Here is a 67,693-nt window from a genome sequence, read left to right on the forward strand (position 1 = left end):
GTTCAGTAGTATGAAAAGCTTACCTACTCTCTCACTCACATGTAACAGAAGACCTCTCCTCTAAGGGGGTGGTGATAGGATAAGCTTGAGGCTCTTTTACCACTCACTCAATTTATCTAATGACTAGTCTCTTGACTTCAGTGCAAGGTGGTGGTGGTGGTGGTGATTGTTGTTTAATTAAATGCTCATTTGCCTCTTCTTCTAATTGCTTATTATTTAAACACTAGTTATGTTCTTTCTCCTAGCACTGGCAATATAACTTTTCAACAGATAACAGGAGCAGCTAAATGACGCTTTCAGCATTTCCCGCACAACTTCTACATATTCTTAAATAATCCAACTGCATCAGAACAAAGCTTTTCCTTATTCAAAAATGAGATTCTCCACATATTTTAAACAAGGCTTTTGCCACTTAGGGGAAAAAGCATCTCTTTCCAACTGACCTGTTAACTGGGTCTCTTTTTCTTCCATAACCCTTTATATGCCATTCCAAAAATCAGAACAGCAGCAACAACAAACCAAAAAAACAAAAACCCTCACCCACAGCCCAAGTATTGTGGTCCAAGCCCAAATGTTCCTTAATCCAATAGGTGCATATCTTTTTAAAAAATAGGTGTTTAAAATACAAAACATTAGTAAACCATTAAAATAAAATGACTTGAATAATTTAAGTTTAAAAACACATAAGAATAAAAATAGCCTTCCCACAATCAAGGATCAAAACCAAAACTAAACAAAACAAAAACCAAGGAGCATATAGTATGAACTCGAGAAATTATTTCTCACAGCTTTTCTGACTACCAGGCCAATCTTTTATAATTCAAACCATCAGGCTTGCAAAGTATCAGGTTGGGTGGGGAGGATGATGGATAGTAGTTACAGCAGCTGCCCTAGGAGCCTACCCAAATTCCCACCCTAGGAGGAATCAATTTTAAATTCTTTTTATATCCAAATGCTAATTGTTGGTTTTCCAAGTTACAAAAGACAAATATATTCATACATATTTGATACATAATTTTTAAAACGTTAAATAAATTTTAATTTTGAAAATATTTTATATATTTCTTCCCTTTTTAAATATATACATATATGTATGTATGTGTGTGTGTAGATAGATAATATAGTTTTTTTTGTTTTTGTTTTTTTTGTGGGCGGTGGGGTTAGAAACGAAGTAATTAATTTCTCAGTATTGCCATGACTGGCTGAAAGCTATGCTAATTTGAACAAACAGTCCCACTGTAATCAGAGGTTCAAATTCAGAATGTTTAACAACTATACCCAAAGCTTTCAGTAGATGAGTTTCTCAAACTCAAACTTCTTTCCAATCTCTTACCTTCTTACTATGCTCTTGCTTTCCCTTTAGGGAGTTTATGCCTTGCTTAACCTTCTGACTATGTTCAGTGCCCCATGCACCCAAATGATGCAGGTATGTCTCTTTGTCTGAGTTCCCACCACTGTCACCTGGAAGGTCACAGTTGAGAACCACAGAACCACAACCACACATTGACAGTCATAGGCACTTTTTGCCAGCTCTGAAGAGTTAATAATCCACTCCATCATTCTGCTGCTAAACAGTGACACCTGGTGGGCTTCCTGGGATAGTGCAGCTGCTAGAGAACCAGCTGTTTTGTTGCATACTAAAAGATCATGGCTTCAGTTACAGTGATGGCTATAGAAATTACACGGGCCTGGAACTACCTGTCTCTGGTACTGCATGTACTATGTAGAATATTGTTCAAGGTCTATTTATCTTGTTGCAGTTTGATGATGCTGGGTCAGAGACAACTTTCTATGCAAACTTCCACACCAAATCTTGGAAGGTGTCAGCGGGGAAAAAGGAACATGTGACAACCTGAGGAAACATTCTCAAGATGCTCATTCTCTGACCTTGATGACCTCAAGGAGTTATCATCACATTAGCTTCATTTAAGATAAAAACCTGAATCTTGGAGCACCATTCAGAACAGTGTAAGAGTACCAGACATGTGCTACCTTGATCTTCCCACACATTTGCAATTTATTGCCTCAAACCGTATAAGCAAGTTAAGTTTATAGGCAAAATTTTCCTGCCTGTCAAATAATTTTTCCATTTTTAATTGTCAGCTAATTCCATGGTGCAAGCACTGGGGGTATTTATTGGATGGTTCCACTGCAGGACTATTTCCTCTTGTGTAAAATGAATAGACCTCTAATCCTGAGAAAATCCTATGAAATCTTTGAAAATAAGTCTCTCAGGAAGGAAGAGAAAAAAACCTTTTCTATTTCCAAGAATCTTCAATAGATGATTTAATTGTAAAATTTAATTCAAATCAAATAAGATTAGTCACTTAAGAAGAAGATCTACCCCCCAAAACATAATAAAAACAATCTACTTCCTATGGATGTTCTGCAATGAGTTTATTGATTTGGAAATTTTAATAAAACACAGCTAATTCAGAGATCATAGATATTGAAAATCAGAAAGCAGATCCCAAGGAACCCTGGAGTTGCCTTATTTCACAAAAGGAATCAGTCAGTAATTTATTTGCCTCCCCTAGACTGCTCCTACAGACTTTTTTTTTTTAAAGATTAGGAATGTCAACCCTGAAAACAAATGACCAAAGAACTACAGTAGCTTTGCAACTGCTTTTAACTCTAAAAAGCAAAACAAAACAAGAGAGCTCATGCAAAACCACAAAACATCAAAACCACTGTTGACAATAAAAATAAAATAACATAAAACAAAATAAAACCAAAGAGCTAACAGTGATTATAAGCAAAATGTTTTTTTTTATTCCATTGGAGGAGGGAAACTAGACACATGTGCCAGGGGGGCCCCCCTAGTAGGAGCCCCACTTTAGTATGGACAAATCTCAATATTTATACCAATGGCTAGTGAACTGTAGCTCTAATAGTGAGGGGTAACAGCAACAGTGAGACAAGTTTGATTCATAGCAAGACTTCATGACCAGAACTTGGGTACTCCAGGTGTTTTTCCAAGCTCAAGGACCATCCCAAACAATTCTTGGATTTTGCTGTGGCTGAGATCATTCAGTGTGAGCCACAAAAGATTGTTGATATGCCAAGCTCAGGACACAGCTTGCTTGTTGAGCCTTAACTCTGGAAAACAGGGTGTGTAATAGTAAAAAGAGAGAAGGGTGGTTTTGGCATGGGAATCCTGACAGGAACATATTCCTAAACTGTGCTAATAGACTGGTATTGGTAATGACCTAGGGAGAAGAATTAGAATACGAACAACAAAATAGTGTCATTTTCTCTCATTTCAGTCTAATCTAACCTACCCTTGGACCCAGAAATATTTTTTTCTCTGCCTATTAGAACTGCTGAAAACTTTCTACCTCTTAGCTACGTTTATGCCTTACACTCTAATCAAGCCTTCCTCAGTACAGCATACATTTGGGGGTCTCAGAATGAGGCAACTCTTCTAGGTAGCAACAAAGCATAACAGAAAAGAGTATTGCGTTTAGAGGTGGGAGAACTGAGTACAAGTCCAAGTTCCAGGGCCAACTTTTTGACTTTATGAGTGTCTTCCATTCTGAGCTTTTCTGACAAAGTTTAGCCCTTTGACAAGATTGTTGTGTGGGTGCAGCTCTGTAGACCTGAAAGTATCCTATAGGATAGGAGTTCTAATAGAGCCAGACTTTGGGGCAAGTACTTCAGGAAAGCTTATTTCCTGAGGGATCCACAGATTACTAGGGGATTTCTGTTTCAGGATTAGAGTTTCATAGATCTAAAGGAAGAAGGGATATTTCATAGGAAAAGAATCAAAAGGATTAAGTGAAATTTGGCTAACGTCACACAGGCAGGAAAATATCAGAAGTGGTACTGGAGTGAAAGCTCATTTCACTGTGCCACAGAGGTGATTGCCAATTTCCCTTTTTTCCTCTGCAAAATTGTCTACAAGTTGCTTTCTTGTTAAAGAATTGGCAGAGATTGGGGTGGCTAGGTGGCACAGTGAATAGAGAACTGGTCCTGGAGTTGGAAGGACCTGAGTTTAAATCTGGCCTCATACACATAACACTGTGTGACCTTGGACAAGTCACTTAACCCCAATTGCCCTGCCTTCCCCCCTCCAAAAAGCAAAAGAAAAAAAAAGAATTGGCAGAGATAGCCATGATTCCTATGAAGGTTCAGGTGGATGGAGGTAACAAGTAGAAGACCAAGAAAAACTTCCCTCGGCATCTGCTGTACCTGTTTTATCAGCAATCCAGAGTTCCTGTAGTTGCTCCTCATCAGAGGAGTCAAAATCAAGGATCCATATTTCTTCCTGAAAAAAGTGATCAGCATCCTCTGGGTCACCTATATTCTTCCTGACCTCACAGACATTTCCCTCCCCACCAAGGCATCTCCTTCTCCAAAGGCTTGAGGCTTTGAGGACAGTGGGAGCAGTATTCTTTCTCTTCATTGACCTAGGTTAAAACCAGAGGAAAACTGCTAGGTCTATATCCCAAAGACATCTTTAAAAAAGGGGGAAAGGACCCATCTGTACAAAAATATTTATAGCAGGTCTTTTTGTGGTGGCTAAGAATTGGAAATCAAAAGGATGCCCATGAATTGGGGAATGGCTAAAAGAGATGTGGTATGTGACTGTAATGGAATATTATTGTGCTACAAGAAATGACAAGTAGGATGATTTCAGAAAAAACTGGAAGGACTTACATGAACTGATACATAGTGACGCAAACAGAACCAGGAGAAGGTTCTACACAATAACAGCAGTATTGTTCAATGAAGAACTGTGACTGACTTAGCTATTCTCAGTAATACAATGATCCAAGACAATCCCAAAGGACTGATGATGCAGCATACTATCCGCTTCCAGAGAAAGAACTGTTATTGACTGAATACAGACTGAAGCATGCTATTTTTCACTTACTCTCACTTTTTTTTCTTTTATTCAAGTCTTCTGGTACAAAATGACTAATATGGAAATGTTTTACATAACTGCACATGTATAACCTATATCATCTCAGGGAGAAGGGAGGGGAGAGGTAGAATTTGGTACTCAAAACTTTGAATAAAAATGTTTAAAAATTGAAAAAATAAATAAATACATTTTTTGAAAAGAAAAGAAAAACCAGAAGTCATTCAGAAAATACCCAAACCATTTCACATCAGTGGACAGAAGGAAGTCTCCAAGAGTCTGTAAGATGAGACAAGAACAAATATATTGCAGGAATCTGTCAGTACCACTAGTGTGCCATGGGATAAGAGCAGCTGATCTTAATGACTGGTAGAGGCCATTCAAAGAGAAAATAAAATTTGAGTGAAAAATAATTTCAGAAAGCAATCTGACCTAGAATCCCTTTTTTCTTGGTGGTACTCACCAACTAACATTGGTAGTTTTGATTGCTGAGTGGGATCTACTCAGCAGGAGAAAGTGACCATTTGCAAATGACTAGAATTCAATTATCTTCCTCTATTAATTAATTAATTCTAGTAGATTAATCTACTAGAAAATCATTCCCTTATCATATGAGCTAGGGTAATCTGATTTCTCTGTTCACCTCAGAACAGGGATACTGAGAGAAGTTTAAAACTTAAGGCCAGAACTGGAATGCAAACGTACTGTCAGTGTTAAATATGCCTCTCATATCTTTTTTCAGTGGGTGGGTAGGTGGATGAAAATTGTTTCCCTCTCTCTATCTGTTATAAAATTAGGAAATTTCCTTCTTACTAAATAAAATTAAGAAATTTCCTACTAACAGTGAAAACAAAACCTCCCCTTGTAACCTGATATTGTTTTCCTCAAGTCCTTCAGATCTCCAATCATTATTAATGTGATGGGTAAAGAAAGTACCTTATTCACTTTACCACCGGACATACTGGGATTCTTTTTCCCTGTCTCCAGATGAGGTTTTCTCAACCTCCAAAGCCTTTGGCAAGATTTATACTTCAGACTCTGCTCCCATTGAATTGGATTCCTGTCTCCAATAGGAAGGCTTTTGTGGCTGTTGTTCTTCATCTTCAAGGTCCCAGCTACGATGACCAGAGAATCTTGGATAGCAAATAGGAGGTGTTTTTGGGGTGCTGGTTAATACATGCTACAAAGAGAGCCATTCTTCCAAAGAAATGGATCCTGAGGCAATCCCTGACCACCGTTTCATAGTTCCAGGAAGGATTCTGGGAATGATCTTCCCTTTTATTCCAAGATAAGGGATTTTCAGGTTGATGACTCCTGAAGCAGCCTTTACCCTTTTTGGTCTTTACCTGAGGAAGTAGAAAAAGAACCAACTCATGAGGTTCACCTCCCTCTTCCTTCTCCACACCCCCAAGATACTTGACCAGTGATAAGATCTGGAAAAGCCATTTAGATCCCCAAAAGTTTAACCTTTTCCCTCACATTGGCAATGCAGGCCTCCAACTGGTTAAATCCCCACAAGTGAGGGACAAAACAAAAGGATATTACTTGTTTGAGATCATCTCTAAATTGCTGACAATCCAATATAATCAAAATTTATTAAGTGCCTACTATGATCCTAAATAAGCCATGATCCTAAATGCTGGGAGATATAATTTATAAAAAGAAAGACTCTCCCTGGAGCCCTCAGGGAGCTAATAATCTAAAGGATAAAAGTGTTCCCTATTTTATTATTTTCGCACAGTAATCGATCTTTTGACCTGTCATTTAGTACGCTGAATAACCCATTTGCTAGAACAGCAAACTGAGAAAATTTTTAGGTCACCTTCATTTCATTGTCAATATAAGTATTTTCTTTTTCTGGTCCTAAAACAGTTTCTTGGAAGGTAGGACAGAGAAAAAACCAATTATCTCAAGCCAGGGTATCCTTGGACAAATTGACACAAAGATTTTGACCACAGCCTGACTCCCTTGATGTCCTCAAAGTGCTAAGACCCTTTCAAGTCCAGCTTAAGCAATTTCCTACTCTTTGGTTGATTATGCTTTTCTGCTGCCACAACCCTCTTTGATAAAGTCATAAGAAACTATTTCACCCCCTCTCTGTTAGGGAAACCTGTTTCCCTTTCCCATTCATTCAAATCTCTAAATACTGAACACTAAATTCGATAATTTGGGGAAGGATATGGCAGACCACTCTAGGATCTTTGCCAAGAAAACTCTAAATAGGGTCACAAAGAGTCAAGACATGACAGAAATGATTGAACAGCAACAAATTTGATAATTACTAAGCTGCCCAAATTAGATGTGAAGCATTTCTATGTCCTTAGGTGCCATTTTAGTTTTATAGTATTCCAGAATTTTGAGCTGGAATGGAGTTTAGAAATTAGTTATACCAATCTCTTGATTTTTCATGTGGAAACTAAGGCCTAGAGAGGTGATTGTTCAAAGACACAGAACAAGTAAACTGCAGAGTCAGATTAGAACATGCTAATAATCTGTTGGCTTCCATTCAAACATATGACATGGTGAGGCGCTGGATTTGGAGTGTGAAGTTGTTCAGCCATTTCAGACATGTCTGACTCTTCATGATCCCATTTGTGGGTTTTCTTGGTAGAGATATTGAAGTGGTCTACCATTTCCTTCTATAGCTCTTTTTACAGGTGAGGAAACTGAGGCAAACAGTGACTTGTCCCAGATTACACAGTTAGTAAGTATCTGAGGCTGGATTTAGACTCAGGAAGAGAGTTTTCCTGAGTCCAGGTCCAGCACTATCCATTTCACCACCTAGTTACCCTTTGGAGTATGAAGAGCTAGGTTCAAATGTCCATCTTTTGCCTTTTGTTGTGCTGAAGCTGCCTGACCTTGGTCAAGTTACCTTCAGGGCCTCAGTTTCCTCACAGGGAAAATGGACAAGATGATGATTCCTGTCAGTTCTAAGTCTCTGATACTATGATTTCAAAAATAATTATTCATTCCCTCTTAGGCTTGTTATAGATACCAGGTCATGGATCTGGGCCTGTGATTTCATTATTCTACAGAACTCCTAAGTGAGTAAAATTCCTCTACCAAGGAAATTTAGCCCCTTCTCTAAATCTTCTCATCTTATTTCCTAGAGCACTACCATGTTAAGATTCTTGCCCAGGGTCCAGTGGCCTATATGTGCTGGAGGCAAATACCTTGAACACAGACCTCCCTGCCTTTGAACAACTATGCCATCCTCCCACATCTAATATTTCCACAAATTTGGTCAAATGTTAAGGTGGCTGGGGCGGCCAGGTAGCACAGCGAGTAAGAGCACCGGCTCCTGTGTCGGGATGACCTGGATTAAATCAGGGCTCAGATACTCAGCACCACACTCAGAAATAACTGGCCATGCTCAAGGTGTAACCTTGAGCAAGTTACTTAACCCCGATTGCTTTAAAAAAAAAATGTTAAGGTGGCATCCCACCCTTGAAAGGAAGAGTTTCTACACCCTGCCTTTTACTCTTTCTTTTTTCTAAAGCTTCATAAGGTTAGCTACTCTTTTTCCTTAAGCCTCAACATTCCTGGAAACCTAATATCCCCATTGAAGAAGACCTCCCTTTACCTTGTGCTTTGGGAAAAAACACAGGGCAGTCAGTTCATATCCAGATGTGAAAGTGCAAATTTCAAAACACTACAAGAAGAGATATCTGGTCAGTAAAACAGGATGTGGAATGTTCCTGAGAGTATGCATATATTGTAATCCTATCTAAAACCAAAAGAATAAAGGTGTGTATGCAGGAATGAGGTAGGAAAAAGAGTGAAAACGCTATCCCTCCAAGCAGCCTGGAGCCAACATCAAAGAGCTAAGGAAACCTCTCCCCATTCTATATCCACTCAACCTTTAAAACAAACTCTGGAAATGGCTTTGCTGAAAGAGGACTGCTTTATTTTCCCTTACAATATGGGGAAAAGTTAGCCAAAAATTCCTTTAAGCCATTGACTTTAGAACCACAGGCTTTTGAAAACTCCAGGTCCTCTAATTCATTACTCTTGGAAAAAGTCTTATAAATAGAGGAGAGGACCACAGTAGTGGAAAAGTCCTTTAAGAAAGGAAATCTATTGCCCCAGGTTTTCCCAATTTTTTTTTCTAAAGTACTTGCCAACCCTCCCCACACATAAAAAAGTATTATTTCCTCCCCATTAAGGAACTTTGTCTTTTTCCCATCCCCTAGGTTTGTTCAAAAGTCTTAGAAACTTATCCTGTCTATGCATAAGTGTACCTTGTTCTCTTCTGGTGACCAACAAACACAAAAGCTCGGGGGGTCTCTTTCAGAATTTCCAAGTGCTGAGCAGATTCCTTGAGCTGAAGGAAAAAGTGCTGGAATCATTTGACTTGGTTTCAAGTGAAAGGCTGGAGGTGGATCAGCTCAGGAGCCAGGATTTTGGGAATCTCCAGGAAGCAGGGACTTAAACGTTTCTGGAGCTGTCCTTTGGCCAATGGCAAAACTTCTCTCTTGGGAGAGAACAAGCTGGTGAGTAGGGAAGCTGGTATCTCTAGTACTAAAGCACTCCTTACCCTCTACTACTGTGGCCTTTTTGGCCCTTCAGGGCTGGGACTAAGCATGGATGCCACTATTATTAGCCTAGATCCACAAACAAGTAAGAATCTGGAGCCATTAAGAATCTTCATTGTAACCAAGGATATCCCTGCTTTATGGATCTGAACTGTGGGGCTGAAACTGACTCCAATTCACTCCCTTTGAGGGAACATGCACAGATTAGAGATCCCCAGCAATGCTGAAGTCGGGCAAGGAGGATCTCCCACCTCTACCTAATGCTCCAGGTCCTCAAACCCTGGAAATCCTGCAGCTTCCTGGCAGCAATCAGGATAATAGTTTCTATTCTTGTCTTGATTAGAAGTGAAAGAGAGGCTTCCAAACATTAGTCTCCAGTGTGAATCAAATAAAGAGAGAAGACAAAAATGAGGAGTATAATTGGAAACTTTGAGGTTGTGAAGGATTTGAAGATCGTTACATGACTTATTTTTCAAGTCTAGAGGTTAGAATTAGTGGGCATTCCCTGGTGGTTGAAGAAAGCAATTTTTTAACCCAATTAGTATCAGTGATATGGAATTCTTTATGTGAAGAAATGTTATCCTTCAGCTCTTCCTACACTCTTCCAATGCCTTCTAATTAGACACCCTACCCTAAGATCTCCCCACTCCAATCCAACCTAGTCCATCTACCAAAATGGTTTTCCTAAAGGGCATGTCTCACCATGTTACCCCCTACTCAATAAAATTCCATGGCTCCCTATGACTTCTAGCATCAAACATAAATTCCTCTGTTTGGAATTTAAAGCTATACACAACATGGACCCTTCCTATGTTTTCAATCTTCTTTCATGTTTCTCTCTTCCTCAGACTCTAAGGTTCAGCTCTATTGGTCTACTTATAGTTCCTCACAGATTCTCCAACGCTCTTCGCTGATTTTGCTCTGGTCTGTCCCCCCGTATAATCAATGTTCACCCTCTTCTCCTGGTATTCTGTGAATCCCTGGCTTCTTTCTGTACTCTGCTTAAGTGTGTCCTACAGGGGGCCTTTTCTATCTACTTCTCCCTTATCATCACCCAGTCACCCAAATTTCTCAATAATTATATTTATGCATTTTTACTTGTATGTTTGCTAGTTCTTTCCACCAAGGAATATAAGCTCCTTAAGGGTGGGAACTATTTAGCTTTTTGTCTATTCTTGACTACTAGTAGCTAACTTTGTAGCCCCTTGAATCAAACTTATTTCCTTGCTCTATTCTATCAAACCAATCAACCAATAATTGATTAACCCCTTCCTAGTGAAATCATTTAAGCTAGTAATCAAGTAATTAACTCCTAAGTAATCTTTTATATCTCCTTGCTAGACCAAAATTTGTTTCCTTTGGGGAGAAAAAAGGAAGTTTCCAGGGTACTAGAGCTGGGAAGTAACCTCATCCTTAAGTATACCACCCTGAGGTACCCAAGGCCTGACCTGCGAGGTTTACTTGCTACTGCTGAATACACTACTTGAGTTTTTTTGTCTGTCTCCATGAGCTTGTTTCTTTGTTTTCTTAAGTTTTCCTATGTTCATCTCTCCCCAAGTCTAGAAAAAGAAATGAAGAAACAAAATAATATCCATACCATGTTTTAATTCTCTGCTCTGGGTACTCCAATGGGATCTTATTGTCCCCTATATATGTTATAAACTGTTTTCAATAAATTAAATTAACACACATTTAAGTGTTTACTCTATATCTGGCACTAGGTCCCTGCCCAAACACTATTTAATGATTATTTTTTGGGCCCTCCTGGCTCAGAGTGAATGTCAATAGTAAGTGTTTCTTTTGGCCAGCAAATGTACCAAAGAGGGGCTCATATCAACTTAATTATTAATAGATATTATCAGGCTTAATTAGGGGAGCATACTCCCAATAGGCTAACTGTCCTGGGCAGCAATTGGACTAACACTGTGGATCCTTGCACCAATCCCAGGCCAGGTTAGATGTTATATAGAAATAGCACAAAGAAGGCATAGTGCCAGGATGGCCTAGGGTCATGTGCAAGTCTTCCCCAGGGTAGCTGGAGGTTCTTGTGCTTTTTACATTTACTCAAGGTAGTTTACATTTTTCTGTGGCATCACATTCCTCATATTCCCATTCTGGCCTACCCCTGTACACTCTTCAAACTCTCAAATTCAACTGTGTGCACCATACCACAGTGCCTACCCACTATCATATACAAGTGTGAGGCTTCTGTGCAAAAGCTAAAATTAAAAAAAAAATTATGTGATCAAAAAATCTACAAATCAACAAAACATAGCTTTTTTTGTTTGGGGGAATTTTTGAAGTCAAAGCCATGAAGATGGGAATACTTCTCTGATTTTAATTTTTTGGAGGCAGGCATGATGTAGTGGAAAGAATGCAGGAGAATTTAAAGCCAATAGAACCCTTGGTTCAAATCCCAGCTCTGCCTCTTACTATATATATACCTTATGCAAGTCATTAAGGCCTACTAAATTTGTTTCCACATCTAGAATAAGGGGGTAACGATATCTGTCATAACTACCTTGCAGGGTTGTTGTGAGGAAAGTACTTTGTAAACATTAAAGCAGAAGCTGTTATTTAAAGGAAAAACACTGCAAAATAAGATAATCTTTTTTCAGAGAATCTTAGGAACACATGTACATCAAGAGACAAAATTCTTCTAAAGACTCAACATCATGTAGAAGTGGCCCAAGACTCCTGAAGACCCAGTAATTAAGACTCTCTCTGTTGTCTTATGACCAACCTAGATGATTGTGCAAAGCTTGCTCACCACTAGGTGGGCAACCAGGTGACTCTCCCACTACTCTGAACAAATACAGAACATTCTTCGGTCCTGTATGGCTCCTTTCTGCTTCGACAGTGGCAGGAAGCAGGGAGAGAGCGACTAGTAGTCACAGTTCTTAGCCCCTTGACAATTTAATCATGAGGAGTTAATGTGCCATCTTTGTCTGAGAACTGTTGTAGCACCAGAAGTACTGAACCGCATATACCTTTTAACACAGTCACTATAAATTAAACCAACTATAAAATAAACCAAGCATAAAGACATAATAAATGGAAGGCTTACAGGTTCTCAGAAGTAAACAAAGTTAGTTCTAGAATTTGCAGCTCCACCAACAGTTTTATTAGTGTCAGATGCTAATGACACTTGGTGATTTCAATTCAAAGTGTATTTGGGACAGTGAAAACTTGGAAGATCTGGTTCAAGATTAAGGAATGAAAAAAGCTAAAAGATTTAGGTAATCAGTGGTACCAGGATTCAACTGAAGTCTGCTGACTCAAAATACATTTAATCAACCATAAACAAACCCCCATCAATCTGTGATCCCTCAGATACTTTTGTCCCTCCCTTCTTCCTGGATCACCTTGCAAATCTCTAATTATGCAGGTGCTCCAGTTTCCAGGTATTTACCTATTCCTTTGCTATGCATACATGACATTCACTTTGAACTGGGCACCTGACCCTGAGAGAAAATTTTAATAGAGACATCAAATAGTTTAAAGTCTTGAAGAGTATTTGACAGTTAGAATTACACTATTGCATTAAAAAAAAAAAATGAAGTGGGGTGGTGAGGTGGCGAAGTGAATAGAGCACCAGCTCTGGAGGAGGACCTGAGTTCAAATTTGACCTCAGACACTTGACACACTTACTAGCCCTATGACCTAGGGCAAGTCACTTAACCCCAAATTGCCCAAACTTTCCCCTCTAAAAAAAAAAAAGAAAAACTGAAGTCTATTTTTAAAAATGTATCAAGGAAAGGTTTCAAATATCGCTCTAAGTAATAATTTCCAAACCATCATTACCCCCAAATACAGACATACCTCCAAGAGCAGATTTTTAAAGTTGTAAGGATTTGGTTTTGAAAACTTTTTTTTTTAATTTGTTAAAGTATAAAGTTATTCTATGAGGTAGCTTCCCTCCCCCCCCATACAAATTCAGACAAAGGGCATGATTATATACAAAATGTACATTTTTAACCTGGTACAGGTCCATTTTATTGTATATTAGTTTCCCTGTTCTCATACCAGGCAGCTTCAATACATTAAGGTTTCACAGCATACAAGAGCCAAACAGCAGTCTATATTGATTGGAATATCGCTCTCTGAACATGACTACATTCAGGTTTATTAAATATATCCTCTTCTGTTTCTGGAGTAAGCTGGAGATTATCTTTGACTGGAGAAAGTGGGTCTGGCTTCTTACAGGAAGGAAGCTTTTCAGAATTTCTGCAAAATACAAGAATATAATCATGACAATGTGCATTTAGATTTTGAAGAGAGGAGGGTAATTGATGACTTTAAAAAGATATTGATCAGTTGGAAAAATTAAGGGATACAAATTGGATAAAACTAATTTTCCACTCATATCCATGAATTGTACTTTTTATTCCTTCTGATTCACTGGTAGAATACTCCTCATTGTGAACCTACAAATTTAGTCTGCTTCTCCGAGCCTGCCTTCCAATTCAGGTTCCTTGGGAAATAGGTCACACTATCTAGCACAGAATGGCAGGGATAAGTAAGGAGCTTTTGGTTCTCTTTCTGTTGAAGAACTTATTTAAATACTACCATGAATCTTGCTTTGGTCTACCTGTTTAGGCATTATTTTTTTTACCCTCTGTCATTCTTTGTGTGGGTTTCTCTGAGAACTACATTCACTAGAGGAAGAACACATGGATGGTAGGGAGAAGGACTGGACCTGGGATAGGGAACTCCTGGTTGAGGAAGTACTTAACAGCCAGTGCAGGTCAGCACCTTCTCTGTAATTTATAGTCTCAGAGTTGTATAGACTTGAACTGAGAAGTTAAGTGCCCCGGCCAGTATGTGCCTTAGGCAAAACTAGGTCTTCTTGGTTCTGAGGTGAGCTCTGTATATCACACTGCCTCTCAAATACATGCTAAAACACACAATTTCAGAATGAAGGTAGCAAATTATTTTCATGTTAAGTCTATACATGCTCAGCATCAGAAAGATGTTCTTCTAAAATATTAGAAAAAGGTTTATATATGCCAATCCAGTGTTAGATTCCATAAAATGTGAGGTGAAATGGAAGGTAATTATTAATGAATTTTTTTTGAGTCACAGCAATAAGAAAGAAATATAATTTTATATTTCCATAGTACTTTCCCTTTCTAGGTGTTTTCACATTTCTGTGTGTCTGGCTCTTTGTGAGCCCATTTTTGGGGTTTTCTTGGCAAAGATACTAGAGTAGTTTGTCATTTCCTTCTGCAGCTCATTTTATAGATGAAGAACTGAGGCAAACAGGGTTAAGTAACTTGCCCAGGGTCACACACCTAGGAAGTATCTGAGGCCAAATTTGAACTCAGGGAAATAAGTCCTCTTGACTTGAGGCCTGGCACTCTATTCACTTTGCCACGTAGCTGCACCATAAGAAAGGTAAGAGAAGCATTAATTATATTGTGCCCTAGTTTTCATCTGTTCTATAAAGGCTATACATGATCTGCAAAAGTCTGAAAAGAGCAAGGATAAAGAGTCAAGCTTCTGATGGCGATCTTTACCTAAATGGTAGCGCCACTATAGAAGCTGAGTTTGTATCCCTCCCAGATACTTCCTATAAAAACTAAGAAAAATAAAGTTCCTTAATAACAAAATGAAGGGGACAAAATACTGTCAAAGGTTAAAAGATATACTTACTTCTTAAATTCAAAATTTTTCCAGAGTTCATTGATTTTGATCTGTAATCCTGGCTTATTTTCAGCATTGTGATGATTTTTCTTTTGTGCACTTATGAGTTTTTTGCTCAGTCCACTGACTTTGGCTGGGACTTGTGGCTTGATCTTATTTGTATTAAGAGATCCCAGTGAATTGGATTTAGAGAGCCCAAGAACCTATAGTTTTAAATGACACAATATTAGGAATAGCTCCTTCCTAAGTCTATTAACTATTTTCAACCTATTTCATACTATACTTCACAGGCTATCTTAGAGACAAAATGTATCTCACAATCTATGTGCAAAGCCCCCACAATTGTTTATAAGTCCTACTGAGGTCAAGTTAGTATTTTAAATAGTTTTATTTTAAATGGACATTCTAATGATTCATTTTACTTGACTACAAATTTTAAAAGGCAGCATTCATTAGGTCTTTGGAAATTTCCTAACAAACTGGATTTCAAATTATATTTTGAGATGGAGACAAAAAAATAATACAGTAGGCCTCTCCAGAAAGAGTAACTTAACAAACACAAGATGTCACTGTTCTCTCAGGAAAGGAGTGCTTCAATGTTAGGACTTCAGTATTTGCATTTATATAATATTTTGCTAAAAAATAAATCCATCAAAGTTAAAAATAATCATCACTACTATCAAGCATTTACTTAGAACCTACATAAAATGTTATGTTAGGAGAGACAAAGAGGCATAAAATAGGATCTTTGCCTTTGAGGATTTATTCAAACTGTGGAAAACAGGATACATACAAACATAAAAATAAAGAGCATGTTTTGCCTGGTATTGACAATGCAAAATAGCAGTACAGACAAGAGATGCTTAAATTCAGAGGAAAGAGAGCTTATATCTAAAGGCTGGGCAGTCAGGGAAGAAGTAAGTTTAAGCTTACTTAAGCTGGGCTTTGAGAAAATAACAAGACAAGACAGACAAGAAATGAAGAGATGACCTTTCAGACAAGAACAGAATGAGTAAAAATTGAGAAGTGGGAATATAAAGCATGCCTGAAGAACAATAAGTAAACAAACCTGACCAAAGCAGAAAATAGTAAAAAGAAAGAGAGGTAGATAGAATTGTGGAAGGTCTTTGAGAGAAATTATTATTAATAACCAATTATGGGGGAGATCCAGGCTTTTTTACCTGTCCTCTTTCTTTGTTCCAAGCCCAGTCTTTTTTTTAAATTGTCCAATTCATTTTTTTCCTTTTTTTTAAATTAATTTTTAGTTTTCAAAATTCATTTCCACAAGATTTTGAGTTCCAAATTTCCTCTCCATCTCTCCCCTCCCTGCTACCTGGAGATGGCGTGCATTATGATTACCCCTTCCCCCAGTCTGCCCACCCTTCTATCACCCCCCTTCCCCCTTACTTTCTTGTAGAACAAGATAGATTTCTATATCCCATTGCCTGTATACCTTATTTCCCAGTTGCAAGTAAACTCATTTTTAACATTTGTTTTTAAAACTTTGAGTTCCAAATTCTTTTCCTTCTTCCCTCCCCACTCACCCTCAGTGAGAAGGCAAGCAATTCAATATAGGTTATATATGTATAATTATGCAGAACACTTGCAGAATGATCATGTTGTGAAAGACTAACTCTATTTCCCTCCATCCAATCCCCCCCACTTATTCTATTTTCTCCTTCTTCTCCTGCCCCTTTTCAAGTGTTTACTTTTTACTATTCCCTCCTCCAATCTGCCTTCCCTTCTATCATTCCCCCTTCTCCCCTTTAGTGTAAGATAACTGAGTGAGTGTGTATGTTATTCCCTCCTTAAGTCAAATCTGATGACAGTAAGGTTCACTCATCCCTCTTCCCTCCATTGCGAAACCTTTTTCTTGTCTTTTTTGTGATAATTTACCCCCATTCTATCTCTCCCTTTCTCCTTCTTCCAATGTATTCTTCTCACTTCTTAAATTTTATTTTTTAGATATCATCCCTTCATACTCATATCTGTTTTTCCTCCAACTAGCCTAATACTGAGAAAGGTCCCATAAGGCACAAACGTCTTCCCGCGTAGGAATGCAAACGCTTCTGCTTAATAAGTCCCTTAGGGCTTCTCCTTCCTGTTTACCTTTTCATGGTTCTCTGGAGTATTCTATTTGAAAGTCAAATTTTCGTTTTCAGCTCTAGTCTTTTCATCAGGAATGTTTGAAAAGGCCTCTATTTCACTGAATATCCATTTTTCCCTTGAAGTATTATACTCAGTTTTGTTGGGTAGATGATTCTTGGTTTTAATCCTAGCTCCTCTGACTTCCAGAACAACACATTCAAAGCCCTTCGATTAATGTAAAAGCTGCTAGATCTTTTGTTATCCTGATTGTATTTCCACAATACTCAAATTGTTTCTTTCTGGCCGCTTGCAATATTTTCTCCTTGACCTGGGAACTCTGGAATTTGGCTACCATTTGGGATCTCTTTCAAGAAGCAATTGGTAGGGGCGGCCAGGTGGCTCAGCGAGTAAGAGCACCGGTTCCAGTGTCAGGACGACCTGGAGATCAAATCCCGGGCTCAGACACTCAGCACCACACCCAGAAATAACTGGCTGTGTAACCTTGAGCAAGTTACTTAACCCCGATTGCTTTAAAAAAAAAAAAGAAGTCATTGGTAGATTCTTTCCATTTCTATTTTACCCTCTGGTTCTAGAATATCAGGGTAGGTTTTTTTGATAATTTCTTGAAAGATGTCTAAGCTCTTTTTTTGATCTATTTTCCAGAGCAGAGGTTTTTACAATGAGATATTTCACATTGTCTCCTATTTTTTTCATTCTTTTGGCTGTCATAATTTCTTGATTTCTCATAAAATCATTAGCTTCCATTTGTATCATCCTAATTTTGAAGGAATTATTTTCTTCAGTGAGCTTTTGGATTTCCTTTTCCAATAGCTCAATTCCACTTTTTAAGGCATTCTCCTCATTGGCTTTTTGGACCTCTTTTGCCATTTGGGTTAGTCTATTCTTTAAGCTGTTATTTTCTTCAGTATTTTTTGGGGTCTCCTTTAACAAACTCTTGACCCATTTTCCATCACTCTCATTTTTCTTCCCAGTTTTTCCTCTACTTCTCTTACTTGATTTTCAAAATCCTTTTTGAGCTCTTCCATGGCCCGTGACCAATTCATCTTTCTTGGAGGCTTTGGATGAAGGAGTTTTGACTTTGTCTTCTTCTGGTTGCATGTTTTGATCTTCTTTGTCATCAAAGTAAGATTGTATAGTCTGAGTTTTTTTACACTGTTTGATCATCTTCCCAATCAAATACTTAACTTTCTAATTCTAACTCTTTGCCAAGGTAGGACTCTGGTTCCAGTGGGGGTGGGTGTACTGTCCAAAGCTTCAGAAGCTTTGTATTAGTTGCTCGATGCCCCACCATCCCCACCATCCATGGGCCCAGAGCTCTGGAAGCATCCACTGCTTGCTGCTGCCACCAACACCATCTCAAGCACCCTGGGGCTGGGGCCAGACCACACTCCCCTTTCACCAAGGTCCCACAGTTTTCCCATTGACCTTCTATGCTGTCTGGGGCATTTGTGGTTTGAGAAGTTTGGAAACTGCTATAGCTGCCATGATTCAGTCCCCTGAGACCTGCTCCAGCCCTGTCTGTGCTGGCGCAGCCCACACCAGACTGCACTCTGCTCCCAGTCCAGCATGATAAAACCTTCCTGTCCACCTTCCAGGCTGTCTTGGGCTGGAGATTTGTTTTGTCTATCATTTTGTGGGTTCTGCAGCTCTAGAGTTTGTTTACAGTTATTTTTTTAACAGGTATTTGGATGGGTTTGGGGGAGATCTCAAAAGCAAGCCCCTGCTTTTACTCCACCATCTTGGCTCTGCCCCCCAAAGCCCAGCCTTTGAAGGACATCGATGACCTCTGCCAAAAATCTACTCCCCTAGACCATCTTATATAGGTGAATTCCTAACCACTATAAGTTCTACTCAAGTTTAGGTATGGATAAATTCTTGATTAAACTGCCCAAGGCTGGAGGTGATTCAGAAAAAAATGATCAAAGTCACATCCCCCAGCCCTACATTAGAAAAGGTCTATCTCTCATTATTATATTCAATCTCTCTCATTATTTGTTAACCAATCAGAGTTGACTGCCACCCTCAGGGACAACCACTGTCCAAGTGCATATAAGTGGTGAACGGGTTCCATGAAGAGTCTCTGCCATTCAAGAATATCACTGACCCTTTTTATTAATACTATGTTAGCACTATTAATAAAATTATTAATTACCCACAAATTATGTCTTTTGAACTTTGTAGATGTAAAATCTTGAATACACAGATTGGTGTTAACTGTATCCCCTGGTGGATTGATCTGGAGCCCAGTTTCAGAGCATTTGGGCAAGAAGAGAATAAAAGTAGTTTTTTTGGATTTTGGTGGGGAGCTCATGAAAGCTAAGGGCACCTCTTTGTAGACCTTTTTTTAACTTCTTGCTAGCAGTTTTTATTTCTTTTTATCTTTCTGAATTGCATTTTAACTTCATGGAGAAGTGCTTATACCTGAGGGTATGGTATTACAATATGATTTTAATAAAAAGACTGTTTGAACCCTTGGGTTCTGGCTGATAAATTGTACCAGATATAAATTAAGAGACTGGATTAGAGGGATGGGGAGGGGTTCTTTCAAAGAAAGAAAAGGAAGCAGACTCCAAGGTTTTGAGACTCCTGACTGGGAAAATGTGATATTTGAAAAATAGAAAATTTTTTTGGGATGGGGGAATCTGATTTTATGGGAAAGATAATGAGTTTGGTTTTAAACATGCTAAGTTGTAGAGAAATTCAGGATCGAAACTCAGGAAATAGGTCAGAGCCACGGTAGATGTGAGAGCAAGTCACATGGTGTTAATAGTCTAAGGAAGTAGTGTCATACTTAAATAGAAATGGGATAGTACATAAGGATCCCGGCAGGTCACACAATGATTTGGAAAACCAAACGTTAACATTATATATGTTCTATTGTAATTTTATTTATTTTGTTAATGTTTCCTAATTACATTTTAATCTGGTTCCCAGCAATACTTGGGAGTTCTGCAGGTCTAGCGTTTGACATTTCTGGTCTAAGCCATTAGTGTTGAAGCCATGATCTCTAACTAGAAAAAGAGTATACAGACAGCATACAGCAAGGTTACATCTGAATATTAAAAAGATGTGTTAAATTTTCATTAAGTGAAAACCTAAAGAACTACTTTACCTTATTAAATGATTAACATTGACAAGCTGATACCAATTCCAATTGCTCTTTTCTTAGCCTTTCAAGGCCTCGGTTATTCAATACCACAGGAATCTGGATAAGATGAATAAAAAGCAACTTACCTTGTTCCCCAGTGTTGAGTCTTTTCTTTTTGCAAATAAAGACAAATGTAGATGAGAGCTCTGTGACCTCTGATTATCAGATGGCCTGGAATTAGAGTCAGATTCCTTTAAAAAAAAAAATCATTTTTAGTGTAGTATTTTGATGGATGAGCAATCAGTCAATAAATATTTGTTAAGCACCTACTATGTGCCAGCCACTGTACTTAGCACTGGGAATACAAAAAGAGGAAAAAGACAGTCCTTACTCAAGGAACTCAAAAACAGCATGATTTGAGTAATTAATATAACTATAAATGTGAATAATCTTATGTAACCATTAATTATTTGCATGAAATTTCCTAAGAAAAGCTATAAAAGAAACAATAGAGGAGAAAAAATATTTGAAAGAAAAAAAGATGATGTTCTCTAGTGATTTCATTTAAAGAAATGGAAGAAGTCTTAGATGGAGAGAAGTATATTATAAATCCTAACAGCATATTTTCTTTATGATATAAAAGCTCTCCTGTGCAATTCTGATGTTAGTTCTATTTCAACAGACTGCTAAAATGCCTACTCAGAACAATATTGCCTTCTGTATTACTGCTGCTTTGTTACAACCTGGCTAGCAGTTTTCATAAATAATCAAACTTGCAAAATTGAACTACTTTGCCTGTTTGTCATGTTACCAGACAAAAGAAAATACAAGTATTTATCTATGGCAAATATATAGAAATGTTTTCACAAAGAGTCCTAAAATATTTCCCAAAACAAAAAAAAGGTACTGAAATTTCACTAAATTTCTCCTAGTTTTACAGCTTGGTTCTTACGGAAGCCCTGTCTATCCTTACCTTTGTTCTCTGGGCACACATCAATTTTCATAACACTTTGCATTATGTCATATACTAAAAAAACAAACAAAAATGAAAATCTAAATTCTCCTAATAGAGCAACACAATTCACTGCCAAAGAAAACTCTTACCAACAGAAGTAACAGCAAGGAAAGCTATACCATTCTTGTCCCAATAATATCATCAGAAGAATTAGAGATAAAGATAAATTAAACATTTAAAAAAGAAAGGATGGGAATAAATTTCATGCTAGTGAAATGTATCACCTTCCTTAAGCTGGAAAAGATAAGAAGGTGAGCTCTTTGAAGGCAGAAAGGTTTTTATGCCTTTTTTTTTTTTTGTGCTTAGTAGTGTCTAGCACATATCTGAGATATATAAGGAACTGATTAAAATTTTATAAGACTAATAGCCATTCCTGAAATAGTCAAAGGACATATGAACAGGCAGTTTTCAAAGAAGAAATCTATGCTATCAACATTCATGAAAGAATGCACTGAGTCATCAATGGCTAGAAATATGCAATTTATTTAATTTTGAGTCTACCACACATCTATCAGAATGGTAAAAATGCCAAAATGCCAAATGATGGTGGTGCTGTGGGAAAAGAGGTACATTAGTACAGTGTTGGTAGAACTGTGAACTGATCCAGTCATTCTGAATAGCAATTTGGGACTATAGCCAGCTACACAGACTATAACATTAGTAGGTCTATAGATCAAAGAAATCAAAAGTAAGTTAAAAAGGATCTAAATGTAAAAAAAAAAATTAGAGGGATTTTTTTTTTGTCAGTAGTCCCAAATTGCAAACTAAGGAGCTAATTTCCTATTGGAGAATGGTTAAACAAATTGACTTGAGAACTCTGATCAATGCCATGATATCCAAAAGAATGAAGATAAAATGTAAAATGTGCCTCTCATCTTCTGACAGAGAGGTGATGAACTTAAAATACAGAAATCATGAATTTTTGGATAAGACTGATATGAAATTTGTTTGGCAGAACTATAAAGCTATGTACTCTGGACTTTGCTTTCTAAAAATCTGCTCAATGCAGGAAACCATGAGGTACAGATTAACAAAAACTTTTTAATTGAAAGTGAAAATAACAGACCATTAAAAAAAGAAAACTTCACAAAGACAACATGGAGACAACAAATACTTATGGGCCATGTAAATTAATGAAATTTAGGCTGAGTATAGTTTTAACATTAGGTTTACTTTACTGAATTTTAATTAGCTGAGAAATGGCAATTGACTGATGTATGGGAACTAAATTAGAGTATTTATTAACAAAAAACTCTCTTCTTACTCATTTCATATAGAAGCATATTGTATCATGGAAGCAAAAAAATGGACTAAGTTACCTCAATTCAATTTTGAAAAAAAAAAACGTGTAAAGCACTCTACACTACTCTATACCCTCTGTTTATATAATTACCAGGAATGAGACACTGATAAGCCTAACTGGAAACTGTACCTTACGAACATACAGACATTCACAAACACACACATGCATATGTATGTACACAAACACCCACCTCCCACACCCACAAGAAAGAAAAGAAAAATGACCTGAACTACATTTGTTCTTTCAGAGAAGGATTATAAAGAAGACAAGTGGGTGAAAATAAATTTTAAAGTTCTGGCAGCCACAAAAGATAATATAAAATTATCAGTGTCACACTCTGGAATATCAAATGCTAACTAAATATGCATCCATCCACATACAATAATCTTCCAACAAAAAATTCACACACAGATTAGTATCCAATGATTACATAATTCTGGAAACTAATAAGCAGTTAAAATAGGAAAGCACACACTGGTCTAGGAGGAATACTTTAACTGAATTATAATTTCATCCACATAGATACTCCATTTACCAATGGGGATCACAAACCACCCACACCATATCCTAATCCTATGATTCTTAGTCAATCTTTCCATAGAATAGACATATTTGTATTAAGAAATGTTCTGTCTTTCACAGAATCATACAAAGAAAGTCATAAGAAAGCTATGAGAGAAATAAATGTTCGTAGACAATGAAATCATATTCTGTCGTGGATCAAAATTAAAAGAAAGCTTTATTAAATGACATACCTCTGAATCAGAATCCTTGCTTGATAACTGAGAGAGCCTTGAGGAATCCAAACTGTTCTGTGATAGTTCCAAGCTTTCCTGAGATGGTGAAGAACATCCCATTTCAGGAATGGGACATGTTTCACCATCTGAAACATTACTATTTTCAAGAGACAAATTGGACATTTCATTATTATTCTTAATCGAAGGGGTTGAGGGTTCACTCCTTCTTGCAAACTGCTGCAAAACTCCACTTGGAGATGGGCTTGGAGTCCTTGAAAAATCCCGAAGATCTCCTGACCAACTGAAGCAACTTCTTAGTGTTCCTAAGGTGGGTGGTGAGAATGTCCTTGTGAAGTTATTCTCAGAAGATTGAGAATCATGATCAGATGCTTCATTTAGATTATCCATATTCTGAGCTACATTTGTATCATTTAGATTATCCATATTCTGAGCTACATTTGTATCAGCAGGCTTCTGGCTATCCATATCATCTGATTCATTTCGTTCAGTCTGTATGTCTAAGACTGTAGTTTCACACAAAAGTTGGTCGCTTCCGTTTTTTTCAGTGACGCCAGTTGCATCCACAGAATTACAGAAGAACCTAAAAGATTAGAAAAATGAGATCCAGCTAATTGCAGTTTCTTCTGAACAGATAGCAAAACTCATCGTACTTATTAGTCCTAGGAAACAACAGCAATGGTGATTATGAGTCACATTCAAAGTTTGAACTTTGATTCTTCTAATTTAAATAGTTCTAGGAAGTAATAATATTTTTTTGTCTATTTGAATGTTATATTTTTAGAACACAGATATAGAGTTGGGCAGAACCAAACAACCCAGTCCAACCCTTCATTTTACAAATACGGCAATTAAGGTCAGAGAGATTAAATGAATTTGTTCACAGTTAACAGCAGTATTAAGTATCTGAGATTAGATCAGAATTAGAATTCAGGGCCTCTGAATCCAGAGTCAGTGTTTTTTCCCTGTACCATGCCAATATCTCACTGTGGCATGAAGACAACTCTAGGAGTTATTTCAGGGGAATTTAGGTTCTAGCAGGTTCTAGAAAGATTGAAAGGGACTGAGGAAATGCCAGTTGTCTTATAAGATCAGCCTACCCAAGTTCTGAAGGTTGGCAATGAACTGATGAATTCTGAGCACTACATCAATTCATTGAAGACTAAGCCTTTGAAGTGATTATTTCTACTGATGAGGGGGGCACCTACAATCATAAAATCAAGGACCTTCTGCAATGAAATATATTTTAGAGATGGAAAAAAATAAAACGAGTCACTACTCACACATAATCATTTGAGAAGAGGGGTGGCTTGGTGAAAGGATTGTGGAACTTGGGAGTCAGAAGAAATGGGTTCAGATCCTAGTTGATACTTGATCTATGTGACCAGAAACAAATCATTTAACCTCTTTAAACCTTTGTTTCCTCATTTGTAAAATGGGAATAATACTAGGTTCACTGCTTACATGACTGGGTTGTGAAATAATTGTTGTTGGTGGTGTTCTTATATCACGAGGCAACTATATAAATTTGCCTGGTGTATTTTGCCTACTTCCAATGAATAAAACAGATGTCCTTTATCTTATCCTATACAAAATGGATCTTTTTTTTTTTACTCCCAAGTAGAAGATAAGAATTACCACAGCACCTGGAACACGGCAAGAACTTAATAAATTCTCTCTGTACCCTCCAATGATTAGCCCAGCACTTTGCAGGTAGTTGTTCACATAAGTATCTGTTGCTATCACTAGGAGCAGAAAGACTCTCCAGAGGTCATCCAGTCAATCTGTATTTGATGAAAAATACTGTCTACAATGCCTTCAATATGTGGTCAACAAGCCTATGTTGAGGGCAGCCCACTTCATTCTTAGACAACTCTAAGTGACCACAGTTTTTCCTTACATTAAGCACAAATTTCTTTGAAATTTTTACCCTAAAAATTCTACTTCTACTCTCAGGGGTCAAACACAAGTCTGATCCATATTTCACATGACAATGTTTTAAATATTTGTAGACAGATGTCACATGCCTCCCACCTCCCCTAATTCTTCTTAGCTTCTCCCAGATAAGTATATCTAGTTCTTTGATTCAATCCTTACCTTGCACAATCTCTAGGCCCTTCATCATCCTGGTTGCCCTCCTATGCATATTTTCTAGCAATGTTCTAAAATGTGGCATCTAGAACTAAATAAATATAATATTGCTCAGTAAATCCCTGTGGCTTCCAATACCTTTAGCAGAAAATATACCTTCTAGCATTTAAAGTTCTTCACAATCTGGCCCCTTCTGACCTCACTAATCTACTCGTACTTTACTCCTCTCTCAGAACTTTACCGTCTAGTCATACTGTCCTATTTACTGTTCTCATATATGAGACTTTTTCTTGTCTCTGTCCACATCTTTGCAGTGACTGTGCTACATGCCAGGAATGCTCTATAATCTCAGCTTCACTTCTTAAAATCCCTAAGTTCCTTAAAGATTCAGTTTATGTATCACATACTACAAAAGAACTTTCATAATTACCTGTTCCATGAATCCTTATTCATTCATGTGTTCAGTCCGTGTTCATTATTTCCCATTTATCTCTTATATAGCTTGTCTCTAGAATTTTTTCATGTTCTTCCCTTCTCCACCATTAAAATGTGAGGTTCCACCCCACTCTTTTTGGCCTTTCTTTAATATGCAAGCTGTAAGTGATTTGGGGACAAGAGTCCATTTTATCTTTGTCCTTGTATCCCTAACTATTAGCACGGTGGGTGGCACACAGGAGGCATTTAATTAATGCTTGTTAAGTGATTATCAGAGTGGAGTTAAAAAGGTAATTGATTCTGTAAATATGATCATACCTGCTTCTAGTCCCTGGAACCACAATTGCACCACTTTCTTCGTTTTTCTTCTGCAAAAAGGATGCAAATTTGTTTCTCACTTTAGGCTGAGTTTTCAAGGTTTCTTTACAGGAAATGGCACGTCCTGTGTCAGGGATGAATGCTTCAGAAAACTTCTGTGGTTCATTATTTTCACAGTTCTCTTTCTTGGTTTTCTTAGTAATTGAAAATGAATACTGGGATAAAAGATCATCTTCTGATAGTTCCTCTAAATACAAACATAATTTGTACACTTGTTTAACTTAGAGCAAAAATATCCCATTGTAAAAATATGCTTATAGAGTGAATTTACTTAATTTTTTATTACCCACTTCTAGTGAGTAAGTTAAATGGATCACATAAAAAGTCGAAAGAGTTTTTGACTTTCACAAATGAGTAAATAAACATTTAATGCCTACTATTTCTACAATTACATAATGGATGACCCAAACCAAAAATCTGATACATAATTAATTCTGTACTATTTTAAAATTTTGAATGAATCCTTTAGGCACTCTGTTGGAAGCAACTTTCCACAAGCAAATATATGGCCCCACAGTAATGAGAAGTCCAAATAAAGAAAACACAAACATAAATGGTATGGTTTTCATAACAACAGCTTTGGATGCCATATGCTGTAGTTTAAGTATATTTCTTTGGAAAGTACATGGTATGATTACATCATGTAGTTACACCTCCAATTTCAAATCTATCCATTTCTCAGTATTTATTTGTATGGGCACTGACCTTGAATGAACAGTGACAAGATTAAAGACAGATATAAAGATAAGGCCATTGGCTTCAAAGAGCTTATATAGATTAATGGAGATGACGTGTATATAAAGACCTGTTATCTCAGTGAAGAGAGAGAATTAATGTCTTAAGACATACAAATAAAATTATGATGGGAAAAAGTGGTAGAGATTACTTCTAGCTGAGGCAGGGAAAAGATCAGAAAAGACTTTATAGAGGAGGTAGCATTTAAGCTGCACCATGGATCCTAGGTAGGATTTGGACAAAGTAGAGATAGGCAAGGTGGAAAAGAGAATTCTAGGCAGAGGGAACAGAGGAAACAAAGAAAAAAATTGTTAGGCTAGAAGCTATTACAGTTTTGCCTTCATATTCCCAGCATTTAGCATAGGGAATTAATAAATGCCTGTGGAATTTAATTGAATAGTTGGAAAGATAGGTAAAGGTTAAAACATGGGAGACCTTGAAGGACAAATTTAGACTTTTTTTCTGAAAACTCTGAGGAGTCAAATATTTTTTGAATAAAGAAGTAAAAAGGATCAGCACTGTGCTTTAGGAATATTAATTTGGCAAAAGAGATTAGGATGGACTAAAACATAGAAGCTAGACTGTGTAGTTAAAAGAGCATTAGATCTAGTGTCAGAAACCTAGGAGATCTTGAATGAGACACTAGCTGTGGGATCTTGGAATATCACTTAACTGTTCTGAGCTTCAGTTTCTTCATCTGTAAACTCTGACAGTTTGACTAGATAACTGCCAAAACCCTTCCGATCACTGATATTCTATGACTTAAAAAGATCATCTAAGGGATGCTTACAGTAGTCCAAGTTGCTGGGATAAGGGAACTTTAAACCACAACAGGGGTAATAGGAATACAAAGGAAGGAATGGATACATGAATGTGCAGAAGAGCAGAACTGGCAGGATTTGGTGACTGAAGAAACAAGTCAAAAATGTGTACATGAGGTTTGAAGCCTTTGAGAAACAGTTTGGAAAGGGGAAGAATTTAACATGTTGATAAGTAATTGTAATATGAAATCTGAGGAATTAGTGGAACATGTAATTAGTGCACATTACACAACTGGAAATGTATGAAGAAAAAAAGAGGAGCCATACGAGTCAGAAAGAATAATGAGATGTGGGGAAACCAGGTGAAAGTTCAGCATCAAGGAAGTTAAGGGAAGAGTTTCAGAAGAAAGGAAGTGTGGTCAACAGTGTAAAATATTGCTGAATTATCAAGGATGAGAACTGAGAAAATGCAACTGGATTTGGTGACAGGGTACTACCTTAAACAAAGTGTTTTCAAGTTAGCACTAGGGACAAAAACAAATAATGACAATAACTAAATCTCAGTTTTGTCCCTCACAGGAGACAGATAGCAGTTGGCCCAATGCAAAGAACACTGGACCTGGAGTTAGGAAGACCTGAGCTAAAATAGGACCTTAGACACTATCTGTGTGACCCCAGGCAAGTTACTTAACCTGTTACAAGTGTAAAATGGGGATAATTGTATCTAATTTTTACGGTTGTTGTGAGGATAAAGAGATATCTGTAAAGTGCTTTGCAAACTGTAAAATGCAATATAAATGGTAGTTCTTATTATAATTATATTCCACCCTCAAACAAGTGAAGGCTTTTTACATTTTTCTAATGGAAACCACATACAAAAGTTTTCTCTTCTCTTGTCATTTAGATCCTCTGGGGAAAGAGAATGAGGCAGGTTTTGAAGTTTTGATACTAAGAAAATGCCTGGCCTCTAGAATCAGTGAAAAGATGGACTAAGAATACATGAAGAACTCTACTCTCTCATTACAATTTCCCTTTATTCCTTACTTGTTCTAACAGTTTAACAAGCTCTGAAAGTTAGATTAAAAAGTGGGGAAAGGGTATGGGTATGACACACATCATCATTGCTATTTTAAAATATCTGAACATAGAGAGGGATTAGACATTGTTTAATTCTGTTAAGGAAAAATCAGAGCAAATATGTTTAAGTTACAAGAAGACTGATTCTGGCTCAATATAAGGAAAGGACTTACCAACAATTAGAGTCATCTATAAACGGAAAAGGCTATTTTGAAATAGTTCTTTAATACTGGCAATGTTCAAATGAAGACCAGATGACTCTATGGCAGGATAAATGTAGAGGAATGCTACTTTAGGTAGATGGTTGAATTGAGTGAATTTTAAGTTCTCTCCTAACCCGAAGATTCTATGACTTTAAAATGACTTACACTCTTTCTAGAAATGATGTTTCACAAAAGCAAAATACTCACCACTTCTTGGTCTTTTTATAAATAGCTTCTTCTTTGGAAGATTTAGTCCCTTGGTACTAATAATTCTCTCAGTGCCTGCAGTAGTATGTCTCTCCAGTAAAGGTGGAGTATCTGAAACAACATCTAATTTAGGTGTAGGGCAGTGGCTCCTATTCCAAATGCTATTCACATTCAGTGGCTTCTGATTAGATGTTTTGTCATTCCAACCTTGACTTCTTGGCTGGTGAGGTTAAAAAACAAAAAACAGGACACCCACATGAAAGGAAAAAGTCAACTTAATTTCTTCCTGTGATCAATATAAATTAACTACAAAGTATATAAATTTGATGAATTATCCTTGCAAAGAATAGCTGTTGAAGATACATCTGCCCTCTATTAACATTTACTACTTTGGCAGGCCTACACTTTCCATTAAATATCTTGTGTTCCTAGGTCTGTTTCTCTTCAAAGAAGTGTAACTGACCTTGATCGCTCATCTCTAAGAAATAAAGAACAGGTCTGCCCAAGATGGCAGTATAGAAAAAAACTTATCTTAAATGCTATTGCAAAAAGATGGTCTGAAAAGTTTTTTTTTTTAGATTTGAGGAATAATTTAGATAAAATATGAAATATAACAACATTTAAGCTGCTACTTAAATATTAAGTTGTTTGGAATAAATTTCAGAATATACCTACTCCATTCTTCTAAAAACTAACATCATAAAGCAACGTAAGTATTAGCTTTTCCTCTTCTAGAACTTGACTTAGGTTAAACAAATATTAGTTTAATTCTAAAATTGTTAATGCATGCTAAAAACAAAAGATTCTCTTAGGATAATACAGACATATTGTAAAAGAGAGGTCACCTTACTGGACCAGTCACTGGGTAAAAAGTAGGAGGATGACTTAGCACAATATGGTATCCCAAATACAGTCAGTAGGAGGACTGCATAGCATGATATAGTAGAAAGAGCACTGGGTGGGGGATTAGCAAGTTTGGAAATGAATTCCAGTTCAGTTACTAGAAGCAGTGTAGAGGACTAGCTAGAGTTCTGGTTTTGGAGTCAGGAAGATCTGGGTTTAAATCTCACCTCAGACACTTTATACAGGAAACTCTTCCCAATTCTCCTTAGTGCTAGTATTTTCCTTTGTTGATTATCTTCTCTTTTCCTTATATGTATCTTGTCTTCCCATTAGACTGTAAGCTCATCTGATGTCAGGGACTGTATTTTGTGTTTTTTTGTATCCCTAGCACTTAGCACAGGGCCTGACCTTTTTCCTTATTTAAAAATGGAGAGATCTGGATTTGATGGCTTCTAAAGTTCTTCTCAGCAAAAATCTAGAATCCTAAGACACTACTTTTTACCTGATGAGTAAGTAGTCACTTTCTTTCTCTGATTCTCAGTTTCCTCATGTATAAAGTTAGGGGTTGGGGCTAGATTATTTCTAAGAGATTTTTCAGTTCTAAATTTTATGACCCAGATTGTACAGGGGTTTTACTGACAAAAAATCGTTAAGCATTTATGACAAAAGATTAAAATGTAGAAAGATAAATCTTAACTGAGTTAGTGGCACTTAAATGATTGGAAGTATAAAAAGAATTAAATGGCTTGCTATATAAGTTCAGGGATTTTTTTTTTAGGTATCTATATAGGAAGAAGAAGAGGAAAAGTAGAATTCTGGACTTCTGAATACTTGTGGTTCTGATAAAACTACAATACCTGAAGATACCAGGTTACTTGATGTCCTTACAAATTTAACATTCTAAGCCCACAAAGGGGAGAAAAAGATACTTTGGGATTCTTAAGGCAAGAACAAATCTTAAGTAACTTTAAACCTCCTAAATGTCAACAGCAATATATAGAGTTGGAAAGGATTTTAAAGATCATCTAAACCAACCTCCTCATTTTGCAGGTGAGGCTGTCTGTTAAAAGCATTTATTAAGTGGCCACTATGTGCAAGACCCTGTGCTAAGTGCTAGGGATACAAAGAAACACAAAATACAGTCCCTGACATCAGATGAGCTTATAATCTAATGGGAAGACAAGATACATATAAGGAAAAGAGAAGATAATCAACAAAGGAAAATACTAGCACACTAAGGAGAATTGGGAAGAGTTTCCTGTATAAAGTGGAATTTTAGCTGGGACTTGAAAGAAGTCAGGGAAGGCAAGAGCCAGAGATGAGAAAGGAGAGTGAGGATATAAGTCATGAATAAATTAATTTATAGATCAAAGTAATATAGGTAGGAAACATCTTTTGAGAGTGAAAATAAGGTTGGTCAAGGGGACAGAAGTCAATCAACTACCATTTTTAAAGTATCTGTTATGCACCAGGAACTGTGCTAAGTACTCATTGGTCAGAGAGATAGGAGAAGAAAAAGCAAAGTATAAAGTTACAGAAGACAAAGGAAATTTCAAAAAGGAGTAGTTAGATCAAGAATATCAAATGTCACAAAAAAGTCAAGATTAAGAAAAAAAATCCAAAAAACTATGGTATAGCATAAACCCAAGTAAAAAATGATCTCAAAAACATCTTTGTTAAGGTATAACCACATGGTACCTTAAGGTTATTCTTTTCCTATGGACAATGTAACTTCTACAAAAACAAGATCTGACAAAGCAAACAAAATTGTTTATTTCTAATCCTACACTAAAAAACAAAAGCTTTTTACTGCCACTCAAACTTAGGGCCTACTTGAGTAAATATTTGCTAAATGAAGACAATGGTACACCTCCAGAAATGCATTTGAAATGTGCTTTTTGAAAAATACTAAATTAAAAAAATGTTACCGTAGCAGTATCTGGGTTGTAGTCATCAATTTGTTCCATTGTATTTATATTTTTATTACCAAGTGCAATTTGAAAGGCAGTGGTATCATCAACATATCTAAAAGTCAATCAGATTAAGGAAAAGTATTGAGCCTCACTATCCACTACAGAAAATTCTATAATGCAATAGGTGAAAATACTATTTGTATTGACTGTAACTGAAAAATCTATAAATATGACAAAAAGAACAAGCTTGATATATACAATATTACTTTCTTATGCCAAGTTCTTGTTCATTTATTTACATATGAGTGAAATGAAGGAGGATGGATGGAAAGGATATCCTGGAGAATGCTTTGTCAGGCTCTAAAACCCTGCAGGACTGGGTATATGAGAGTTCCTGAATGAAAAAGGAGAATCCAGGCAGGAGAAGGTGGCCTCTTCTACTATACTCTACACACCCTCAAATACTTCTCTTGGTCACCTTAGTTATGCTACTAAAAATCAATATTGCCTTTGATATGTATGAATGACTCCAGGGCTTCCTAATATTTTTCTCAAGTATGTCATTTTAAAAAATGTTACATGTCCAATTCCAAATAAATCCAAAAATGATTCATATGCTGCTGATGATTTATAAACCAAAAGCTTCCTCTAAAATGTTTCCCTAAAAGAGTAACTAAAACAGATTTTTTTTAAAAAAAAAACAGATTTATGTATCAAAAAAATAAAATTAAAACCTAACTTCTCTTATGCTAGAACAGTACGATGAAAACATTACCATAAAACTATATATAATAAATAAAATTCACATAAACGTATATGCCAGAAAAGAAGGCAAAGAAAAATTCTACCATTCAATTCACAAAGGATACTGCCCTGCATAGTGTAGTGTATCTGGATCAATGTCGTCTTCATAGGCATTAAGAGGAACAAGTTTCCTTTTGATGGGATCAAAAACTAGCTGATAAAGAAAAGTATTGTTGGCTCGAATAAATCCCTTGATATAGTCTTCTGGTACTGTTATATTCATCTTAAGATAGTGCCCAATTTTCTTGATAACCTAATAATGGACATCAAAATATTATTCATGATTTCTCTTCAATTGAAGAACAAGAACAAGAACAAGAATTGAAGAACAAGAAAACAATGCTACATTATCCAAATATTTCTGAGGTTTTAAATACTGTATTTTATTGTAACTCTGGGAAGAAGAAAATAACAAACTTATTCCTGCATAAACAACTATAGATGGACAAGTCTAAATGACTGTCTACTAAGGTACAAGAAAAGAATGTAACTAAAATGCCTTATTTCATTCCTTTCTCTCTCAATTAGATAACAAGAAATTGATGAAAATGTCAAAATAACACCTACCCTCAGTTTCCATTTCTTCAATAAACAAATTAATATATTTCTTTAAGAAAATCACACCCAAAAGCTCTTAGGTAAAAAAGTCAACTAATTTGTTGAATCCCTAAAGATAATTTGCATTGTCTTAAATAGTAAAACTTCTTTAGTGAATAGACAGATGAATTTAGTTGTTTTAGGGAAAAATGAACAAATCAGAATTTTTATAAAGGTAAGAGGAAATAGCAAAGAAAATAAAGGATTTATAATTAGAATCAATTCTAACCTTGATTCTATAGAGTTATCTACCTTTAGGCCTTTCAGTATTGTATATTCCATTTTTTGAAAACAGAAAATACTTCATCTCAAACTCAGGCATAAATTAATGTTAAAAACATTAAAAAGGTTCCTGACAACTAATTTGAGATGCATTATGCTGATAAAGATAATGTATGAATCTGAAGCTTTAGAAAAATGCAATACCATGTTTTTCTAAAGGAGATGAGGTTACTCCAATGCATACAGACATTACCTATTGATAATTAATACTTAACAATAACAAGGAAAATGACATAGGTTATCAATACACTTATCTGGACCTATGGCTTCATTAGTGTATGAAACTTTTCAGTCAGGAAACCCCCTCTTCTAATGTTCTACCAATTGCTTACTAATAGGCAAATGATTCATAACTTAGAATTTAAAAGTTTCCTGGAAAGGGGGTTAAGTGACTTGCCCAGGATCATATTTCAGCATGTCAATAGACTTGAACCCAGGAAGTCTTGATTTCAAGGTTCTATGGAACTCATCACAATGCCTCTCAGATGTACTGGAATATTTCAAATTTATTTTTCTTCAACTGATTTATTCTATTACTAAAAAAAAAAAAAACAGACTGGCCTCAGAGGCTAAATTTTGAAGTGAGTAAAATGGTGCATACCTTTGTAATATCAGGATTATTGGCTATTTTCAGTAGTTTGCAAGCCTTGGCTAAGCCAATTCCATGGAGTGATGAGAGATAATCACAGCCTGAAAGAATGCACATGTAACGGAATTTTTCTTCAGTGAATACATCCCCAAGCTGCCTACACATTCCCAGTCGAGCCTGATCAATTTCCAATCCATTTCCAAGCTTGTCCATTTTTAAAATCACCTTGAGTAACGTAGAAGGAAAAAAAATTGTTAATCTTCAAACAGCCATTTTTCAACAGGTTATCAACTAATTCTAAGCAAAAACCTTTTTATCACCTTATCTATTGCAATTATTTTCAGAATTCTTATTTAAACCTTATTCACAATACCACCAAAAGTCAGAAAAGGAAACTGAGGGACGGAAGTGACTTGCTTTGGGGTGGCCAGGTAGCACAGCGAATAAGAGCACCGGCTCCAGTGTCGGGATGACCTGGGGATCAAATCCGGGCTCAGATACTTAGCACCCACCCAGAAACACCTGACCATGTAACCTTGAGCAAGTTACTGAACTCCAATTGCTTAGGGGTGGCCAGGTGGCTCAGCAAGTAAGAGCACTGGCTCCAGTGTCGGGATGATCTGGGGATCAAATCCGGGCTCAGATACTTAGCACCACACCCAGAAATAACTGGCTGTGTAACCTTGAGCAAGTTACTTAATCCCGATTGCTTAAAGAAACAAAAAAAAAAGGAAGTGACTTGCTTGGGGATACACAGCTGGTGCCTTAGCTAGGATTAGAATCCAGATGTTCTGACTCATCTAGTATTCCTTAAATCTTACCATGCTGATTCTTTTTTTACCTCATAGGATTATTGTGAAGATCAAATAAAATATATGAAGACATTTTAAAGAACACAAAGATCTTAAACCTTAAGGATTTACTAGGAAAAGCACCAAAATTATACTAATTCTCAAGCAAACCACAACAAAATTAAAGCACAAAGACCTACTTTGAATTTTCCTCATTAACATTCTATAACAGATGCAAATAAAAGTCATCTTAGGATGAATTTTTCAATACCTTTTTACACCCAAAAGCTAGAAGGTCAGAGTCCTCCGTGATTATAGCATGTACAATCCCAGCTTTATTAAGGTAGGCCAACTGTGCATCAGCTTCATAGGGTGCAACAATGCAATCCACTCCTTGGGACCGTGCAGCCTAAACAAAGAGATTAGTGTGAAGAGCTAGCAAGGTACCATGCCCCTACCTGGTCCTCAATAGTGATAGTATCAATAACCATAACAATTCAATGTTCAAGCTGTACTAGATAATTTTAGAGTTAGAAGGGAGTTGAGAGGTCATAATATAGTACATAATAGTACAGTAGTATAGTAGATCTAGTATAATCCGTATCAAACACAAGATCATTTTATTATCAGGCTAGATAGCAATGTATTTTTAATTTTTGAGAGTTTTCTTTGGAGAAATTGTCCATATTTGGTGTCCACAGAAGGAAATTCCTCTCTTTCTCAATCACCAATAATTAAGAAGTTAAAGCAATATATATGTCTGAGGAAAAGGGAAATTACTACATATATGATGTTTTTTTTTTTTGCTTTTTGGAGGGCAATTGAGGTTAAGTGACTTGCCCAAGGTCACATGGTTAGTTTTTGTGTTAAGTGTCTGAGGCCAGATTTAAACTCAGGTCCTCCTGACTCCAGGGCCAGTGCTCTATTCACTGTGCCACCTAGCTACCCCATGATCTTTTTTTAAAAAGAAAAGTGAAACAGAAAGTGGTTTTTAATTATTCAACTTACAAATAAACAGAATAAGCAAATAAAAGTAGCTTCTTGCTCTCAGATATTATAGCCTACTCTTTTCTCAGAGCACAGGACTCCAGAGTCTTTTCCAATTGGATGAGCAGGCTTCCAAAATATTCCATTTCATTCAAGCTTTGTCCTAATCCTTGGAATTTATCTCTAACGTGGTATGTCACACTAGTAATTTTTGTGCAATAACTCTAATTTGTCTTTGTATCTTCAATGCACAATACAGAACCTCACACAGATTAAGGACTTAATAGATGTTTGTTAAATTCAATTTTCTTTCTCCCTTGGACACCTGTCTTTGAAAGTCTGTTAGAAGAGTCCTTCTTTCTTAAGAGATTGCTCCCCGGACATTTTTTATCTTCTTTTCTATTACTCTAACCCTCCAACAAATTCCAACAGTTTATAGTTAATTTTAACATTAAAATCTGCATAATAACCATTTTATTAGCAATAGTATAGCTTACTTTAATTACTTGGTGGGCCATGTTATGTGTGATATTGACAGAACGGGCAAAACATTCTCTGGCTTCTGTAATTTTTCCCTCTCGAAGGAGCTGTTTCCCCTTTAGAAGGTTGGTCTGACGTCTTCTGCAGGTGAACAGAATATTAGCTGTTTTCAACAACCTTCATTACACCAGTATGAGACATGTGCAACAACTTGAAAACAATTTGAGGAGAGGTACAATGTTTTATATTTCTTAAGTATCTTTCAAAAGCACAACAGCACAGCAAATGGCAGACATTCAATAAATGCTTTTTAACAACAGTATATATCTCAGGGATAAAAAAGGTCACTCAATGTCATTTTTCTGTCAGGCAAGGAAAAAAACAAGACCCTAATTTAGTCAACCATCTTCCACAATGAATAATTTGTGATTTCTGGTAATGTTGCTGTTCCACTACTGATTGCTTAATTTGGAATTAAATTAATCCTAGTCAACAGAGAACAACCAAAGGACAAAGGCTCCCAAAATCAGAATTGGTGAAATAAATGAAGCATGGCAGGAGAAAAAAGGAAATACTAAAATACAGGAAAGCACTTACTCTCTTCGAGCCTTTTCTACTTCTTTTTTAGATGGTAAGGTACAACCATCAAATACCAGAATGGGCTTGATTCCATGAAATAGAAGCATATTAACAAATTTCATACAAAATACTACATACCTGTAAGGAGAAACAAAACAGTTTAACACATATATTGTTAGCCTTAATATTGAAAACACATAAAAATCAAGTATTATTGAAAATAAAGGCTTTTTACTCAGACTATGCTATGCAAATTAATTTACATGTTAAGAAAATGATGAACTGTCACCTCATAACAATGAAAGAGTAAAGGAAGAAAAGAATATGTAGAGTTTGAAGTTAACTAAACCAGATTGTTCCCCAAACACTTGACTAAATGTACATGAAATGAAACATATTTGTTGGCATTTCTACAGCAATACATAATCACTGAAGATGGTGGAACACACCAACTTTATACCATATGCCAGATGTGTTAGTTATTTGAGGAAGCAGAAATGGTGCTTAAATAAATGAAGTTAGTAAGAGCAGCTGCAACTTATCAGATACACATAAGAAATTGCTATTAAGGCCAACCTATCTTTGTCCTGTTACTGCTCCTGGGAATGCTTCATTTTAGCTATACTAGCTTTATACACACATTCCATCTCCCACCTCCATGCCTTTGCACATTCTGTACTTCAAGTCTAGAATGATCTTCTTTCTCACCTTTACCTCCCTCTTGGAATTCCTAGTACCATTAAAAGGGTTAACTCAAGTGCCATCTACTAAGCCCTTCCAGATCCTCCAATTGTTAATGCTCTCCCTCCAATTAGTTTGTATTTTCTTAATGTACTTTATATTTACTTAACTGTGTACATGTAGCTTCTTCTAATAGAATGCAATATTCTTGAGGTCATGGACAGTTTTCATTTTTGTCTTTATAGCTCCAGAGCCTAGCATATTGTCTGGTACACAGATGGCATTTAATAAATGATTGCTGACTTGAATTGCTGAATTTAATTTAAAAAGCACTTAAAGACTGAAGATATTGCAACAAATATAAGTTTTCCTCATCTCTCCCAGCACCTTCCCCACCTCCTCCCCCCAGAAAAACCCCCCACATACAAGTATTAAAGAAACAAAAAGGGAGCAGCTAGGTGGTGCAGTGAATAGAGCACTGGCCCTTTAGTCAGGAGGACCCGAGTTGAAATCTGGTCTCAGACATTTGACACTTAACTAGCTGTGTGACCTTGGGCAAGTCACTTAACCCCAACTGCCTTGCCTTTCCCCCTCAAAAAAAAAAAAAAGATAAATGAGAGTAGCTATGTAGCATAATGGATAAAGTGCTGAGCCTGGAGACAGAAAGACATGTGTTCAGATCCATCCCCAGATACTCACTAGCTGTGTAAACCTGGGCAAGTCACTTAACCCTGCTTGCCTCAGTTTCCTCATTTGTAAATTGAGCTGGAGAAGGAAATGCCAAACCACTCCAGTATCTCTCCCAAGAAAACTCCAAATAGGGTTACAAAAATTGGACACAACTGAACAACAGGGTTTGTAAGATGTTTTAAAGTACATTATCTATCCGGGCTCAGATACTCAGCACCACACCCAGAAATAACTGGCCATGTAACCTTGAGCAAGTTACTTAACCCCGATTGCTTAAAAAAAAATAATAAAGTACATTATCTAATGTTATCCTCACAAACTCATGAAGAAGGTATAATTATTTCCATTTTATGGACTAGAAAATTGAGTCTCAGAAGGCAAATAACTAGTAAGCATTAAAAATGGAATGTGAACTGAAGTCTCTCCTGACGCCCATTTAAATACCCTTACACGAGGGGTGGAGTCAAGATGGCAGAGTAGAAGCAGATCCTCAGCGCGACTCAGGCTCTCACCACCTCCAATCCATGTAAAAGGGGACTCTGAACAAACTTTGGAGCTACAGAACCCACAAAATGACACAGAGAAGCTAACCTCCCACTGAGGACAGCCCGGCAGGAATTGGCCAGCACAGTGCTCTGGGAGATGAGCCCAGCCCCACACCAAGGTTTTAGCCCCAAGGTGGACCTGACCAGCCACTGGCTGGAGGGACTCCAGATGACCAGTAGCTGTGGTGGTACAGAATTATCAACACATAGAAACTAAGGACAAAGTGAGAGGTCAGTGCAGTGTGGGCTTTGGGACCCAGTAGTTGGGAGTGCATCTGCTTTTGCCCCAGGGGCAAGATAACGCTGAGGGCTGGGGTGCATCCACTGCAACCTGGCAGCTTCAGCTCCTGGCCTGAAGTGTGTAGGGGGACCAAGTGATCAGTCTGAGGAGTAATCGCTCTTGCTTTAACCTTCTTGGATCTGGATTGAGGTCTAGGATAGAGGTCCTGGGGTGTGTGACCAGCTTGCCAGAGCATGTGGAGGCTTCAGAGAGGGCACCCAGCTAATATCTCTGGCAGCTGAGAAAACCCCAGCGTTTGGAATGAAGCTCCCCTGTCTGGTGGCAGAAATCCCAAAGGCAAGTAATTGAGTGGCAACATGACCAGGCAAAGGAAGCAAAGCAAAGAGAAGAATCCAACATTAGACTCCTATTTGGGGGACAAAAAAGATCAAAGCATGGAAGAGGAGGAAGACAGTGAAGTCAGAACTCCTGCAAAAAAGGTTCAAAGGAAAATATGAGCTGGTTATGGCCATAGAGAACCTTAAGAAGCAGATAAGAGACGTGGAGGAAAAACTGGGAAGAGAAATGAGAACAATACAAGAAAATTACGAAATGAGAGTCAACAGCCTGACTGAGGAGAATCACACCTTAAAAAATAGACTAACTGAAATGGCAAAAGAGGCTCAAAAAGGCAATGAGAATGCCTTAAAAAGCTAAACTTGCCAGATGGAAAAAAAATCTCAAAAGCTCACTGAAGACAATCATTCCTTCAGAATTAGATTGGAGCAAATGGAAACTAATGACTTTATGAGAAATCAATATGCTGTTAAACAGATCCAAACAAATGAAAGAACAGAAGGCAATGTGAAATATCTCATGGGAAAAAGCACTGACCTGACACATAGATCCAGGAGAGATAATTTAAAAATTATTGGACTACCTGAAAGCCATGATCAAAGAGAGAACCTAGAAATCATCTTTCAATAAATTCTCAAAGAAAACCACCCTGATCTTTTAGAACCAGAGGGCAAAATAGAGGTTGAAAGAATCCACCAATCACCTCCTGAAAAGGATCCCAAAAAGAAAACTCCCAGGAATATTATAGCCAGGTCCTGAAATTCCCAGATCAAGGAGAGAATATTACAAGCAGCCAGGAAGAAACAATTTGAATATTATGGAAACACAATCAGCATAACTCAGGATCTGGCAGCTTCTACACTGAGGGATCGAAGGGCTTGGAATATGATATTCCGGAGGGCAAAGGAGCTGGGATTAAAACCAAGAATCACCTACCCAGCAAAACTGAGTATCATGTTTTAGGGGAAAATATGGTCATTCAGTAGAATAGAGAACTTTCAAGCATTCTTGATGAAAAAACCTGAGTTGAATAGAAAATCTGACATTCAGATACAAGAAGCAAGAGAAACATGAGAAGGTAAACAGGGAAAAGAAATCATAAGGAACTTATCAAAGTTGAACTATTAACATTCCTACATGGAAAAACGATAACTGTAACTGATGAAACTTTTCTCAGTATGAAAATAGTTAAAGGGAATAGAAATATCTATCTCTATGTCCATATCAGAGGGTATATGGGCATATGAATACATATGTGAATGTGTGTATATATGTTTACAGGTATACACAGATAGAGGGCACAGGACCAATTTAATAGGAAGGGTTGATTCTTAAAAGGTGAAATTAAGAGGTGAGAGAGGAATATAATGAGAGGAGATGGGGAGAGACAGAATGGGGTAAACTATCTCATATAGAAGACACAAGGGAAAAAGGTTACAATGGAGGGGAAGAATAGGAAGGCAAAAGGGAATGGGTTAACCTTATTCTCATTGAATTTGGCTTGTGGAGGGAATGAAATACACACTAAATAGGGTATCTCACCCTATAGGAGAGTAAAGGAGAAGGAGATGAGAGGGGGGATGATGGAAGGGAGGGCAGGCTGGGGGGGGAGGGAAGTTGGAAGCACCTACTTTTGAAAAGTGACGGGATCAAAGTACATAATGGAACAAGTGGGAGGTGGGATAGGAGGGAGGGAAAGTCTTTTACAATATATGTACTATGTTAATGTTTTGCATTAACTACACATATACAACCTATACTGAACTGCTTATCTTCCAAATAAGGGTAGGTGACAAGGGAGGAAGGGAATGAATCTGGAACTCAAAGTTTTAAAATCAAATATTTAAAAAAATATATGTGTATGTATGTATGCGTATATATATATACACACACACACAAACTATTATTAATACTATTTTACATATAATTGGGAAATAAGATATACAGGCACTGGGGCATAGAGATCCACCATGCCCTACTGGAAAAGTCGAAGGGGGTATGGGAGAAGATATGGGAGAGAGCAAATTGGAGGAGGGAGTATCTTGTGGGACTGCTATTTTGGGGCGATGGGTAGAGGAAAAACGAGGAGAAAATTTGTAATTCAAAATCTGGTGGAAATGAATGATATAAATCATAAGTTTATAAAGCATTTGAAAAATGGAAAAAAAAATACCCTTACCCTACACCATGGTGCCTTTCTCAATGTGTCCATATACTTTGAAGATATGAGAAAAGAACAGGAAGCTTTGTGTGGACAATTTTCCACAACACCTCCACAGTCACACAACCTTACATGTGTTTAAGTTCTCCTTGTCTCCTTTCTCTAAACCTTCAGGCTACAAAAATAATTTTTCTTACGCAAAGATCTAGTCCTCTGTGCAAATATTTTCAGTATGCTCTCTATTCCCTACCCAGTAAAGTTCAGACTCTTTGTTCAGGGATTAAAAGCCTTCACAACATGGCATCATCTTACCTTTACAATCTTGTCTTATATTAGGTTAGGGAAGGAAAAACCACTTATTAAGCACCTACTATGTGCCAGGCTTGGTGCTAAATGTTTTAAAATATTAACTCAATAGCACCTACCTCACTTATGAGGTAGTTGCTATTACTGTCTCCATTTTACAATTGAGGAAACTGAGGCAGACAGCAGTTAAGTAACTTGACCAAGGTCATACAGCTAGTAACTATCTGAAGTCTAATTTGAACTCAGGTCTTTCTGACTATGGAACCATGTGCCTCTACTATTACTCCTCTCTATGTATTGTAGTGACTGTAGTTTGTGGTGAAACTAGACAATCTTGCCTCTTGAACACACACTCAACTATCATGGTTCTCTATTCCCTTGCTCATGTTTGGAATGTTCCCCCTCTTTACCTGTTGAACCTACATTTTAAAACTACCTCCTCTATCAAATCTTCTCTGATCTATTATACAGGACTTTGGTTTTGAAGTTCTCTACTGCATTTACATAATATAGTCGTCTGTTTAATGTTTTATCCCTTTATTAAACTGTCAGATTTACAAGAACATGGACCATTTATTGTTGTTCAGTTGTGTCCAACTCTTCATGACCCTAGTTTTTGGGGTTTTCTTGGCAAAGATACTGGAGTGGTTTGCCATTTCCTTCCCCAGTTCATTTTATAGATGAAGAAACTGAGGTAAACAGGATTAAGTGACTTGTCAAAGTCACAAGCTAAATGTCTGAGGCCAGAATTTAACTCTAAAAGATGAATCTTCCTGATTCCAGGCCTGGCACTCTGTCCACTCTGCCATGTAGCTACCTAAATATAGGGACCATGCTGTAATTTGTCTCTCTACCACTTTGCATTCTTTACTTAGTAGGCCCCTGGTGTTTGTCTAGTTTATTGATTCCTTTCCTTCTCCACCTTTATAGGGTGAAGGTGCTAGCCAAAAGAAAAGGCACAAAATAACATGAAACAACAATGGCTATGAATAATCCAGAAATGTTGATAATTTGCCAAGGAACAATAATTCATATGGGATAATCCAGTAACATATTAAGAGAATTTAAAGATCCCCAAAAGGGCTTTAAATTAAACATTAAGAACCTCTTCCTGTGTTTCATAGTCTTTCTCATTAGTAATACATTACTCTAGGAAATTTGTAAGCTCTTGCCCTCTGGAGATTTTTGTTCGTTTGTTTTTGTATGACAGCTTCCATGACAGTAACATGTATAGCATATATATTGATAAATAATCAATAGAGATAGGTTTTGTGGTTGCATCTTTCAAGGAATCTTGTATAATCTTAGCATTATATATGGGAGATATTTTGTTTGAAGAATATTTCTAAGGTTGTGTTTTGTTCTACCACATCAAATGTTTTGTTGGGGGTAGGAGTAAGGGAAATTTGGCCAATAAACAATAGATATGGTAGGATATTTTATTTTTATACTTCAATTATGTTACTATGAAGCTGTTAACAGCTGCAGAAAACTGTCCACAAAAAGCTTCCTGTTATTTTCTCATTTTTTCAAAGTTAACTCTGAAGTACATGGACACATTGAGAAAGGCAGCATGGTATAGTGTAAGGGTATTAAATTGGGAGTTAGAAGAGACTTCAGTTCAATTTCCATTTCTAGTGCTTACTAGTTATCTGACTTCTCTAAGGCTCAATTTTCTAATCCATAAAATGGGGACAATAATACCTACTCAATATTTGAGCCTGTAAATAATAGGGAGCCCCTTGAGCTTTATGACATGGTCAGACTTACACTTTAGAAAAATTACCTTGAGGGGGAAGCTAGGTGGCGCAGTGAATAGAGCACCAGCCCTGGAGTCAGGAGGACCTGAGTTCAAATCCGACCTCAGACACAACACAAAAACTAGCTGTGTGACCTTGGGCAAGTCATTTAACTCCAACTGCCCTCCAAAAAGCAAAGAAAAATTACCATGGCAACTGAGTGAAGGCTAGATTATTAGCCTGAGGTAATATTATTAAAGGTAAATTAAGGGTAAAATTATTAGCCTGAGGTACCTTGAGGTAGGGAAACCAGTTAGAAGCCAACAGCAGTAGTCCAGGTGAGAGGTGATAAAAAGTTTGACCTAGGGTTATAACTGTGTGACTGAGGTTAAAGTGGAGTTTATGAGAGACATTATAAAGATAGAAAAGAAAAGATTAAGTGACATATTGTATATGTGGAGTTAGTGAGGAGGAAGAGCTAATGAGATAGTGAAGATTCAGGCTTAGGAAGCTAGGAAGATGGTGACTTCAACAAAAAGCCTGTTCAATGTTACAGACTTAAAAAAAATGATATCAGCACTTATAATTAAGAAATAACCAACAAGTACAAAAATAGATGGATTCATACTTACTGATCAGTAGGTTCACCTTTGGCTAACTTTTCAGCACAAGCAAAGGCTCCTTTGTGAAGCCAACAGTATGTATCCACAGCCACCACCTGCCCTTTATACTTCTTTATATGGATGGGTTCAGAAGCATCTTTGATGAACTGAAGCAAACCTTGTATCCCCATCCTGCTAGTTATACTGAATGAGAAAGAAAGAAAGTAGAAACATGGAAAATTTTAAAATACATACAGCAATTAACAAAAAAAAAGTTCAAGAAATACAAGAAGGAAGTCTGGTGGTCATTTAAAAAACAATTTATTTGGAGGGGTGGCTAGGTGGTGCAGTGAATAGAGCACCGGCCCTGGAGTCAGAGGGATCTGAGTTCAAATCCAGACTCAGACACTTAACACAAAAACTAGCCGTAAAGGAAACCAATTTATTTTCTGGACTTCTGAAAATTATCACTGTTTAAGTGTGTTAAAAGGGCTTCCCTTTCCCAATCAGGCTTTACCAGCTCCATAGAGATGAGGACTGGTTCTGTCATTTCCTTGTTAAAGGCAACATGCCCAGGAGGAAACTACCAGGGCAGGTGGGAACTTTCTCTGCAACTAGTCTTAGAGAGGTGCCTAAAGCACTGGAAAGTGAAATCACGTGCCCAGGTCAACCATCGAGTATGTATCAAGAGATGGGCTCTGAACCAGGTCCTCCTGAGCTCTGGGGCCAGGCTGCCTCTTCTACAGCTGCAAAATAAGTGTTGTGATAAATTCCATCATGTATACCAGCTGCAAAATAAGTGTTGTGATAAATTCCATCATGTATACGTATATATGCATATACATGTATACATAATGGAATTTATATATAGCTATCTCTTCACACATACACACAAACATAGTTTATCTCACATATATGTTGAGATTATATATTACATCTAATTTTACATTTATATTCTCACGATGTTTCCTCCTGGTCACGATGCCTCTGGCTAAGGCATCCAAGCGCTCAGCTTGATTGATTGAGGGCTTTCTCTCCTCCCCACTATATGATCGCACATTATTAGGCTAGGACACGCCAGAAAAAGGTACCACTGCGAATTTACTATTAACAGCTAGGCCTCAGACAGCTAAGGTTTGTAAAGAGTGGTGTCTCATTAGCCTCCCACAACCCGGAGGGCCGGCTGAGGCTAAGTGATTTTCCTGGGGTCACAGAGCTAGGCTGTGACTCGGGTCTTCCTGACAACAGGTCTGGCGCTCTATGCACGGGGTCACCGGGCCTGCAATTATACACGTCCTCACCGGCCCGAACCCGAGGCCCAGAGTCCAGCAAAGAGGCATCCCGGGCAGGACCCGCCCCCGCCTTCGCCCCCCGCCCCAGAGTGATCCAGCGCGCGGGTACCCGGCAGACCCTCCTCGAGCTTGTGGCTCCGTCCCCCGTCTCTCACCTTCGGGGGCCCGGCACCAGAGCCAAGGCTGGGGCCGCAGCCCAGAAGAGATTCACAGGTAGGCGCCAAAACGCCAAGACAAGTTTTCAATTTACGCGCGTATAAGAACAGAAGGGGCACCACCCCTAACGGAAGTGACGTCCGGCGCCGCCAGCTAATCATTTTCTAGTTTCTGCGCACGTATCTCTGTACTCCTCCCGTGAGTCACTTTTTTGTTGTCAATCTCCTCTCCTCTATGTCCCTGTCCACCTGAATCAGATTTCTATTGATTGACCTAGGCTCTTTGGAGGAAGTCAGGGGAGATCTCACTTCGGCTAGAAGGAGATACTATTTAGTCTCTGTGGGGGAAATTTGTGTGCCTGAAAGACCCCGAGTGGCCTCCTGGGAATTGTAGTTTTCAGCTGCGCGGGGCCTTCTGGTAGTTGTAGTTCCTCCGGAAAATCCTGGTCAGGAGAGTAGATGAAACCTGAATGTAGGTGGGTGTATTTAAAAGATAAGCCCACGACGGCTCGTTGTTTTTTTTTGTTTTGTTTTGTTTTGTTTTTAAGCAAAACAACAACAAAAAACCAAAACCCCCCAAAAAGGATTTTTGTATTCACCACTTCTCCATCTAGAAGTGTGCGCGCGCTGATTTAACAACAAGCTCTCCAGAAAAAATGCATAGGGCACATATTTAAGTTTAATCTCATTGTCAGTATTTTCTTTAACACTTTCAACAAAAATCAACAAAACAAAATCAAACCTTGATTTGTACTGTTTGAAAATTGAACAGTTGGCCGCTGGTTCGAGCTGGCTCCAGCACATCTGTGAATACTGCCTGCACATTTAAACCATCTATAATTTAGTAGCTCAGTTTTGGAAAAATGCAGTCGAGGCAGAACTTGAATCCAGCAGTCCCTGTTTTCTATCCACTAGGCTGTGCTGCTTCTCTTTCTATAAGGTAAACTGAGACTGTACCTTCTGTTACCCGCAGTCTCGGGACCTGAGTGTATGTGCAGAGCTGAGTCATATTAATGGGACAACTAAGAGCTTATATGAATGTGATTTCATCTGGAACGTGGGAAAGCTTCCTAATGTTTCATTGGCGGTAGGATAATAGGATTTAGAGCTGGAAAGGACTTTAAAGATCTAAACTTCCAATTCAGCAGGTGTGAAAACTGAGGTCCAACAGGTTAAGCAACTTAACCAGGTCACACAGGTAGTAAATAGAAGATCTAAATTTGAAGTCTGGCCTCAAGTCCGTCTTCCCTCTAAGTGCATGCTCCACTCAGCTATCAGAGTGAGTGATCATCCTAAAGCTCAGGTCTGATGGGTTCACCCACCTGTTCAGTTAACTACACTGGCCCCCTGTCATTTCCAGGATCAGATGTTGCCTCATTCCTTCCCACTTTCCAGTGTCCCCCTTTTTTTTTTTTAAAGCAATCAGGGTTAAGTAACTTGCTCAAGGTTACACGGCCAGGTGTTTCTGGGTGATTGCTAAGTGTCTGAGCCCGGGATTCGATCTCCAGGTCTATCTCAACACTGGAGCCGGTGCTCTTACTCGCTGTGCTACCTGGCCGCCCCTCCCCGCCCGTGTCCTTTCTAGGTCTCCCTCTCTCCCCAGTCCAGTGACATTTGCTCCTTGCTGTTCCTTGAACAAGACATGCCATCTCCTGTTTCAGGGTATTTTTACTGCCTGTTCCTCATTCCTGGAATTCTCTCCTTCCTCATTTCTGTCTTCTATACTCCTTGGCTTCCTTAAATCAGATAAATCCCATCAAGAAATCTTTCCTAAATCTCCCTTAATACTGTTGCCTTCCTTTTATTATTTCCAATTTATCAAGTATATAACTTGTTTGTACTTAGTTGTTTGCATATTGTCTCCTCCGTTAGACTGTGAGTTTCTTGAGAGCAAGAACTTTTATTTTTTTTTATTTTTGCCTTATTTTTATCCCCAGTGCTTAGCAATGTACCTGGTACATGTTATTGTTCATTTTTTTTCAGTTGTCTCCAACTTTTCATGACCTCATTTGGGATTTTCTTGGTAGAGATACTGGAGTGGTTTGCCATTTCTTTCTCCAGCTCATTTTATAGATGAGGAAACTGAGGCAAACAAGGTCAAGTGACTTGCCCAGGGTCACATAGCCAGTAAGTATCTGAAGTCAGATTTGAACTTGGATCTTCCTTACTCTAGGCCCAAATTCTATCCATTGTGTCACCTAGCTGCCCCACCTGGTACATAGTAGGTCCTTAATAAATGCTTGGTGACAGATATACTGAACTCTGATTCTATGATTCTAAAGCTATAATCTAGGATTCTTTCCAGTGTAGCAAACAATAGAAAACCAGATGTCTCTGCAGTTTTTTCCTCCAACATGAAATAGGGAGGATGTTTTAAACAAAAAGTAGCCTTGTTCACAGCGGCTATCCTAGATAGATTAAAGGTATAGTAACCAGTTAGGCTGATAGCTCCCAAATTTCACCCTTGTATAAGAACTTCAGTCTACCCTACTTCCCAGGGACTAGTTGTACCAGGGAACAAATTCTTTTTTTGCTAGGAAACAATTCAGAAATTCTAAGGATGATAAAGACTATGTATCATGACCCATAGGATCTAATTTAATTGCCCTGCTTTGTGATTACCAATTATTTTAGGCAGTAGGGTATGTGGATGAGAGAAAGATAAACTTAAATGAAAGGTCTATCAAAGAGATAATAGGCCATGGAGTCCAAACTTACTTGGACTAGCATTAACATTTTGAAAAATCTCAAGAGTGGTATCTACATACTACGGTAAGTGTAAAAGGGTGACACAGAAACTTTAATTGTGGGCTTGGGGGCTTAGTCATGCCATAGGCCTGGCATAATTACCATAATCATCCTTTATTATACTCTTCATGTGAGGGCATGAAATGCACCATTCTCTAGGAAGTTATAGTGTGTGGAGCTGATGAAGAACAATACTTCACCAGCTGGACAGAAAGGTACAGTTCAAGGGCTGTGTGAAATACAACCTAAAGCAATGAAACTTACATCAATATGTCAGTGATCCTAACACAGCGGCCAAAGACAGTCTGCTTAGTGGGGAGAAATCCAAGGTAGAGAGGCTTAGCTTAAACAAAGGAGTCACATTGACTATCAGGCTAAGAGGTCCTTGTGCAGAGAGTGCCAAGTCCTCAGTAAGTAGCAGCTCTTAAAATCTGCCTATAATGAATTCCTGACCACAGATTGGTCTTTCAGCCAAATTTCCCACCAGGGATATTACCCTGCCAAAAGCACCTTCTTAAAATACAAAAGACTAATAGATCTTTTATCCCACCATTTAAAATCTAATAAATATGTTTACCAGACATCTGAGGTCAGTTCTTTTCATTCTCATATCTCATATAAACACCTTTTGTTGATAATTCATTGTCCTAAAAGAACATTGGGTTTTAGGTTTAATGCATTAAGTCTAAATCAAAGATATTTCTTTTAGGGCTAATCTAGCTCTTTGATATGTTATAGTTGAAGAGAGTATTTTTATATACACATATGTATATATGTATGTATGTATAGAAATATATTTTTAAAAATTTGTATAATGATAGCTTACGTAACCATTTTATTCTCTCTTTTTTCAAATGTCTTTCTCTTACCTCTTTTTAACCTCCTCCCCCATTTCTTTATCATTGATTTCATTTTAGTTTTATTAGTTCTACAATATAGGTAGGGCAGTTACCAGGGAGACAATGAAGAAAAAATGTTGTCAAATGTCCTAAACTCCCAGAGGTCAATCAGAAAATCTGGATTCAAATTCTGCCATTGCTCTTCCCTCTGTGTGACCATACATGATTAAAAGCAAGTCTTTTACCTTTCCTAAGCCTCATCTTTTTGATCTGTAAAATGGGGCTAATAGCTACATTGATGACTTCACAGTATTGTTGCGAGACTCAAATTAGAGAATGCATGAAAAAATGCTTTGTAAATTTTTTTTTAAAGCAATTGGGGTTAAGTAACTTGCTCAAGGTTACACGGCCAGTTATTTCTGGGTGTGATGCTAAGTATCTGAGCCCAGATTTGATTCCCAGGTCATCCCGACACTAGGGCCGGTGCTCTTACTCACTGTGCTACCTGGCCGCCCCATGCTTTGTAAATTTTAAAATACTATGTAAATATAAATTATTGTCCCAATTTTAAAGATTCTGAAAACAGAAGTAGAGAGAATTTAAGAGATATACATATGCAACATGCAGCTATCTATATCCGTTTTTTTTTTGTGTATATGCACATGTATATATATATATATATATATATATATATATATATATATATATAAAATACTGAGTATTTTTTAAAATTTCCTTACCATTTTCCAAACTGCCATTATGCTGCTTAGTATTTAACCCAGAATGAAGGACTTGAAGAGTATTATCAAGGTTTTAGGTCATTGTTCACATTCCTACTTATGCACAGCTAGATTTCATAGAGGCTGACCTTTTTTGGTGGGAGTTAGATTCATGGTTTGTGGTACAATACTAAAATCTGAAAACAGTTAGTCCAAAGATTCCATAACATGCCTAGTTGGTTTAAAAGAGAAAAAGCAAAACAACAAATAGGAGGATTTGTAGGGTAGTAATAATGTTCATCCTTTCTCTTCCTCTAGTCATTTGAAAACTTTTCTTCTGGTCTCTCAAGCTGTTTCACTATGAACCATCTCAGTATATTAATAGCTATTTACTTTCTTTTTTAATTACTCTGAACTTCATAAACACCAAGAATATGAATACTTCAATTTATAAAGAACATAAAGAGAGGATCATATATGAAACTACAAATCTTACAGTGTAAAGCTTTTTTTAAAAAAATTAATACATATAATCAATTTATTACCTTAGCTCCAAAGATGCTTCATTTTTCAGTTGCTTTCTGGACCTTCTAATCTCCCATGTTTATTCTCTTTAAAAGATCCATTGATGTTCTTTTCTTTTTGCTTTTTTAAATGTTGTATACCTCTGTCCCCCCTAACAAATAAAGAAAAAACCTAAACTAAACTAAACTTCCTCTCCCTATCCACTGGCTCATTTTCAGCTGTCTATAAACATGCCCATGTCTTCCCCATCCTGAAAAAAAACCAAACCCTCTTCACTTGATCCCACTTTCTATATCTCATCTGCCTTTCATAGCTAACCTTTCCAAAAAAGTGGGATATGGTAAATGCCTCCACTTTCTCTCTTCTTGAACCTCTTACAATGTGGCTTCTGGTCTTATCATTCCACTGAAACTTCTCTCTTCGACGTTATTAACGATCTCATAGTTGTGAAATCCAGCAACCTTTTCTCAGTCATCATTTTTCTTGACCTTTTTGCTGCTTCTGACACTGTTGATCACCTTCTCCTCCCTGATACCCTCTTCTCTCTAGGTTTCCATGCCACCACTTTCTCTGGGTTTTCTTACCTGTCTGACAACTCCTTAATCTCCTTTGCTGGAGGAGGCCTCTAACTATAGGTGTCCCTCAGGGTTCTATCCTGGACCCTCTTCTCTTTTCCCTCTATACTGTTGCAACTCTCATGGATTTAGTTTCTATTTTCTGTGATGATGATTCTAAGATCTACCTATTCTTCCCTAACCTCTCTTCTGACCTCTAATTTCACACCTTCAGCTACCTCTCAGACATCTCAAACTAAATGTCCAGTAGACATCTTAAACTAAACATATCCTAAACAGAACTCATCTTTCCCCTGCATCTTCCCCTCCTACCTTCTCTGTTGCTATAGAGGGCAACACCATCCTCCTAGCCCTTTGGGCTTGCAACCTAGGACTCCTCACTTTCTCTCACCCCCATATACAATATATTTTTTTTAATTTTTAAAATTTTTTGCTTTTTGCAGGGCAATTGGGGTTAAGTGACTGCCCAAGGTCACACGGCTAGTTTTTGTGTTAAGTGTCTGAGGCCGCATTTGAACTCAGGTCTTCCTGACTCCAGGGCCTGTGCTCTATTCACTGTACCACCTAGCCACACCCCCCCCCCCCCATATAATCTTTTGCCTTCTAGTTTCACCTTTGCAATATCTCTTGAATATTCCCCTGCCTCTCCTCTGATACTGTCACCACTGTCACCTCATGTCATGGACTATTACAGTAGCGTGCTGGTGGGTCTGCCTGCCTCAAGTCTTTGCCCATACCAATCCATTCTCCAGCCACCAAAATTATCTTCCTAAAGTACAGGTCTGACTATGTCACTCCTTACTCAGTAGATTCCAGTGGCTCTGTCTCGCCTCCAGGATCAAATACAAAATCCTCTCCCTGGTATTCAAAGCCTTTCATAACCTAGCCCTTTCCCAGGTGTCTTACCCCTTGCTCCTGACCACATACTCTTCAATCTAGTGATACTGACCTCCTTACTGTTCCATTGACAAGACACTCCCTCTTTCATCCCTGGGCATTTTTTCTGGCTATCTCCTATGCCTGAAATTATCTCCATCCTCATTTCTACCTACTGGTTTCCCTGGCTTCCTTCAAGTCTCAACTAAATCATCTTATTCTATAGAAAGTCTTTCCTAATCTCTTATCTCTCCCCCTTCCCTCTGATAATTATTTCCTATTTATCCTGTATATAACTTGTTTATGTATGTGCCAGGAGCCCCTTAATGTCCAGCACTAAGAGTGATCAGGGAAGTGATAGAGAATGAACCAGGCCATGTTGTAGTTCAAGATAGAACTCCTTTTATTGATTCTTTGGACAAAGTTTTTATAGAGCAATGAGACAAAAGAAAATGTAACTAGTTTTCTTATCACCATTAGTACAGGAGGTTTAGGTAATGTATCAAATGTCCCGGATGTAACAAATGTCTCTAATCTAATAAGGATTTAACACCTTTTGGCTAGAATCTTAGTGCAGGGCAGAGCCTTTGATCTCCCCACTCAGGTAACCTCTTTTGCAACTGTATCACAAAGGAGAATCCAGGAGCCTGCTTCAAAAGACACATCACAGGGAGTCCTTTGAAGCCACCTTCTCAAGATTCTATCCGAGTCCTAGATCAAGCTTTTTTGGCTCCCTACATGTAAATGTATTGTGTTAGACTGTAAACCCCTTGGTAATAGGGACTGTCTTTTGCCTCATTTTGTGTCCTCATCTCTTAGCACAGTGCCTGGCACAGAGGAGGTGCTGTATTGATTGACATAGCTACTTTTTCTCTCCACTTTGTCATGTACAGAGAAAGTTTATGTGTTCTTTTGAATATGATTTGTTTTTGTTTTTCAGAAACTTTTGTGTTGGGGAAATTCTGGGTGTAGGAGGCACTGAATATCACTCTGTGGATAGAGATTGTGTGGCAATATAAAGGACTAAAGTGATTGACAAAGATAACATAGCCATTAATTAACAAAATTTGTATTTGCCATAGCATCTTTTGGGGGTAAATTTGTATTGATATCCTTTTTTGGGTATATATCAGGATATATTCTACCTCCTTCCCTACCCCCTGCCACTATTATCTAGTGAACTTTCCCTTGTAACAATGAATGAATGAATCAATGCTAAAACATTTATTAAATGCTTATTATGTGCCACAGATTATGCTAAGAGTTGGGGACACAAATAGAAAACACAAGACAATTCCAGTTCTGGGGAGCTTACACTTTAGCCAGCACATATAATAAAGATCCATTTCAGGCCCAATGGAAAGAATTAGAAGACTTATGGGTGTTACAGAAGGGAAAGCAAAGTCTGGGGTCCTTAGTGTGCATCAACAGATCAGATAGCTATACCCAGGGATATGAGCAGTTTAAGCAGCGAGGTAGATGGTAAGGCTAAGAGTACCAAAGTATGAAGTGGCAGGGATTAAAGCGTTATGGCATCATAGATTTAGAGGTGGAAGGGACCTTAGATATCATCAAGTCCAACTCTTTTGTTATACAGATAGAGAAATTAAGGTGCAGAGAGAGACACTATTTTGACATTTGTCTTGTCTTCAAGTCCACAGTCCTGGAAGTCTTCTAGTTCAGTGTTAGCAAACTCAAATGGACTTAGAAAACCACAAATTAACATTATCTGTGTTGCTTTGTGCTTTTGTTTTGGTAAGCCCCAATGACTTCTTATTCTGGCATGGTGACACTTGATACACCTGCTTCAGCTCTCCAGAAGGGTTATTTATGGTGGGAGGCTCCGAGCTCCTCTATGACGGTGCTGCTCTTCCTAGCTGTCCCATGTGAGATCTAAGATGAAAAATACTCAAGGAAAGCCAAGCTGGCTATCACATCTGAGGGCAGGTAGCATTTTACTCCTGTAGTTCCCCCAACCACTAACAAAAGGAAGGAAATTGTTTGTTTTTCTGGCCGAGATTGGTTGTTATGATCATGGAATTTTGTTTCATTGTTCTTTTTGTTTCAATTATTGTAGTTACTGTGTAGTCATAAATAATTTCTTCTTCAGTCAGTCAAGTAGCATTTATTAAATGCCTACTGTATTCTAGATGCTATGCTAAGTTCTGAAGATACAAAGAAAGTCAAAAAATAGTCACCACTCTTAAAGAAACTCAGACTGAGAGAGGAGACAAAATGCAAACAACTATGTACAAACAAAATATATCTATCTATATCTATACACAGAAATATGCATATGTACATATACATACACATATATTTATATACATACACATATACATGTATTTTTGCATATGCATATACATGATAAATAAATTTAGGGTAGTCTCAGTGAGAAAGCACCAAAATTAAGCAAGACTGGGAAAAATTTGTTCTTTATTGTATTTTCTTTTGCTGTTACTTATTGAGATGAAATGTATGCGGGACAGGGTATTGAATTTTCAATTCAATATATCACATAGCTAGTAATTGTCTGAAGCTAGATTTGAACTCTGGTGCTACTTGTCTATTAAAACAAAACAAAAGGGCAGCTAGGTGGCACAGTGAGTAAAGTGCCAGCCCTGGAGTCAGGAGGACCAGAGTTCAGTTCTGGCCTCAGACACTTAACACCCACACACACACACACAAAACTAGCCATGTAACTTTGGGCAAGTTACTTAACCCCAATTGCCCTTAAAAAAATTACCCTTGGGCACTAAAGTGATGTACTTTTAACCATTTTTATATAATTTTCTTCTGTCTCAGGCTACCAATGCCGGGGTCCCTCTGCCCGTGGAATCCTCACCAGCCCTACGGTCCTCTACTTACCCATATCCGGGTCTTCGGTCGTCACCGGCCCCTTGAGGGGAACAATCACCAGACAGAGAGCGGAGGGAGTTTTTGGGGGGTGTTTATTCTCCACTGATTACATCGCGTCTCGCGTCTCGCGTCTCGCGCCTCGCGTCTCGCGTCTCCCCTCTACTTCCACCCTAGGGCCTTTATAGCCCTTCCCGACCCTTCTCGCCCAATCATCAGTCCCAACAGCATTTATCACCATATATGGGCTCCTGGTTATACTAGTCTTCTTCTCCGCCCCTGGGGCGGGGCAGGGTCCCTTTACATACCAACCTACATATTACATGTCAGAATGTGCTGTTTTTATCTTTTTAGTGTAACATATCAGTGCTTTCTCTGAGCTCCTATCACGAAATTTACTGTTTGTACTTTTTCCATTCAGCTATTTTAAATTCAATATTCATTTGATGGAGCCTGTTCTTTGCTTTTGTTTTGTACAGTATGCTGGGTCTGGAGTCTTCTAAGACCTGTATAAGATGACCTACTATTGAGAAACAATGTCATAAAGTAGATAGTGTGTTGTGCTTGCATTTGGAAAAATCCTGAGCTGGCATTCTGCCTTCTACACTTACTGTGTGACCACAGGTAAGTCATTTAACTTCTTTCAGACTGAGTTTCCTCTTTTGTAAAATGGGGACAGTATAATACCTTTATTATGTACCTCATAGGGATGATGCTAAGTAACAAATCAGAGAATATGTTTTTGTAATGTAATGTTTTTGTAAAACTTGCTCTGTTAAATAAATGTCAACCATTATAAATGGTTGTTATTCTCTACAGGTAGAACTAGGACCAATGGTTTAGAGTTATAAGAAGGCAGATTTTAGGGGCGGCCAGGTAGCACAGCGAGTAAGAGCACCAGCTCCAGTGTCAGGATGACCTGGGGATCAAATCCGGGCTCAGATACTTAGCACCACACCCAGAAATAACTGGTGTGTAACCTTGAGCATGTTACTTAAGCCCTATTGCTTTAAAAAAAAAAGGCAGATTTTGGTTCATTATTAAGATGAATTAAGATTAATGGCATTATTAGGATTACTGGCAACTAGTGTCATCTTCGAATGGAAAAGGCTTTTAAGTAGAGTGAATTTCTTGCTTATGGAAGTATTCATGCAGAAGCTGTGGGGAAAAAAGCTTTGGAACTGAAATCAGATTATATCAAATCTGAGCTCTGCCATCTAATGTCAGAATATACCTGCTAGAATCTGGGCTCTGCTGATTAGTATGACCTTGGGTGCTTCACTTACCTCTCTGGGTTTTCCCACCTGAAAAATAAGGGAAGTTGGCTGGATCATTTCTAAAGGTCCATTCTAGCTCCAGTTTGCTGTTCATTCTACTCCCATAGGTCAAATCATTCAATACCCGGTAAAGAGATTAACTCTTTGGAAGCTGAGTTAACTCTTTGAGGCCACTAGAGGTCAACACTGACCTGAAGGAATGAACATACCTTTTTCCTCCCCTCACTACTTCATTGTACCTGCAAAGGTCTTTGTCATATAGTAGTTGTGTAATTAGTTACACAATTGATTAATTAGTGTAACTAATTAATAGACATGTAATTAATAAAGTCTTGCCTCTCACCAGCTGTCAGTTAAGAGAAGTGAAGTAGGCAAAGTACTCTATGTTACTTTCTCTGCTTTTAAAAAAAAAATTTTTTTTATGAAAAAGCCACAGGTGGGACTAGCTTGAATTTATTTTCTCCAGGGACCTTCCACTTACAGAGGTTGAATAAAACTGTAAAAACCTGATTAAGAAAGGATGAGGCAGGGAAGAAAGGGAGGACAAAGCAATTTTAAAGCAAGGGTTTTTACATAAAGTCAAGTGTTTCAAATATATTTTCAGTGAAAATACTTCTGGCTAGAATAGACAGCAGTCAGAAAGACTTCTCCCTTCTTATTGAGGAAATGCAAATTGCAGATAAAGCAGTTAATTCCTGAGGAGTGAAAGGCTGAGCTCAAACCTTAACTCACTTCAGATTTATACACAAATCCAGAGCTATGAGTAGGGTGAAGTAATCTGAGCTGAGGTCCATAGACTAAAGTCCCTCTGTCAGTCAACACAATGTCATCATAATGCAATCACATTTGGGGAAAACTTATTACAAGAGAACTGAACATGAGAGTGTAATCCAAAGGGTTCTCAGTCTTTACAGAAGTCTATACTTTTATAATAGCAGGACAAAAGGTGGGGGGGGGGGGTGGGGGGAGGGGGGAGGGGGAATTGGAATACCTGGAAGGGGTGTGACATGGGAGGGAGGACAGTACTGCAAAGATGGGGAAAAAAGACCACTTCCCATGGGAAGGAGCAAGGTGATGGCAAAAGCCTCATTCTTTTCCCTTAGGAACTGCTAGACTATGAAGATGGAAGGGTCTGTTTATCTGCAAAGGACCCTAGCTGTACAAGCATATTATTGCAGCCTGGCACAGACTGGCTGGCTGCTGTCTTGCCTCCAAGGACACACAGGGAGTCCAGCTTGGGATACAACCACAAATTATATCAGTTCAGGGGAAGCTTTGTCCTTGACACATTAAGGGCCTCTGGAATGCTCTGGATCTAGTGATCCTGGAAGATATGGCAACTCAAAAAGACAAGTTCAGGGGCCCCTTAAAAGCACTTAACATGTCTCATGCTTCCATTGGCCTGCCCCACACTGTATAACCTCATTCACTCTCCCAGGCTACTAACACAGGGTCTTTATTTCCATGGCCTCACTTTCAACTCACTAGTTGGGGAGGGAAGATGGGAGAAGTTGCTCTCCAACTCTTTGGGGAATAGAGTAGACCACATTTTTTCTCTGTGACCATTATCTTCAGACTGTCTCTGAGCCTACCCACAGGCCCCTTCCCTCCATTATGAAAGAATTTCTACTTTGTATAAACAAATGAAGATAGAGATAATGAGATAATGGATGTGGGAAGTTATTTTGTAAACTACAAAACACTATACAAATGTAAGATGGTGTATTATAAAATGATATAACTCAGGTTTGAATATGCTGTCTGGGTAACCTCACTACAACATTCTAAATCTTTGATTTTAGCAAGTATAAAAGACCTTATTCAATTAAAGTAATTATCTTCACAGAAAGTACATTGAATATGGAAACATGAAATCCAAATAGTTGCATGTTTCAGTAGCATTTGCAGGCATAAAAAAGTAAAACTGTAAAAAAGACAATAATAATCTAATATCTCTCAATATGCTCACCTGAATTGTAAAATACTTTCAAGTTAAAACATTCACATAGTTTTTTTTTTTTTTAACTCCGTGAAAACTGTAGATTTATAGCAGCATGAAAGCAGGGGCTATTAACATGGGATCCATGACCTTTTTTTAAAAAATATTTTGATCACTATATTTCAGGATAATTGATTTCTTTTGTAATCCTGTATATTTTATCTTTTGTATTTAATAAAATTATTCTCAGAAGGGGTCCATAGGCTTCACCAGTCTGCCAGAGGGATCCATGACAGAAAAAATGGTTAAGCACCCCTGAATTAAAGGGTATAAGTACCAATATACTGAATAGCAGCACTTGATGTTTGTTTGCATTTCATCTTAATTTTTTTGTAAAAATTTCTTTTTAAAATTTGGAACCTAAACACCAAATGAAATTGGCATTTCCATATACATAATAGAAGAGAAAGAAGGTTGTACATGAAACTGCAGATGTCTCTTTATATACAGCTTGTTTTTAAAATACATAATAAATTTAACATGCTACTTTTAAAGCTTTCCAGCTGTATGCCTACAGTTCTTTCTAGTCTTCCTTCTAGAAATCACAACAACCCTCTTTTCTTCCTTTTGTTGTTTGGATCTTTGTCTGTTTCTTAACCCAACTCCTCCCACTGGAAAAAAAGAAAAACAAAGCATTTTTAACAAATATGCACACTCAAGCAAAATAAGTTCCCACATTGGCATATTTTTAAATGTTTGTAGTATTTCTGAAGAGGTCACCATAAAATGATGAGGTATAGGGTTAGGAGTACTAGAGACCCCAAAATACCAACATGCCGGGTCCTGCCGAATGAATTCGATTCAAGTCTTCTCTCAGCCAAAGAAAAGCAAAGTTTATTAAAAGTTCACCATATTGGGTAAACTCTTAAGGAGCCTCAGTATCTGTAAGGTTTGTATTAGAAAATTCTATGGCACTCTCACACAACATGGAGGAAAGATGGGGTCTTATATACACATTATATGGGAGGAATCTAGGGGTGGTCTAGAGGAGGAGTTTGGGGAGGGTCTTCAGGAGGAGTCAGATGAGGTCAGATTCCAGTAATGAGTTTGGGGAGTGTCTTCAGGAGGAGGTAATGATGTCAGACTCCAGTAAATGAATGATTAAGGGTGGGAAGTTGCTGGAAGCTATCTGGAGCTGACAGACAATGGTGAGCTAGTCCAGTTCAAGGTTGGAACAGGAGGATCAAGGGTGGGAAATTTCTGGACCAAGGAGGGCTAAAGATTTGGGCAGAGCCACAGTGAAAGGCCTATGGCCTCAGGCAAAGCCTCATCAAATGGGAAGATTCAATCAGTGTTCAAGGGGGTTCCCAGAGCCTGTATCTCATCAGGTGTTTGCCCTAAATTCAGTACCAGTATGGCAGAGAATCAGATGTAGGAGACCACATGGCTACCTAAGATGGGGCCGACTGACCCAGGTTATAAACAGAGCATGTTAAAGCTTATGTTCCAGGCACATAGTAGTTGATTATTAAATATTCATTGATTTGGCCCATGGATAGTGTTATGGGAATTTAAGATCTTCCCAGCCCATAGGCCCTTTTTTTTATTTTATTTTTTTGCTTTTTGGAGAGCAATTGGGGTTAAGTGATTTGCCGAAGGTCACAGGGCTAGTTTTTGTGTTAAGTGTCTGAGGCCAGATTTGAACTCAAGTCCTCCTGACTCCAGGGCCGGTGCTCTATTCACTGCACCACCTAGCTACCCCACCCTAGGCCCTTTGATAGGCTTAAGTGCACCTGGAGCCTGTGGCAGGAGGCTTGGTTTTCAGGAATGCCCACACCTCGGTGCTCTTTGATTGGGCAGTGGTTGTAACATTCTTTGAGCCAGGAGAAGGCTATTTATACCTTGATGCGATATTTTGATTTGGGGCTCACTTTGAGAAGTGTTGTGTGATTTGATCAAACCAGGCTCTGGACAGCTGTTGAGCCCCGGCTTTGGAAACCCAGATGTTGGTGCTTCCATCTCTGGTAACTGACTAGGTATGGATGTAATGGTCAGACAGCTGAAAGCCCTGTCTGCTAATCTGTTTCTCTGTCTGCTTGTAACTTGATTGTATTTTGTTTGTATTCTCTGAAGTGCTCACCTTTTCCCCCTGAACTAGGTAAATGACATATGTTTGATTAAAGCAAGATTGTTAACTCATTTTGAGTTGCTTTCCTTTAGAAAAGCAGATCTAAGAACCTGTGTTGGCAGCTACCCTTGGTATGCTGGGGTGCTTGCTGATACAGATGGCTATGATACTTCCAATCACAAAAATAAAATGAAATAAAATAAAATTGTGGTATTGTATGATGGCCAGCAGAATCAAGCAGAATCAAGAGGAGGATATTAGCTTTAGCATCAGTTTTTGTTTTAGATAGACCCTTGATTTCCTTGACAATATTATTAGATTTCTAATATCTTCCTATTGGACATCTTGAACTGGATGTCACTTAGACATCTTATACTCAATGTGTCCTAAGCTGAATTCATTTCCATCCTCCCCCCAAACTCTCCTCTTATTCTAATTTTCTGATTATTGTTGAGGGTACTTCTTTCCAATCACTGTGACATTTAAAAAGTTTCGAGAGACATAGTTTGTGGATAATTTAATTATTTTATTTATAAAGCCAATGGGTTATTAATAAAAGGATGGTCATTTGACTGTCTCTCTTAGACCAAAGACAATCATGGTGGCAGGGCTCACAGTTTATATTCCCTTTTCAGTGAAGGGCTGAGAGTAATCCAAGGACAGAGAAATTCTTTCTCTACTCAGACTGCCCTCATCTTTGGGCTATCTATATAAAAAGATCCATCTCTCCCTAAACTTGAGTAGGGCTATCCCACCCTAGATTAAATTCATTGCAAGGCTGGGTGGGATCTGACAAGATGAGGAGAGTAAATGCAGTCTTATTATCAGAAATGTCCTTCAAGAAAATGGAACTTTTAAAAATGAGGAATTTAGAAAAGGGGGAAGCTTCTGAATTTCCCAAAGATATTTATTATTAATATTTCTCTCACACTCAGGCTTGCAATGTAGGTGTTATTCTTTTTTTTTTTTTAAGCAATTGGGGTTAAGTAACTTGCTCAAGGTTACACAGCCAGTTATTTCTGGGTGTGATGCTAAGTATCTGAGCATGGAATTGATCCCAGGCATCCGGACTCTGGGGCTGGTGCTCTTACTCACTGTGCCACCTGGCCACCCCTAAGCAACTGGGGTTAAGTAACTTGTTCAAGGTTACACAGCCAGGTGTTTCTGGGTGGGTGTTAAGTGTCTGAGCTTGGATTCCATCCCAGGTCATCCCGACTCTGGGGCCAGTGCTCTTACTCACTGTGCTACCTGGCCACCCCAGTAGGTGTTATTCTTGACTCCTCACTCTCTCCCACCTCCTCACATACAATCAGTTTGACAAGTCATATTAATTCTACCTTCATAACATCTCTTATATATGCCCCCTTCTCTCCTCTGACATTCCTACCACCTGGTGCAGACTCTTATCACCTCACTCCTTGAGTGTTATAGCACTCTACTGGTTTGTCTCCCAGTCTTACCTAGGTTAGAAATGTCAGGGGTACTCATAGTCCCAATAGTACAATTGCACTGTTTAGGAAGTGGGCGAGTTCTTTCCTACATAGGTAACATTTTGGGTCTCCTGATCCTGGAGGCTCATAATATTGATGCAAAGCAATGTTAATGCAGACACACAATTGGTATAACTCACTGTAGTTCAGAACTCTTCAGCTCCAAAGATCTACTAACTTCAGCCAGAGGAAAGTCTTTAAGTCTATAACTTGTTCTATGAAAAAGAATGCTTTTAGAGATTGTAAAAGTAAATAGTGAGATCTTGCTATGTACTTTTCAGTTTAATAGGTGATTATAAACATGTGATCTGCTAAAAATAACTATTGTTTATAAAAGCCTATGTAGTTCTTGGGGACACTTTCCAATTTGCTATATAGGTCCTTCAGAAATAAATACCCTAGCTCACAAAACCCCACTGTTGTGATTACCTTAATAGTTATCCAGAACTATGCCCGAAGGGTTACAAAACTCTGTATACCCTTTGATCTAGCAATACCACTGCTAGATATGCACCCCAAAGACATCCAAAAAAGGGAAAAGGACCTATTTGTACAAAATATTTGTATCAGGTCTTTTTATGGTGGCTAAGAATTAGAAATCAAAGGGATGCCCATCAGTTGGGCAATGGTTAAACATGCTGTGGTATATGATGGTAATGGAATATTATTGTGCTATAAGAAATGACCAGTAAAATGCTTTCAGAAAAACAATGAAAGACTTACATGAACTGATGCATAGTGAAGTGAATAAAACCAGAACATTGTACACAGTAACAGCAATATTGTTCAGTGAAGAATTCTGAATGACTTAGTTTTTCTCAGCAATATGATGATCCAAGGCAATCCCAAAGGATTAATGATGAAGCATACTATCTGCCTCCAGGGAAAGAACTGATATTATTTGAATACAGAATGAAGTATGCCACTTTTCATTTTCTATCTTTCCTTTTTTTCTTTTATTTGTCATCTTGTACGAAATGACTAATATGGAAATGTTTTACATAATTGCACATATATAACCTATATCTGCTTACCATCTCAGGGAGAGGCAAGTAGAGGGAGGGAAGAAGAATTTGGAACTCTAAACTTTAAGTCAAAATGTTTAAAATTTAAAAAGTTATCCAGAGGATATAGTTTAAAGCAAAAGTGTTTACTAAAATGGCACAGTAAGAAAATTAGTGTTAATGCATTTTACTTATTAACCAATGGCAAGTTTATTGTGATTGAAATTACCCAAGCATTGGATTGTACTGATGCCAGTCATACTTATCAACCAGCAGAAACATGTAGGAACTGGCTTATTATATGTACAGAGGATAGACCCTTAGTATACAAAAATCAACGGACCCCAAGAGATGGTCTTAAGCCACATTATACAGGTTTTGGTTCCCATAGGCATGAAGGTAGAATGGAATTTTACAGAGGGAATAAGGTGAAGGCAATGATTTATATATCAAAGAATTAGCAGAAGGAGATCTTCATCAGGTAAAATAATGAACTGGTCAGTAAACACTGGGGATATATCTTGAATTTATAGACTAACTATAATACCTGAGCTACATCTAGTCATGGGAATCCTGACATCCTTTTCTTAAGCAAGTGGTGGTAATAAAGCTGGTCTGGAAATTCTCTTATAACAATATATTACCATCAGTAGGAAGACTAGAAAAATGTAGGGTAACCAGGGTACATGATTGGAAAGACAACTGCACTCCTCTAAAATTCAGAACTTGTTGCTGTCTTCTCATGAAATCTTCATAGTTCTTCAGGTTGTACAGTGTTTGTCAGTCATAGATACTATTCCTCTGCTGAACATACCTGTATGTACCAGATGTGCAGGTACTAGAGAGATTTTCTTTTGTCTAGCTTCTGATTTTAGCTGGAGTCCCAGATTATAGTTCTTTTTCTTCCTCTCTCCACAACATTTAGTTCAAAAGCTGGAGAGTTTATAGCTATTTTAGAGAAACAGCCACCTTCAGCCATAGGACCAGCAATAACCCTAGGGTTACCTTTCAAGACCTTTTCTCTTTTGGCACATCCTACCTTGTTCCCTTCAGGATCTTAGTTGTGTAACTTCTTTTCTCCAAAAGGTAATAGTTACAGTCAACAACCTGTTTAGAACAAAAGAACAGACACTCTATATCATCATATGTTAGTACCTTGAGGCTCACTTCTATCATTTTGGGGGGGACTGAATCTCTTGTCACTGGTCTCTATGGGGACTTCATTCTGCTCAAGCTTAACTCTAGTTTTTAGTCTTTGAATGCTGCTACATTATACCTTATAATTATCCATATAAAGGCTTTTCACCCAATTGCTACCAAATAGCTCAAAACTCTAAATCCCTTCTGCTTTCTTATGTAGATTACTGGGTAGAGGAAAGAAAAGCTCTTAGATGAAATTTAGTCCAGTGGGGCAAAGTCATTGTCTCTCCTACAGGTTTAACCACATTTCTCACCTTTTAAATATTCATATGTATAACACCAGCAAAACCCTGAAAGCATTAGAATTTGCCCTTTTACTGGGGCCCTTCCCATATTTTCATGAATTCTTTTGATATGTGTGTAGGTAATTTTAATCAATGAAACAGGGATAATACCTTACAGCACTACCTCATAGGTCTGTTGTAAGAATCAATATAGCTAATTTAAAGATTTATTTATATATTGCTATTGTTGTTCAATCATTTCAGTTGTGTCCACTTTTCATGAGCTCATTTGGGGTTTTCTTGGCAAAGATAGTGGAGTGGTTTGCCACTTCCTTCTCCAGATCATTTTATGGATGAGGAAACTGAGGCAAACAGGGTTAAGTGACTTGCCTAGGGTCACATAGCTAGTAAGTGTCTGAAGCTGATTTGAACTCAGGACTTCCTTACTCCTGGGGCCCAGCTCTCTATCCACTGTACCAACTAGCTGCCTTTTAGTGATTGTATAAATGTCAGCTATTAAAAGGAATTTGTAGATGCAAAAAAGTTCACATGTAGGCCATTGATTATTGATATCCTCATGATTGTATTTTTTTATGTAGTGATATCATCTGAAATTTTTCCAATAATTTGATATCTTCCCCTCTTTCAAGTGTCCTAAAAATCACTCTTAGCATATACTTCCATTGAATTATATGCTGTATATAAACATGTTTATATGTCTTTATAATGTCTTTATACATGTACATATGGACATACCATGTATGCATGTATACACATATATATGTGCATATACATATTCACATGTATATATAAAATGTAGAGTGCCTTTTTCATAGTGATGGGGTACCTGGGGTCTATGTCAATTTGTGAAACCAACTTGTAAAACCAGTCTGTGACTTTGTAACTGCACTTTGTTTTGTAAAGTTGTAACTGCAATTTGTCCTTTCCCACCTTTGAGCTCTCCCCCTTCTCCCTATCCCACACTAGGCAACACCCTGTGACCCCTTTTGTTCTTACTTAATCTCTTCATTTCTTCTCAGGCCTGGCCCACACCCTCCTTTGTCCTTGCCTTTTGTCTCCTTCAACCTGGCCCAAATCTAAAGTTTATCTAAACTATCTATTCACATGCTCCTCTTGGTCAGCTCTGACCTTTGTCTATGCACTGAGGCCCCTCCCATCTGGTCAGCCCTGACAATGGCAGCCCTACCCTTTAAAGGTAAAAGCATGTACCCCTCTCACTTGCAGGTCCCCTAAAGGACTCTTGCCCGCTTCTCATAGAAGTGTAACAATAAACTTCTACAACTCTCACTCCAATTAAGCCTGAGAACTTGAAGGTTTTCTGGTCTTAGATAAGATCAGAATTCCTGCTGAACCTATTGGGATCCCGTCCCTCATCAATAGGACCTTTCTAAATCTTAGCTTAACTAATACTTTAAGATGGCAGATACTTTTTAGCAAAAAGCCCAACTTTTTCTCCCCAGAAATGTTATGGATTCAATTATTTTTTGCTTCTAAATTTATTTTAAGCCTTTGTTTTCTGACTTGATTGCTTAATGTACGTACAAATAAAAATGAAGTTGAATTTTAAGGGAGATTAACTATTTCTTGTAGACAGTCCAATAACTTGCCAGAATGGAAAGCAACCAGGTCAGAGGAAACAAGGTTATAGGATAAAGCTCAGGCATTATATTCCATGGATTATCTATCAATATCAAGATTTTAAATGAGAAAAAGTACAAAGTCTAAATAATTAAGTTTATTGAAAAAAACATAATTCCATATGTATTTGTTGAGTGCTTAACTGTGTTAAGCATTTTTTGTCTTTTATGTGCCCGATACTGTGCTTAGAGCTTTACAGTGTTATCTCATTTGATCCTCACAACAACTTTATGAGGAAGGTGCTATTATTATTATCATTTTACAGTTGAGGAAGTTGAGGCAGGTAGAGGTTGACTTGCATGTGGTCACATAGCTAGTTAGTGTCTGAGGCCATATTTGAACTCAGTTCTTCCTGACTCCAGATGCTGTACTCTAATCTACTACCTAGTTGCCTCTAGGAGAAAAAGACAAAATGTGTTTTGCAAAGTGAAACTATTTGAAGATAAGCAAATGTTTTCTGGGAAGGCTTCCTGGTAGGAAGTGAAAGAAAGGATAGGTAGGATTTGATACAGCAAAGAAGAATGTGAAGGGCATTACCAATTAGAGAAACAGCATAAATAAGGTTGAGGGTATGAGGAATGAGGTGGTCATTGAAGTGGAAAGTATGTGTTAGTGATCAGATAAACAATATTAGTGAAATAATGGCATTTGGAATGTATAGGAGAGGGGGAAAACTGGAATGAGGGAGATCAATTAGCAAGCATTCCTTTTACATCAACAGAGGTATGAGATCATGAGAATCTCAATCAGATGATAGCCTCATCACACTACTGAATCATTTTCAGATTTTCAAAATCTCCAGATTGTGTTTCATCTGCAAAGCTGTATTTTAACCAAAAATCTGAGGAGCTATCTATCTGCAAATATTTTAAGCATGTCATCTATGCTTTCATCTAGGGTCATTAACAAAAATGTTGAGCATCACAGAGCCAAGTAAAAAAAAATCCCTGGGTCATTCCACCAAAGACTTCTCATCAAATTGTCATTGGTTCATGAATTACACATCTTTCAGCATGTGATTTGGTCAATTTCAGTTTCACCTAAATGAACTATCACCTACTGCATATCTCTCCATCTTGTCCACAAGGATATACAGGAGAAACTGTCAAATGTTTTGCTAAAATACAGGTATAATTTGTTTTAAACTTTCTCCCTATCTCCAAGTCTGTGATACTTCAAGATAAAAAGGAAGATTAATCTGTTATGATCTGTCTTTGATGAGGTCACTTTGGTTCTTCCTGATCACTACTTCCCTTTCTAATTGCTTATAAATCATCCTTTGAATAACATGTTCTTAAATTTTTCCAGGATCAGTCACTGATTTATAGTTTATAGAGTCTACTCTCTTTTTCTTTTTTTTTCAATTAAATTTTATGTTTATTTTTAGTTTACATCATTCATTTCCACAAGATTTTGAGTTACAAATTTTTCCCCTTCTTTCCCCTACCCACCACCCAAAAACAGCAATCCCATTGTATAACCCCTCCACCAATCTGCTCTCTCCTATATCCTCCCCCATACCCCCTCTGAATTTCCAGTAGGGCAAGATGGATCTCTATAACCCAGTGCCTGTATATCTTATTTCCCAGTTGCATGAAATATATATATATATATATATATATATATATATATATATATATATATATATATATATATATACTTAAACATTTTATTTTAGAACTTTGAATCCAGATTCTTTCCCTTCTTCCCTCATCACTCACCCTTACTGGGAAGATAAGCAATTCAATATAGGTTGTACATGTGTAGCTATGCAAAACATTTCCATAGTGGATATATTGTGAAAGACTGACTATATTTC

General features: G+C 37.7%; 1 protein-coding gene and 1 long non-coding RNA gene across 2 annotated transcripts; one reads left to right on the forward strand and one right to left on the reverse strand.

Moving 5' to 3' along the window:
- Positions 1-13,368: 13,368 nt before the first annotated feature.
- EXO1 (exonuclease 1) lies at positions 13,369-45,963 on the reverse strand. Its single transcript, XM_069064476.1, has 14 exons — positions 45,816-45,963; positions 44,399-44,572; positions 37,086-37,205; positions 36,506-36,629; positions 35,293-35,430; positions 34,243-34,455; positions 32,828-33,015; positions 31,974-32,070; positions 29,203-29,422; positions 26,160-26,406; positions 23,316-23,898; positions 20,389-20,493; positions 15,055-15,248; positions 13,369-13,626 (listed from the first exon to the last, which is right to left on the reverse strand). Exons 2-14 carry the CDS (start codon positions 44,557-44,559, stop codon positions 13,479-13,481), a joined length of 2,538 nt encoding a protein of 845 aa, XP_068920577.1. The 5' UTR covers positions 44,560-44,572; positions 45,816-45,963; the 3' UTR covers positions 13,369-13,478.
- LOC138143245 (uncharacterized) lies at positions 45,943-58,682 on the forward strand. The gene is made up of 3 exons (XR_011163644.1): positions 45,943-46,014; positions 55,433-55,577; positions 57,334-58,682. It is a non-coding gene; the product is annotated as an uncharacterized lncRNA (long non-coding RNA).
- Positions 58,683-67,693: the final 9,011 nt, after the last annotated feature.

The sequence above is a fragment of the Petaurus breviceps genome, unplaced genomic scaffold (assembly GCF_028583685.1).
Source record: "Petaurus breviceps papuanus isolate PSGF00001 unplaced genomic scaffold, PetGlider_PUasm1.0 90633, whole genome shotgun sequence".
NCBI lineage: Eukaryota > Metazoa > Chordata > Mammalia > Diprotodontia > Petauridae > Petaurus > Petaurus breviceps.

Coding starts and splice junctions, on each gene's coding strand:
- EXO1 (XM_069064476.1), bottom strand. CDS start 44,559: ATGGGGATACAAGGTTTGCTTCAGTTCATCAAAGATGCTTCTGAACCC. Junction 34,456..35,292: donor TAGCTTTTGGGTGTAAAAAG/GTATTGAAAAAT, acceptor ACGTTACTCAAG/GTGATTTTAAAAATGGACAA. Junction 20,494..23,315: donor GCAAGGATTCTGATTCAGAG/GTATGTCATTTA, acceptor TTTTTTTTAAAG/GAATCTGACTCTAATTCCAG.